The sequence below is a fragment of the Scyliorhinus torazame genome, chromosome 18 (assembly GCF_047496885.1).
Source record: "Scyliorhinus torazame isolate Kashiwa2021f chromosome 18, sScyTor2.1, whole genome shotgun sequence".
NCBI classification, from domain to species: Eukaryota; Metazoa; Chordata; class Chondrichthyes; order Carcharhiniformes; family Scyliorhinidae; genus Scyliorhinus; species Scyliorhinus torazame.
Genome location: NC_092724.1, coordinates 165,408,493 through 165,467,557, shown reverse-complemented (window position 1 = coordinate 165,467,557; position 59,065 = coordinate 165,408,493). Strand labels below are relative to the sequence as shown.

At 49.9% G+C, this 59,065-nt stretch overlaps 1 protein-coding gene across 1 annotated transcript; it reads left to right on the top strand.

The window, feature by feature from the left end:
* The first annotated feature begins 10,429 nt into the window (after positions 1-10,429).
* On the top strand, positions 10,430-35,906 carry LOC140395718 (U3 small nucleolar RNA-associated protein 18 homolog). The gene is made up of 9 exons (XM_072483837.1): positions 10,430-10,553; positions 10,742-10,916; positions 18,404-18,504; positions 21,532-21,622; positions 22,393-22,516; positions 27,219-27,393; positions 32,742-32,884; positions 34,865-34,901; positions 35,691-35,906. Exons 1-8 carry the CDS (start codon positions 10,434-10,436, stop codon positions 34,887-34,889), a joined length of 954 nt encoding a protein of 317 aa, XP_072339938.1. The 5' UTR covers positions 10,430-10,433; the 3' UTR covers positions 34,890-34,901; positions 35,691-35,906.
* Positions 35,907-59,065: the final 23,159 nt, after the last annotated feature.

Below are 59,065 nucleotides of genomic sequence, written 5' to 3'. Positions count from 1 at the left end.
TGACCCTCTGACAGTGCAGCACTCCCTCAGTACTGACCCTCTGACAGTGCGGCACTCCCTCAGTACTGACCCTCTGACAGTGCAGCACTCCCTCAGTACTGACCCTCTGACAGTGCGGAGCTCCCTCAGTACTGATCCTCTGACAGTGCAGCACTCCCTCAGTACTGACCTCTGACAGTGCAGCACTCCCTCAGTACTGGCCCTCTGACCGTGCGGAGCTCCCTCAGTACTGACCCACTGACAGTGCAGCACTCCCTCAGTACTGACCCTCTGACAGTGCAGAGCTCCCTCAGTACTGGTCCTCTGACAGTGCAGCACTCCCTCCGTACTGACCTCTGACAGTGCAGCACTCCCTCAGTACTGGCCCTCTGACAGTGCAGCACTCCCTCAGTACTGACCCTCTGACAGTGCAGCACTCCCTCAGTACTGACCCTCTGACAGTGCAGCACTCCCTCAGTACTGACCCTCTGACAGTGCAGCGCTCCCTCAGTACTGGCCCTCTGACAGTGCAGCACTCCCTCAGTACTGACCCTCTGACAGTGCGGCACTCCCTCAGTACTGACCCTCTGAGTGCAGCACTCCCTCAGTACTGACCCTCTGACAGTGCGGCACTCCCTCAGTACTGACCCTCTGACAGTGCGTCACTCCCTCAGTACTGACCCTCTGACAGTGCAGCACTCCCTCAGTACTTGGCAACACGGTAGAACAAGTGGATAGCACTGTGGCTTCACAGCGCCAGGGTCCCAGGGTCGATTCCCCGCTGGGTCTCTGTCTGTGCGGAGTCTGCACGTTCTCCCCGTGTCTGCGTGGGTTTCCTCCGGGTCCAAAGACATGCAGGTTAGGTGGATTGGCCGTGATAGATTGCCCTTAACGTCCTAAAAAGGTTGGGAGGAGTTATTGGGTTACGGGGATAGGGTGGAATTGAGGGCTTAAGTGGGTCGGTGCAAACCCGATGGGCCGAATGGCCTCCTCCTGCACTGTATGTTCTATGTTCTAGTACTGACCCTCTGACAGTGCGGCACTTCCTCAGTACTGACCCTCCGACAGTGCAGCACTCGTTCAGTACTGACCCTCTGGCAGTGTGGCACTTCCTCAGTACTGACCCTCTGACAGTGCAGCACTCCCTCAGTACTGACCCTCCGACAGTGCAGCACTCGCTCAGTACAGAGCCTCCGACAGTGCAGCACTCGCTCAGTACTGACCCTCTGACAGTGCAGCACTCCCTCAGTACTGACCCTCTGACAGTGCGGAGCTCCCTCAGTACTGATCCTCTGACAGTGCAGCACTCCCTCAGTACTGACCTCTGACAGTGTAGCACTCCCTCAGTACTGGCCCTCTGACCGTGCGGAGCTCCCTCAGTACTGACCCTCTGACAGTGCAGCACTCCCTCAGTACTGACCCTCTGACAGTGCAGAGCTCCCTCAGTACTGATCCTCTGACAGTGCAGCACTCCCTCCGTACTGACCTCTGACAGTGCAGCACTCCCTCAGTACTGGCCCTCTGACAGTGCAGCACTCCCTCAGTACTGACCCTCTGACAGTGCGGCACTCCCTCAGTACTGACCCTCTGACAGTGCAGCACTCCCTTAGTACTGACCCTCTGACAGTGCGGAGCTCCCTCAGTACTGATCCTCTGACAGTGCAGCACTCCCTCAGTACTGACCTCTGACAGTGCAGCACTCCCTCAGTACTGGCCCTCTGACCGTGCGGAGCTCCCTCAGTACTGACCCTCTGACAGTGCAGCACTCCCTCAGTACTAACCCTCTGACAGTGCAGAGCTCCCTCAGTACTGATCCTCTGACAGTGCAGCACTCCCTCCGTACTGACCTCTGACAGTGCAGCACTCCCTCAGTACTGGCCCTCTGACAGTGCAGCACTCCCTCAGTACTGACCCTCTGACAGTGCAGCACTCCCTCAGTACTGACCCTCTGACAGTGCAGCACTCCCTCAGTACTGACCCTCTGACAGTGCAGCACTCCCTCAGTACTGACCCTCTGACAGTGCAGCGCTCCCTCAGTACTGGCCCTCTGACAGTGCAGCACTCCCTCAGTACTGACCCTCTGACAGTGCGGCACTCCCTCAGTACTGACCCTCTGACAGTGCAGCACTCCCTCAGTACTGACCCTCTGACAGTGCGGCACTCCCTCAGTACTGACCCTCTGACAGTGCGTCACTCCCTCAGTACTGACCCTCTGACAGTGCAGCACTCCCTCAGTACTTGGCAACACGGTAGAACAAGTGGATAGCACTGTGGCTTCACAGCGCCAGGGTCCCAGGGTCGATTCCCCGCTGGGTCTCTGTCTGTGCGGAGTCTGCACGTTCTCCCCGTGTCTGCGTGGGTTTCCTCCGGGTCCAAAGACATGCAGGTTAGGTGGATTGGCCGTGATAGATTGCCCTTAACGTCCTAAAAAGGTTGGGAGGAGTTATTGGGTTACGGGGATAGGGTGGAATTGAGGGCTTAAGTGGGTCGGTGCAAACCCGATGGGCCGAATGGCCTCCTCCTGCACTGTATGTTCTATGTTCTAGTACTGACCCTCTGACAGTGCGGCACTTCCTCAGTACTGACCCTCCGACAGTGCAGCACTCGTTCAGTACTGACCCTCTGGCAGTGTGGCACTTCCTCAGTACTGACCCTCTGACAGTGCAGCACTCCCTCAGTACTGACCCTCCGACAGTGCAGCACTCGCTCAGTACAGAGCCTCCGACAGTGCAGCACTCGCTCAGTACTGACCCTCTGACAGTGCAGCACTCCCTCAGTACTGACCCTCTGACAGTGCGGAGCTCCCTCAGTACTGATCCTCTGACAGTGCAGCACTCCCTCAGTACTGACCTCTGACAGTGTAGCACTCCCTCAGTACTGGCCCTCTGACCGTGCGGAGCTCCCTCAGTACTGACCCTCTGACAGTGCAGCACTCCCTCAGTACTGACCCTCTGACAGTGCAGAGCTCCCTCAGTACTGATCCTCTGACAGTGCAGCACTCCCTCCGTACTGACCTCTGACAGTGCAGCACTCCCTCAGTACTGGCCCTCTGACAGTGCAGCACTCCCTCAGTACTGACCCTCTGACAGTGCGGCACTCCCTCAGTACTGACCCTCTGACAGTGCAGCACTCCCTTAGTACTGACCCTCTGACAGTGCGGAGCTCCCTCAGTACTGATCCTCTGACAGTGCAGCACTCCCTCAGTACTGACCTCTGACAGTGCAGCACTCCCTCAGTACTGGCCCTCTGACCGTGCGGAGCTCCCTCAGTACTGACCCTCTGACAGTGCAGCACTCCCTCAGTACTAACCCTCTGACAGTGCAGAGCTCCCTCAGTACTGATCCTCTGACAGTGCAGCACTCCCTCCGTACTGACCTCTGACAGTGCAGCACTCCCTCAGTACTGGCCCTCTGACAGTGCAGCACTCCCTCAGTACTGACCCTCTGACAGTGCAGCACTCCCTCAGTACTGACCCTCTGACAGTGCAGCACTCCCTCAGTACTGACCCTCTGACAGTGCAGCACTCCCTCAGTACTGACCCTCTGACAGTGCAGCGCTCCCTCAGTACTGGCCCTCTGACAGTGCAGCACTCCCTCAGTACTGACCCTCTGACAGTGCGGCACTCCCTCAGTACTGACCCTCTGACAGTGCAGCACTCCCTCAGTACTGACCCTCTGACAGTGCGGCACTCCCTCAGTACTGACCCTCTGACAGTGCGTCACTCCCTCAGTACTGACCCTCTGACAGTGCAGCACTCCCTCAGTACTTGGCAACACGGTAGAACAAGTGGATAGCACTGTGGCTTCACAGCGCCAGGGTCCCAGGGTCGATTCCCCGCTGGGTCTCTGTCTGTGCGGAGTCTGCACGTTCTCCCCGTGTCTGCGTGGGTTTCCTCCGGGTCCAAAGACATGCAGGTTAGGTGGATTGGCCGTGATAGATTGCCCTTAACGTCCTAAAAAGGTTGGGAGGAGTTATTGGGTTACGGGGATAGGGTGGAATTGAGGGCTTAAGTGGGTCGGTGCAAACCCGATGGGCCGAATGGCCTCCTCCTGCACTGTATGTTCTAGTACTGACCCTCTGACAGTGCGGCACTTCCTCAGTACTGACCCTCCGACAGTGCAGCACTCGTTCAGTACTGACCCTCTGGCAGTGTGGCACTTCCTCAGTACTGACCCTCTGACAGTGCAGCACTCCCTCAGTACTGACCCTCCGACAGTGCAGCACTCGCTCAGTACAGAGCCTCCGACAGTGCAGCACTCGCTCAGTACTGACCCTCTGACAGTGCAGCACTCCCTCAGTACTGACCCTCTGACAGTGCGGAGCTCCCTCAGTACTGATCCTCTGACAGTGCAGCACTCCCTCAGTACTGACCTCTGACAGTGTAGCACTCCCTCAGTACTGGCCCTCTGACCGTGCGGAGCTCCCTCAGTACTGACCCTCTGACAGTGCAGCACTCCCTCAGTACTGACCCTCTGACAGTGCAGAGCTCCCTCAGTACTGATCCTCTGACAGTGCAGCACTCCCTCCGTACTGACCTCTGACAGTGCAGCACTCCCTCAGTACTGGCCCTCTGACAGTGCAGCACTCCCTCAGTACTGACCCTCTGACAGTGCGGCACTCCCTCAGTACTGACCCTCTGACAGTGCAGCACTCCCTCAGTACTAACCCTCTGACAGTGCAGAGCTCCCTCAGTACTGACCCTCTGACAGTGCAGCACTCCCTCAGTACTGACCCTCTGACAGTGCAGAGCTCCCTCAGTACTGATCCTCTGACAGTGCAGCACTCCCTCAGTACTGACCTCTGACAGTGTAGCACTCCCTCAGTACTGGCCCTCTGACCGTGCGGAGCTCCCTCAGTACTGACCCTCTGACAGTGCAGCACTCCCTCAGTACTGACCCTCTGACAGTGCAGAGCTCCCTTAGTACTGACCCTCTGACAGTGCGGAGCTCCCTCAGTACTGATCCTCTGACAGTGCAGCACTCCCTCAGTACTGACCTCTGACAGTGCAGCACTCCCTCAGTACTGGCCCTCTGACCGTGCGGAGCTCCCTCAGTACTGACCCTCTGACAGTGCAGCACTCCCTCAGTACTAACCCTCTGACAGTGCAGAGCTCCCTCAGTACTGACCCTCTGACAGTGCAGAGCTCCCTCAGTACTGATCCTCTGACAGTGCAGCACTCCCTCCGTACTGACCTCTGACAGTGCAGAGCTCCCTCAGTACTGACCCTCTGACAGTGCAGCACTCCCTCAGTACTGACCCTCTGACAGTGCAGAGCTCCCTCAGTACTGATCCTCTGACAGTGCAGCACTCCCTCAGTACTGACCTCTGACAGTGTAGCACTCCCTCAGTACTGGCCCTCTGACCGTGCGGAGCTCCCTCAGTACTGACCCTCTGACAGTGCAGCACTCCCTCAGTACTGACCCTCTGACAGTGCAGAGCTCCCTTAGTACTGACCCTCTGACAGTGCGGAGCTCCCTCAGTACTGATCCTCTGACAGTGCAGCACTCCCTCAGTACTGACCTCTGACAGTGCAGCACTCCCTCAGTACTGGCCCTCTGACCGTGCGGAGCTCCCTCAGTACTGACCCTCTGACAGTGCAGCACTCCCTCAGTACTAACCCTCTGACAGTGCAGAGCTCCCTCAGTACTGATCCTCTGACAGTGCAGCACTCCCTCCGTACTGACCTCTGACAGTGCAGCACTCCCTCAGTACTGGCCCTCTGACAGTGCAGCACTCCCTCAGTACTGACCCTCTGACAGTGCAGCACTCCCTCAGTACTGACCCTCTGACAGTGCAGCACTCCCTCAGTACTGACCCTCTGACAGTGCAGCACTCCCTCAGTACTGACCCTCTGACAGTGCAGCGCTCCCTCAGTACTGGCCCTCTGACAGTGCAGCACTCCCTCAGTACTGACCCTCTGACAGTGCGGCACTCCCTCAGTACTGACCCTCTGACAGTGCAGCACTCCCTCAGTACTGACCCTCTGACAGTGCGGCACTCCCTCAGTACTGACCCTCTGACAGTGCGTCACTCCCTCAGTACTGACCCTCTGACAGTGCAGCACTCCCTCAGTACTTGGCAACACGGTAGAACAAGTGGATAGCACTGTGGCTTCACAGCGCCAGGGTCCCAGGGTCGATTCCCCGCTGGGTCTCTGTCTGTGCGGAGTCTGCACGTTCTCCCCGTGTCTGCGTGGGTTTCCTCCGGGTCCAAAGACATGCAGGTTAGGTGGATTGGCCGTGATAGATTGCCCTTAACGTCCTAAAAAGGTTGGGAGGAGTTATTGGGTTACGGGGATAGGGTGGAATTGAGGGCTTAAGTGGGTCGGTGCAAACCCGATGGGCCGAATGGCCTCCTCCTGCACTGTGTGTTCTATGTTCTAGTACTGACCCTCTGACAGTGCGGCACTTCCTCAGTACTGACCCTCCGACAGTGCAGCACTCGTTCAGTACTGACCCTCTGGCAGTGTGGCACTTCCTCAGTACTGACCCTCTGACAGTGAAGCGCTCCCTCAGTACTGACCCTCTGACAGTGCAGCACTCCCTCAGTACTGACCCTCCGACAGTGCAGCACTCGCTCAGTACAGAGCCTCCGACAGTGCAGCACTCGCTCAGTACTGACCCTCTGACAGTGCAGCACTCCCTCAGTACTGACCCTCTGACAGTGCGGAGCTCCCTCAGTACTGATCCTCTGACAGTGCAGCACTCCCTCAGTACTGACCTCTGACAGTGTAGCACTCCCTCAGTACTGGCCCTCTGACCGTGCGGAGCTCCCTCAGTACTGACCCTCTGACAGTGCAGCACTCCCTCAGTACTGACCCTCTGACAGTGCAGAGCTCCCTCAGTACTGATCCTCTGACAGTGCAGCTCTCCCTCCGTACTGACCTCTGACAGTGCAGCACTCCCTCAGTACTGGCCCTCTGACAGTGCAGCACTCCCTCAGTACTGACCCTCTGACAGTGCGGCACTCCCTCAGTACTGACCCTCTGACAGTGCAGCACTCCCTTAGTACTGACCCTCTGACAGTGCGGAGCTCCCTCAGTACTGATCCTCTGACAGTGCAGCACTCCCTCAGTACTGACCTCTGACAGTGCAGCACTCCCTCAGTACTGGCCCTCTGACCGTGCGGAGCTCCCTCAGTACTGACCCTCTGACAGTGCAGCACTCCCTCAGTACTAACCCTCTGACAGTGCAGAGCTCCCTCAGTACTGATCCTCTGACAGTGCAGCACTCCCTCCGTACTGACCTCTGACAGTGCAGCACTCCCTCAGTACTGGCCCTCTGACAGTGCAGCACTCCCTCAGTACTGACCCTCTGACAGTGCAGCACTCCCTCAGTACTGACCCTCTGACAGTGCAGCACTCCCTCAGTACTGACCCTCTGACAGTGCAGCGCTCCCTCAGTACTGGCCCTCTGACAGTGCAGCACTCCCTCAGTACTGACCCTCTGACAGTGCGGCACTCCCTCAGTACTGACCCTCTGACAGTGCAGCGCTCCCTCAGTACTGGCCCTCTGACAGTGCAGCACTCCCTCAGTACTGACCCTCTGACAGTGCAGCACTCCCTCAGTACTGACCCTCTGACAGTGCAGCACTCCCTCAGTACTGACCCTCTGACAGTGCAGCGCTCCCTCAGTACTGGCCCTCTGACAGTGCAGCACTCCCTCAGTACTGACCCTCTGACAGTGCGGCACTCCCTCAGTACTGACCCTCTGACAGTGCAGCACTCCCTCAGTACTGACCCTCTGACAGTGCAGCGCTCCCTCAGTACTGGCCCTCTGACAGTGCAGCACTCCCTCAGTACTGACCCTCTGACAGTGCGGCACTCCCTCAGTACTGACCCTCTGACAGTGCAGCGCTCCCTCAGTACTGGCCCTCTGACAGTGCAGCACTCCCTCAGTACTGACCCTCTGACAGTGCAGCACTCCCTCAGTACTGACCCTCTGACAGTGCAGCACTCCCTCAGTACTGACCCTCTGACAGTGCAGCGCTCCCTCAGTACTGGCCCTCTGACAGTGCAGCACTCCCTCAGTACATACCCTCTGACAGTGCAGCACTCCCTCAGTACTGACCCTCTGACAGTACAGCGCTCCCTCAGTACTGACCCTCTGACAGTACAGCACTCCCCTCTGTGCTGCAGCTTTCTGCAGTCTTTCTCCATTTAAATAACATTCAGCTCCTTTATTCTTCCTACCAAAGTGCAGAACTTCACATTTTCCTGCACTATATTCCATCTGCCACGAATTTGCCCACTCACCTTTTAAAAAAATATTTTAATTATAGATTTTCCAATTTTACAATACATTTTACAACAAAACCAGTATTTCTCTTGTGTGATACACAAACCCCACATATCAAAATCGCCAACCAGCCATACCCACTCGTTCACCATGGTAAAAACTACAACCCTAAACAAACAAAACAATCCCAAACCCCCAGCCCCCAGTAACTGATGGTAACTAAACCCTGAATGAACGGCTGCCCTTCAACTGACCCCCTGACGGTGTACTTGACTTTCTCCAGGTATAAGATTTCCATTAGATTCCCCAGTCATACTGAGGCGCTGGGCGGAAAAGAGGACCTCCACCCCAGCAGAACTCGCCTCCGAGCAATCAGCGAGGCGGAGGTTAGGACATCCGCCCTCACTCCCGCCTGCACCCCAGTGAGTCCCGACACCCCAAAAATGTCCACCAGCGGACAAGGCTCCAGCTCCATATACAGAATTCGGCCTGCGAAGGGCCTGGCTCCACACCTGACCATAGGCCCCAGCTCACTCTCCCACTTCACCATCACTCCCTTCGCCAAACCCCAATCCTCCAACACATCCACTCGTTCCCCGTCATCTATCCTACTCGTTACCACCTCAAAGAATTCTAATACATTTGTCTGGCATGATTTCTTCATGAAGCCATGCTGACTCTGAATATATTATGCATTTTCTAAAAAAAAAAAATGTTTTCATTAAAGTTTTGCAATGTTTTTCATAATAAATAGTAATAATCCTAACACAGCAAAATAGAGTGAACATTAACATAGTGCAAAAAGAGAATATACAGTAGCAATTGACTAGACATGACCCCACGCACCTCAGTCTTCCCACACCCTCCCAACGTTGCACTCACCCCCACTCCCCTACGGGTCGCTGCTGCTGATGATGTTTAGATTTTCCCTGAGAAGCCATCGGACGGTATTACGCCCCCACTCAACAGCAGCAGCTCTGTACACTTGGCAAAATTATTTACACACATAAGTAGGCATCTGTTCGTGGTGTTGTCGTCCCTTGCTTCTCCCAGACCGAGTTCGCTGCCATTGTCGCTTCTGCGCGCTTCCGCGGCCCTCCCGTCTTCCCCGTTTTCTCTGTTCCTGTGGACGTTAAGTTTATTAACGTTTCCCTGCCTCCCCCCTCCCCCTTCCTGGCTCTCCTCTATTGTTCCCTGTCTCTTCCTTCTACTCCCCGCTCCCCTGTGGTTCGCCTTTCCTTCCTCTGAGATTTAGCTGCCCCCCCCCCCCCCCCCCCCCCCCCCCCCCGGTCTATCTCTCCCTCTCTTGCTTTGGCTACTCTCCCCTGTTTCTTGACTACCTGGCTATTCTTCTGCTTGTTTGTTGGCCACAAACGGGTCTCTAAATGTCCTGCTAGTACCTCCTTTATAATGGACTCTTAACATGTTTCCAATGATGAAGGCTACGCTAACTGACCAATAGTACTTGTTTTTGGTCTCCCTCCTTTTTTGAAAAAGAGTGTTACATTAACACTTTTCCAATCCTCTGGGACTTTTCAGAATTTAAGGATCCTTGGAAATTAATTACCAGGTCATCCAGTATCTCTGGAGCGACTTCTTTAATATCCTGGGATTCAACCCATGTCGGCCTTTAGCCTCGTTAGTTTCTCTGGTACATTTTCCCAGTGATAGTTATTGTATTTATTTCTTACCCCTCTTGATTATTTAGTATTTTTGGAATGTTATTGATGTCTTCCACCGTGAAGACTGATGCAAAGTATTTGTCTAACTCCTCTTCCATTTCCTGGTTCTCCATTATTGTTATTTCCCCAATCTCATTCTCCAAGGGGCCTGTGCTCATTTTGGCTTCTTTGTTTTGTAACTGATTCCCAAGAATGGTTTGATTGCAAGAATGGTTGGGTGAGAAATACCTGACTTTTGGAGTAGTGCATTGTGGAAGTCAGCACAGTGAGGTGCGCGTGTCTATCTCAGCTTGGACAAGGTAAGGGCCAATTCCATTGGCCTCACCCTCCTGGGTTAGGACAGGTAGATCAGGAGGAGTTAATATCTTTCCGAAATTCACTGGACTCGGAGATGCAGGACGGCTGATTGGATGAGCTATTAGTACCTATGGGGCCATGTCCTGATGCAGGCAGGTGCCTTTGGGGAGATGTTACATGTCTCTGTATGTGCGGTTTCTTTATTCTGATGGGTTTGATTGCTTCTCAATAGATAAAGATGTGTAAAAATGCCAATCACACCAGACTGTCAGATGCAAAAGTAACAACCACTCAGTTCCATCCAGCTGCTCAAGTGATACTAACTGCCGGGATTGACCAGTCCATCTCACTCTTTCAGGTACGATTCCCAGTTCTATCAGTACATTGACCAGCAATACCATAACCTTGCACTCGGTGCCCTTTCACATTGCAACATGATGTGAGTGAGCACAGCTGACGGTGGGCATGTGTGGCCCACGGCGCGGGTGGACGCGGTCTGTTGTGAGCCAAACTGACTCAGACGAGCCAATATTCATTCCACTTCAGGTGGATGGAAAGACAAACCCGAAGATTCAGAGTATTCACCTGGAACGGTTTCCTGTGTACAAAGCTCGCTTCAGCGCAGATGGAGAGCAGGTTATTGCCACAGGCTTGCAAAACAAGATGTTCTACGTGTACGATATGATGGCTGGGAAGGTGGTTCCTGTCCACAATATCCGAGGTGAGAATTTCTGCCCATCTGAAAATATTGTTATCAGAACATCCAGACCCCCGCTGAGCAAACAGCAAGAATTATCACACGTTAACAATCCGAAGCCACTGTTAATCTTTGAACCTTTGAAGCTGGTATCTTTACAGAAGCCCTTTGGCAACTGGAAGTGTGTGCTTTAAATCAGAGAGAAGGGGAAACTACGTAGTACACGGGAAGTTTATTTCATTTCATTACGTTTTTAAAAAACAAATGAATTTAGAGTACCAATGATTTTTTTCCAATTAAGAGGGAATTTAACGTGACCAATCCACCTACCCTGCACATCATTGGGTTGTGGGGTGGAACTCGCGCAGACACGGGGAGAATGTGCAAACTGCACATGGACAGAGACCCAGAGCCGGGATCGAACCCGGGTCTTCAGTGCCGTGAGGCAGCAGGGCTAACCCTCAAAGGAAGTTTAATTGTGGAGTGAACACCGACAGGTTTTGAAAGTGATGTTTGAAGAAAAAGAGTGCAGCAGAAAGGCAAAGTGGATTGAGAGGAGAATTCCAAAGAACACAGGTGTGCTCAGTAAGAGATTGGCCTCAGATGGAGCAGGGGGAGAGGATGAGAGCAGTGAACCAATGGGGGTTGCGTTGAAAATGCAGAAAAGAATACATTTCAGAAGAAATTAGATATGGAAAGAATGAGAATTATCTGCTGCATCATTCCAACACAAGGGTATGTGAGTTACACCGAGCTCTGAGTAACACCGAGCTCTGAGTTACACCGAGCTCTGAGTTACACCGAGCTCTGAGTTACACCGAGCTCTGAGTTACACCGAGCTCTGAGTTACACCGAGCTCTGAGTAACACCGAGCTCTGAGTAACACCGAGCTCTGAGTAACACCGAGCTCTGAGTAACACCGAGCTCTGAGTAACACCGAGCTCTGAGTAACACCGAGCTCTGAGTAACACCGAGCTCTGAGTAACACCGAGCTCTGAGTAACACCGAGCTCTGAGTAACACCGAGCTCTGAGTAACACCGAGCTCTGAGTAACACCGAGCTCTGAGTAACACCGAGCTCTGAGTAACACCGAGCTCTGAGTAACACCGAGCTCTGAGTAACACCGAGCTCTGAGTAACACCGAGCTCTGAGTAACACCGAGCTCTGAGTAACACCGAGCTCTGAGTAACACCGAGCTCTGAGTAACACCGAGCTCTGAGTAACACCGAGCTCTGAGTAACACCGAGCTCTGAGTAACACCGAGCTCTGAGTAACACCGAGCTCTGAGTAACACCGAGCTCTGAGTAACACCGAGCTCTGAGTAACACCGAGCTCTGAGTAACACCGAGCTCTGAGTAACACCGAGCTCTGAGTAACACCGAGCTCTGAGTAACACCGAGCTCTGAGTAACACCGAGCTCTGAGTAACACCGAGCTCTGAGTAACACCGAGCTCTGAGTAACACCGAGCTCTGAGTAACACCGAGCTCTGAGTAACACCGAGCTCTGAGTAACACCGAGCTCTGAGTTACACCGAGCTCTGAGTTACACCGAGCTCTGAGTTACACCGAGCTCTGAGTTACACCGAGCTCTGAGTTACACCGAGCTCTGAGTTACACCGAGCTCTGAGTTACACCGAGCTCTGAGTTACACCGAGCTCTGAGTAACACCGAGCTCTGAGTAACACCGAGCTCTGAGTAACACCGAGCTCTGAGTAACACCGAGCTCTGAGTAACACCGAGCTCTGAGTAACACCGAGCTCTGAGTAACACCGAGCTCTGAGTAACACCGAGCTCTGAGTAACACCGAGCTCTGAGTAACACCGAGCTCTGAGTAACACCGAGCTCTGAGTAACACCGAGCTCTGAGTAACACCGAGCTCTGAGTAACACCGAGCTCTGAGTAACACCGAGCTCTGAGTAACACCGAGCTCTGAGTAACACCGAGCTCTGAGTTACACCGAGCTCTGAGTTACACCGAGCTCTGAGTTACACCGAGCTCTGAGTTACACCGAGCTCTGAGTAACACCGAGCTCTGAGTAACACCGAGCTCTGAGTAACACCGAGCTCTGAGTAACACCGAGCTCTGAGTAACACCGAGCTCTGAGTAACACCGAGCTCTGAGTAACACCGAGCTCTGAGTAACACCGAGCTCTGAGTAACACCGAGCTCTGAGTAACACCGAGCTCTGAGTAACACCGAGCTCTGAGTAACACCGAGCTCTGAGTAACACCGAGCTCTGAGTAACACCGAGCTCTGAGTAACACCGAGCTCTGAGTAACACCGAGCTCTGAGTAACACCGAGCTCTGAGTAACACCGAGCTCTGAGTAACACCGAGCTCTGAGTAACACCGAGCTCTGAGTAACACCGAGCTCTGAGTAACACCGAGCTCTGAGTAACACCGAGCTCTGAGTAACACCGAGCTCTGAGTAACACCGAGCTCTGAGTAACACCGAGCTCTGAGTAACACCGAGCTCTGAGTAACACCGAGCTCTGAGTAACACCGAGCTCTGAGTAACACCGAGCTCTGAGTAACACCGAGCTCTGAGTAACACCGAGCTCTGAGTAACACCGAGCTCTGAGTAACACCGAGCTCTGAGTAACACCGAGCTCTGAGTAACACCGAGCTCTGAGTAACACCGAGCTCTGAGTAACACCGAGCTCTGAGTAACACCGAGCTCTGAGTAACACCGAGCTCTGAGTAACACCGAGCTCTGAGTAACACCGAGCTCTGAGTAACACCGAGCTCTGAGTAACACCGAGCTCTGAGTAACACCGAGCTCTGAGTAACACCGAGCTCTGAGTAACACCGAGCTCTGAGTAACACCGAGCTCTGAGTAACACCGAGCTCTGAGTAACACCGAGCTCTGAGTAACACCGAGCTCTGAGTAACACCGAGCTCTGAGTAACACCGAGCTCTGAGTAACACCGAGCTCTGAGTAACACCGAGCTCTGAGTAACACCGAGCTCTGAGTAACACCGAGCTCTGAGTAACACCGAGCTCTGAGTAACACCGAGCTCTGAGTAACACCGAGCTCTGAGTAACACCGAGCTCTGAGTAACACCGAGCTCTGAGTAACACCGAGCTCTGAGTAACACCGAGCTCTGAGAAACACCGAGCTCTGAGTAACACCGAGCTCTGAGTAACACCGAGCTCTGAGTAACACCGAGCTCTGAGTAACACCGAGCTCTGAGTAACACCGAGCTCTGAGTAACACCGAGCTCTGAGTAACACCGAGCTCTGAGTAACACCGAGCTCTGAGTAACACCGAGCTCTGAGTAACACCGAGCTCTGAGTAACACCGAGCTCTGAGTAACACCGAGCCCTGAGTAACACCGAGCCCTGAGTAACACCGAGCCCTGAGTAACACCGAGCCCTGAGTAACACCGAGACCTGAGTAACACCGAGACCTGAGTAACACCGAGCCCTGAGTAACACCGAGCCCTGAGTAACACCGAGCCCTGAGTAACACCGAGCCCTGAGTAACACCGAGCCCTGAGTAACACCGAGCCCTGAGTAACACCGAGCCCTGAGTAACACCGAGCCCTGAGTAACACCGAGCCCTGAGTAACACCGAGCCCTGAGTAACACCGAGCCCTGAGTAACACCGAGCCCTGAGTAACACCGAGCTCTGAGTAACACCGAGCTCTGAGTAACACCGAGCTCTGAGTAACACCGAGCTCTGAGTAACACCGAGCTCTGAGTAACACCGAGCTCTGAGTAACACCGAGCTCTGAGTAACACCGAGCTCTGAGTAACACCGAGCTCTGAGTAACACCGAGCTCTGAGTAACACCGAGCTCTGAGTAACACCGAGCTCTGAGTAACACCGAGCTCTGAGTAACACCGAGCTCTGAGTAACACCGAGCTCTGAGTAACACCGAGCTCTGAGTAACACCGAGCTCTGAGTAACACCGAGCTCTGAGTAACACCGAGCTCTGAGTAACACCGAGCTCTGAGTAACACCGAGCTCTGAGTAACACCGAGCTCTGAGTAACACCGAGCTCTGAGTAACACCGAGCTCTGAGTAACACCGAGCTCTGAGTTACACCGAGCTCTGAGTTACACCGAGCTCTGAGTAACACCGAGCTCTGAGTAACACCGAGCTCTGAGTAACACCGAGCTCTGAGTAACACCGAGCTCTGAGTAACACCGAGCTCTGAGTAACACCGAGCTCTGAGTAACACCGAGCTCTGAGTAACACCGAGCTCTGAGTAACACCGAGCTCTGAGTAACACCGAGCTATGTGAGTAAGACCGAGCTATGTGAGTAAGACCGAGCTATGTGAGTAAGACCGAGCTATGTGAGTAAGACCGAGCTATGTGAGTAAGACCAAGCTATGTGAGTAAGACCAAGTTCTTGTGAGTAAGACCAAGTTCTTGTGAGTAATACTGAGCTTTGTGAGTAATTATGAGCTCTGAGTAATAGTGAGTGAGCTCTGAGTAATAGTGAGTGAGCTCAGTAATACGGAGTGAGCTCTGAGTAATACGGAGTGAGCTCTGAGTAATAGTGAGTGAGCTCTGAGTAATAGTGAGTGAGCTCTGAGTACTAGTGAGTGAGCTCTGAGTACTAGTGAGTGAGCTCTGAGTAATACGGAGTGAGCTCTGAGTAATACGGAGTGAGCTCTGAGTAATACGGAGTGAGCTCTGAGTAATACGGAGTGAGCTCTGAGTAATACGGAGTGAGCTCTGAGCAATACGGAGTGAGCTCTGAGCAATACGGAGTGAGCTCTGAGCAATACGGAGTGAGCTCTGAGCAATACGGAGTGAGCTCTGAGCAATACGGAGTGAGCTCTGAGCAATACGGAGTGAGCTCTGAGCAATACGGAGTGAGCTCCGTAATACGGAGTGAGCTCTGAGTAATACGGAGTGAGCACTGAGTAATACGGAGTGAGCTCTGAGTAATACGGAGTGAGCTCTGAGTAATACGGAGTGAGCTCTGAGTAATACGGAGTGAGCTCTGAGTAATACGGAGTGTGCTCTGAGTAATACGGAGTGTGCTCTGAGTAATACGGAGTGTGCTCTGAGTAATACGGAGTGAGCTCTGAGTAATACGGAGTGAGCTCTGAGTAATACGGAGTGAGCTCTGAGTAATAGTGAGTGAGCTCTGTGGGTAATAGTGAGTGAGCTCTGAGTAATACGGAGTGAGCTCTGAGTAATACGGAGTGAGCTCAGTAATACGGAGTGAGCTCAGTAATACGGAGTGAGCTCAGTAATACGGAGTGAGCTCAGTAATACGGAGTGAGCTCAGGGTAATACGGAGTGAGCTCAGGGTAATACGGAGTGAGCTCTGAGTAATACGGAGTGAGCTCTGAGTAATACGGAGTGAGCTCTGAGTAATACGGAGTGAGCTCTGAGTAATACGGAGTGAGCTCTGAGTAATAGTGAGTGAGCTCTGTGAGTAATAGTGAGTGAGCTCTGTGAGTAATAGTGAGTGAGCTCTGTGAGTAATAGTGAGTGAGCTCTGTGAGTAATAGTGAGTGAGCTCTGGGTAATAGCGAGTGAACTCTGAGTAATAGGAATGAGATCTGAGTAATAGTGAGTGCAGTTAGCTAGGAAGGACCTAAAGAGAGAGCTAAGAAGAGCCTGGAGGGGACATGAGAAGTCTTTGGCAGGTAGGATCGAGGATAACCCTAAAGCTTTCTATAGATAGGTCAGGAATAAAAGAATGACTAGGGTAAGAGTAGGGTCAGTCAAGGACAGTAGTGGGAAGTTGTGCTTGGAGTCCGAGGAGATAGGAGAGGTGCTAAATGAATATTTTTCGTCAGTACTCACACAGGAAAAAAACAATGTTGTTGAGGAGAATACTGAGATTCAGGCTACTAGACTAGAAGGGCTTGAAGTTCATAAGGAGGAGGTGTTAACAATTCTGGAAAGGGTGAAAATAGATAAGTCCCCTGGGCCGGATGGGATTTATCCTAGGATTCTTTGGGAAGCTAGGGAGGAGATTGCTGAGCCTTTGGCTTTGATCTTTAAGTCATCTTTGTCAACAGGAATAGTGCCAGAAGGCTGGAGGATAGCAAATGTTGTCCCCTTGTTCAAGAAGGGGAGTAGAGACAACCCCGGTAACTATAGACCAGTGAGCCTTACTTCTGTTGTGGGCAAAATCTTGGAACGGTTTTTAAGAGATAGGGTGTATAATCATCTGGAATGGAAAAATTTGATTAGACATAGTCAACACGGTTTCGTGAAGGGTATGTCGTGCCTCACAAACCTTATTGAGTTCTTTGAGAAGGTGACCAAACAGGTGGATGGGGGTAAAGCAGTTGATGTGGTGTATATGGATTTCAGTAAAGCGTTTGATAAGGTTCCCCACGGTAGGCTACTGCAGAAAATACGGAAGCATGGGATTCAGGGAGATTTAGCAGTTTGGATCAGAAATTGGCTAGCTGGAAGACGACAAAGGGTGGTGGTTAATTGGAAATGTTCAGACTGGAGTCCAGTTACTAGTGGTGTACCACAAGGATCTGTTTTGGGGCCACTGCTGTTTGTCATTTTTATAAATGACCTGGAGGGCGTAGAAGGATGGGTGAGTAAATTTGCAGATGACACTCAAGTTGGTGGAGTTGTGGACAGTGCGGAAGGATGTTACAAGTTACAGAGGGACATAGATAAGCTGCAGCGCTGGGCTGAGAGGTGGCAAATGGAGCTTAATCCAGAAAAGTGTGAGATGATTCATTTTGGAAGGAATAACAGGAAGACTGAGTACTGGGCTAATGGTAAGATTCTTGTCAGTGTGGATGAGCAGAGAGATCTCGGTGTCCATGTACATAGATCCCTGAAAGTTGCCACCCAGGTTGAGAGGGTTGTTAAGAAGGCGTTACGGTGTGTTAGCTTTTATTGGTAGAGGGATTGAGTTTCGGAGCCATGAGGTCATGTTGCAGCTGTACAAAACTTTGGTGCGGCTGCATTTGGAGTATTGCTTGCAATTCTGGTCACCGCATTATAGAAAGGATGTGGAAGCGTTGGAAAGGGTGCAGAGGAGATTTACCAGAATGTGTCTGGTATGGAGGGAAGATCTTATGAGGAAAGGCTGAGGGACTTGAGGCTGTTTTCGTTAGAGAGAAGAAGGTTAAGAGGTGACTTAATTGAGGCATACAAGATGATCAGAGGATTGGATAGGGTGGACAGTGAGAGCCTTTTTCCTCGGATGGTGATGTCTAGCACGAGGGGACATAGCTTTAAATTGAGGGGAGATAGATATAAGACAGATGTCAGAGGTAGGTTCTTTACTCAGAGTAGTAAGGGCGTGGAATGCACTGCCTGTAACAGTAGTGGACTCGCCAACACTAAAGGTATTCAAATGGTCATTGGATAGACATATGGACGATAAGGGAATAGTGTAGATGGGCTTTAGAGTGGTTTCACAGGTCGGCGCAACATCGAGGCCGAAAGGCCTGCACTGCGCTGTAATGTTCTATGTATGTTGATTTTGTACCCTGGCTGGCTGCTTTTCCCGGATTCCTGTGCATGCTTTACTCTGCCATTAAACCTCTTTGCTGTTTGGATTTGTAGGGCTAAGAGAATGGAAAATTACCAAGTTTGAAGTTTCACCAGATGGCTTGTTTCTGCTCCTCATTGGGACCTCAGGGTATCTGCACCTTCTCTCCATGAAGGTAAGTTGCAAAGGATCAACTCTGTAATCTACTGGGACTGTGTAACACTGAGTCTAGTATAAGTGTGGCTACGATGACACTGTTTTAGTCACTAACTTCAGTAGAAAGCAGCAGATTGCATTTCTGTCGCCCTTTTAACTGAATAAAACATCTCCAGGCACTTCACAGAAGTGTTGAAGAACAACATTTGATTCCAGACTATGTAAAGAGATAAAAGCTTGGTTAAAGAGATAAGCTTTAAGAAACATCTAAAAGGAAGAAAGCAGTAGAGAAACGGAGCGAGGTTTAGGGAGGGAACCACAGAGCTCAGGTCCCAGCAGCTGAAGGCACGGCTGCCAGTGGTGGAGTGATTAAAATCAGAATTGCTCAAGATATCAGAATTGGGGGCAGCCGTGGTTAGCACTGCTGTCACACGGCGCCGAGGTCCCAGGTTCCATCCCGGCTCTGGGCCACTGTCCGTGTGGAGTTTGCACTTTCTCCCCGTGTTTTTGTGGGTTTCATCCCCACAACCCAAAGATGTGCAGGGTAGGTGGATTGGCCACGCTAAATTGCCCCTTAATTTGAAAAAAATGAATTGGACACTCTAAATTTCTATATTAAAAAAAGAATTGGAAGAGTGTAGAGATCTCGGGATAAACTTACAGACAAACAAATTTAACGTGTAATTTTGCTTAAAGTTTCAAGCCGGTGTTAAATTTTGCAGTCTTTCCTCTTCACCAAAATTTGGATACCTGTTGTATCAGACGTGTCTCGTCTGGGTGGAGCTTCTGGACATTTGTCCATCAGTTAATTTGGAGCAGGACTTTGACTTCATCAGCGAGATCGCTGAGATTCTAGACTCTGACATTCTGCTACTTAATCTCTCAATTTTATTAAGAAGGGCAGCACGGTGGCACAGTGGTTAGCACTGCTGCCTCACAGCGCCGAGGTCCCAGGTTCGATCCCGGCTCTGGGTCACTGTCCGTATGGAGTTTATTCATTCTTCCCGTGTTTTGCGTGGGTTTTGCCCCCACAACCCAAAGATGTGCAGGCTAGGTGGATTGGCCATGCTAAATTGCCCCTTAATCAGAAAAAATTAATTGGTTACTCTAAATTTTGAAAAAAGTTCACAAGAAGGTTAAAGTTCACATGTGTACACCATGTGAATACTGAGATTATGTGCCCCGTATCACTGAGAAAACTCGCTACTGACAGGCCAAGTTAATTAGCTTTCAGCATTGCCGTGTTCATTATGCAGGTGGTTATCTAGATGAAATTGCAGTGTTATTACTTTGCTCTGAAAATTGCAGGTCATCTGTCACATCAGATATGTGTCACCTGGGAATTAGCACAGCTTAAATTTTTCATGCCCACACAGATTAGATTGGGAATGACTGCTGGAGTTGGTTCTGTATTCATGCTGAGGGTGAGGATATGATTGTGTGGTCGCCTTGTCCTTTCTTATTCAATATGCAGCGCACATTCTGAACCTGTGACACTGCAGGCCGTGCCTTACTGGTAGTCTGGCACCAGCCACGAGAGGAGGCCAGAAGCTGGCGTTCCCCCCCAACCCCGCTCCCACCCCCACCCCCTCCCACACAACCGCAGAATTTCCCCTGAAGGGCGAGGTTGAGGTTCTGAACGCTTGGTTCCCCAGGTGGATGCCTTTACCACTTTGTGTCGCAGAAGGAATCTGAACTTTGTCTCCGAGTTCAGAGGCGTGTCAGGCAGGTACTGGCTGCTCGGAAATGTTGTGGTCTCTTCCCTCTACTTCCCAGCAAATGTTACACGTGTTAGGAAATAGATGTAATTTAAAGTAATTTATATTTGTATTCATGTGTGTTAGGAATAAGGTATAGCTTTAAGTTTGAACTTAATTTATATTTCTGCAGTTGAGAAGAATTTCAGTTTTAGTTTCACATTAAAAGGGTTTTATAACTAAGGCACGGCATGGTGGCGCAGTGGTTAGCACTGCAGCCTCACAGCTCCAGGGTCCCGGGTTCAATTCCGGTCTCAGTTGACTGCCTGTGCAGAGTCTGCACGTTCTCCCCGTGTCTGCGTGGGTTTCCTCCGGGTGCTCCGGTTTCCTCCCACAGTCCAGAGATGTACAGGTTAGGTGGATTGGCCATTATCAATTGTCCAAAGGATGGGACAGGATAGTTTACCTAGGTAGGGTGCTCTTTCAGAGGGTCGGTGCTGAGTCGTTGGGCCGAATGGCCTCCAATCTGCACTGTAGGGATTCTATGAAGAGTGAGGAGCAAAGAGAGACTCCAAAAAAGACAAGTGATGTGGGATTGTGATAAACCAGAGATCGAAGGCGACCCAGAGGCTGATTACACCGAACGCAGCCTGTGAAGCAGTGGTGAACACCGCTGGGTATCTGGGGGATTGTGTGGAAAGGAAGCTAATTGGATATGACCACCCAGGGGAGGAACGTCGAAACAACAAGTTGAAACCCTGGAGGTGGATCCTTAGTGACGAAATCCGAGATAAAGTGTTGTTTGGGAGAAGATGTCCAGGTGTATTCTTCGAGAGAGGATGGAAACCCTCTTTGAAAAGCTGCGTTTTAGGGAAACCAGTTGGGTCACAGTGTGACAAGTGTCTGTCGGAATTGATGAGAAATCTGTAGAAGCAGTTCGGGTGGTATCCTGTCACTTCAGTGTTGGGTGTCTGACCACACAGTTTGCCTATTGGTGTGTAGCCAGTATAAGATAAAGTTTGTAACTTGTGATATCCTTAACATCTGTACATATCTGTAAAGGTATTGTTGGGTGACAAAGTAGTATATTTTGTTAAAAAGTTCAGTCAGCTGACTCCTGTGACTGTTCAGTAGTTGCTTTCAGATGGGATTGTAAGTGGGTCTTTTCTTCCCTACCCCAAGCTCACACTAGGGATCGGTTCTTTTTTGTGTGTTGTTGTGACCTGTGCATTCACCCACTGAGTTACCAGCTGCACCAATTTTGTACGTCAGTAAATGTTTCTGTTCAATTGATGGCCCAATATGTAATGCCAGAAAATTCTAAATGTCTGTCCATGTTCCTACTGCAGACTAAAGAATTTGTGGGTAGTATGAAAGTCAATGGACAGGCAATCGCAGCCAGCTTCACTCCTGATGGGAGTATGATCTACACAAACTCCGGTAAGCAGATACTATGCTCTGGATTTAGTAAGAGGCTAGGGTGGGGCATAGGGGGGGAACTGGAAGGTCAGTAACAGACTAGGGGGTCAAACTGGGGTGTTTGGTATTGCAATGGTTAACCTCTTTACTAATTAAGCAATTAAGAGATATGAAGGTTGTTTTATTAAAAATAGAAGGGTTGTCCTTTAATCTGAGAATATTGTACATGTGGAAACATTTGTGGTTTGCTGTTTCCGACATAATTTACAATATTCAGAGATGACAAATTGGCCATTTGAGTGTTGTGCTGTAATTATGCAGCGCGAACCATTGATCCCATTGAATGGTGAAACAGGCTCGAGGGCCGAATGTCCTACCCCTGTTCCAATATTGTATCCCTTACCACCCCACCCCCATGTCTGCAGTTATACTCGCATTCTTTTCCCAGTGGGAAAGCTCATTCCTGGTATGATGCCAACACTAAAACTCACCTGTTATTGAACAATTGCTCAAACAAGAGTTGTTCTTGGACTTCAATGATCTTTTTATCGGAACCGTCTTCCTTCTCGGAAGTATCAGAAGATATGTAGAGCCCTGTAAATGTGGCCAATTTATTGAACTTTAATGAAAGAGTGCTCTGGCTGAGCTGGTCCAGTAGCCACCATTAACACTGATGGTTGGTTGGCCCCTCAACATTATAGCATTTGTCTTTGGCTCCTAGTTCTATTGGCTGGAACAGGCCCGAATTTCTAGTCAATGTTTTAATGCCATACTTTGTGCTCTTGTTCTAGATGAAGGGGAGGTTTACATTTGGGACGTGAAGAGTAGGAAGTGTCTGACCAGGTTCATTGATGAAGGCTGCTTGAGAGGGACGTGTATTGCCGTGTCTCGGAATGGACAGTATGTAGCTTGTGGGTAGGTGAAGCTTTGTGTCTCTATTCCCAACAGTATTTTGACAGTAAAACAAGAACGCAGTTGATATCTTTCCATATCTGCCAGTCTTTATCTTTCCAAGGTTTTCACAGTGTCCTCCATGGATTCTCTGTCAGGCACCCCTGATGATTCAGTTTCTCCAGAGCTTGGCTAAGGGTCATCGTAACTGATTCCTGAAATAAGGGTATTGCAACTGATCCCAATAATAGTGGGCATCGTAACCGACCCAAGTAATCGTCATCTTTAGCAATCACTCACTAACACGAACGATTGACCACTTAAGAAACTCCATGTTATTGGTCATGGGTTCTGTATGTTCTTCCATGGCTAATGATCCCGATCCTACAGCAGCATCTTTGACCGCACGTTCGGCATGTGTATTCGGGAGATGAGATGGGTCCTTGGATTTAGGATTACTGGTATTCTTTTCTCAGGCTCCTCTTTCAGGCCTCCTCTTGCCATCGGGTATCCTCAAAGAAACATGTCTCTTCAATAGTAGATCTCTTCTGAGCAAGGCTCTCCCAGGCATTGTCGCCTATGCTGTTGGTCATTGACTTCGGGAAGCAAAGTACTGTACACACCCCTGTCTGCATCAACGGGGCTGAGGTGGAGCTGACAGCTTCAAATTCCTAGGGGTGCACATCACCAACAATCTGTCCTGGTCCACCCACGTCGACACTACGACCAAGAAAGCACAACAGCGCCTATACTTCCTCAGGAAACTTAAGGAAATTCGGCATGTCCACATTGACTCTTACCAACTTTTACAGTTGCACCAGAAAAAGCAACCTATCTGGTAGCTGAGGACTTTGAGATCTGACGGACCTGTCCCCATTACCTCTCGCTGATTGTGGCAGGGCTAGTCTGTGTGTGGGGTGGGCTGGTTTCCTTTAGGTAGACACCTGGAGCAGGACACCTTTTAACGTGGGTGTGCCGTTGCACATCAGCAGACACATGGTCCAGTTCCAGTGGCAAGGGAACCTCGTGCCTGGGGATCTCCCTCCTGCTGCAGCCTTCATCCACCATCGCAGCCCTTTATACCATTCGAGTATCTTCCGCCTGATTCGCCGTTGACGACTTGTTTCGGATTGCACGTTGTCTGGTTCCTCCCCTCCGACCTTGTCGCCATGGGCAACCCTGACAGGAGCTGAAGACTCGCGGCAAGGTGGTAATCCAAGGAAAGGACCTTCGTAAATGGGGACATGAGGGATTGAACCAGGTTTGTGCAACAATGTCTGCATTTACTTGCTGTGTCACTGTGGGAGCTCAGCTTCACTTCCTTAGACACTCCAGGTGATGACACTTCCTCCCCATCTCCTTGGTAATTGTCCATTTAAATAGTTTTTAAAATCTATTTAAAACAGATCAGAAGTATTTATTCTGAATGCTAGCAGTGAATTGCTATTTGAGCTCCGAAGCGCACACTGACAATTTGTGTCGAGAGATTTTGAGTTCTCTCTGCTCCATACCCTGGCCAGATACAAACCATTTAACAGATTTGATGCTAAGCTTTTTCAACAGGATCAGAAAATAGCACCTTAATCCCCCGTTAATCCATGGTGGATCCATTACTTTGTGCTTATTGCTTTCAGACCTTAATAGTGGGGTTACCTGTGAGAGGATTACGATACAACCGTCTCATTAGAGTTACTGGGCAGGGCTGGGCCATTCTCGCTTCCTGTTACTGCCCCATGTGCAGTATGAGCTGGGATTTAATATTAATTTTACTGTCCTTAATCAGCTTATTCTAACTCTCTGCAGTTCCGTGGCTTCCTTTAATTTATTTCCAAGATAAATATCACTACCTCACCAACCTTCAACCCTCTATCACAGGCCTTGTGTAAAGTGAGTGATTACAGTACTTGCCCTTTTAATTAAAGGTTGCATGCGACTGCAGTTAGAAATCAATGACCTTCAGCTCTGCTTATTAAACATGGAGAGCCACAAGTGTTCACATTTGATGGTGAAGGTAAGGGACCATCTCTACTCACCACGTTTTCCCCACTTTGAGTTCAATTTGAGTTCTCTCTCCTTTTGCCTTACTTTACTAAAAAAAACATGCATCATTTTTATGTGCTGCAAATCAGCTTAAACTAATAAAAATTCAAGTCTGCACTCCACAGACCCGGTAAGTACATTCTCACAGGTCAGAAATGTGACTGGATTTGATTGGGAAAATAATGGGATTTAAGGATGAATCCAGGGTGTGAATCAGTTCCCAGGAGGTGTGTTCAGTGTGATTAGTCTGTCTCACCCCAAGACCATAAGACATAGGAGCAGAAGTAAGGCCATTCGGCCCATCGAGTCCACTCCACCATTCAATCATGGCTGATTTCAACTCCATTTACCCGCTCTCTCTCCATAGCCCTTAATTCCTCGAGAAATCAAGAACTTATCAACTTCTGTCTTAAAGACACTCAACGTCCCGGTCTCCACCGCCCTCTGTGGCAATGAATTCCACAGACCCACCACTCTCTGGCTGAAGACATTTCTCCTCATCTCTGTTCTAAAGTGACTCCCTTTTATTCTAAGGCTGTGCCCCCGGGTCCTAGTCTCCCCTGCTAATGGAAACAACTTCCCTGCGTCCACACTATCTAAGCCATTCATTATCTTGTAAGTTTCTATTAGATCTCCCCTCAACCTCCTAAACTCCAATGAATATAATCCCAGGATCCTCCGACGTTCCCATCGCCATTCCTATGTTGCAAATGCCTCTTTGAACATAACAATGGTCAGGAGCTCATTATATAGGTGGGCCACTGGGAAACGTCCTCTTACAGGTTAACCCCACTATTAAGGTCTGAAAGCAGTAAGCACAAAGTCATGGATCCACCATGGATTAATGGGGGATTAAGGTGCTATTTTCTGATGCTGTTGAAAAAGCTTAGCATCAAATCTGTTGAGTGGTTTGTATCTGGCCAGGGTATGGATCAAAGAGAACTCAAAATCTCTCGACACATTGTCACTGGAATTCCCAAAACCTGGAGTGGGCCGGAGCTCAAGTTGCATTTCACTGCTGGGATTCAGAATAAATATGTTTGATCTTTTTCAGTATATTTTAAAACTGTTTAAATTTACAATTACTAAGGAGATGAGGAGGAAGTATTATCACCTGGAGTGTCTAAGGGAGGTGAGCTCAGCTCCCACAGTGACACAGCAAGTAAATGCAGACATTGTTACACAGGCCTGATTCAATCCCTCATGTTGCTCTTACCAGGATCTGTTATAATACCCTTTATTACTGGGATCAGTTCCAAACGCCCTTATTTCAAGGGCTATGATGGCCCTCTGGATAACCTGAATGTCGGTGAGTGCAAATGCACGTCCTGCAAACGTGCCTGCTCTCCAGCATCCCCTGAGGGAGATGGCATTGCAGGTGGTGCCATCTTTAGAGTGTAGCCGTTCCAGCTCATGGGGAACTCTTTGAGTCGTCTTATGTTGCCATTTTAAAAAATAAAGTTAGAGTACCCAATTCTTATTTTCCCTCCAATTAAGGGGCAATTTAGCGTGGCCAACCCACCTACCCTGCACATCTTTGGGTTGTGGGGGTGAGACCCACGCAGACACGGGGAGAATGTGCAAACTCCACCCGGGCAGTGACCCGGGGCCAGGATCGAACCCGGGTCCTCGGTGCCGTGAGGCAGCAGTGCTAACCACTGCGCCACCGTGCGGCCCATTCTCATGATGGCCTAATAACATTCCTTCCTCAACTCTCACTCCCTAAGTAGTCCCTCGAAGCAAGGAGAATGCTTGCCACAGTGCCCGTGGCAACAGTTTGCTGGTGGAGTATTTTAACATACGCTGTAGCTACTACTACGTTCTGGCTGACCAGGGAACTCTTCTCTTACTACTTGCCATCCAAAATATTGGAAGGATTTAAAGGTCGTTAATCAACCTGTTTTGCCACCTTCCATGATCATCAGGTTCAGGCGAGGGACTTGAACCCAGAGCTTGCAGTCAGGGGTAGGGGGGCAAGCCAGTGTATAACAAGACCTTCCTCTACCCTCAGCTAACAAGTTCCCCAGGCTATCCATCACTGAGGACTTACCTGCTCTCCTGTCTTCATTTGTTGTAGACTAGTTGATCAAGATTGTTCACTGGATTAGTTAACAACTCCATTATTATTAAATCATACGACTATCAGAAGGTTGAGCAGGCTCAAAGGACCTCATCCTTCTCCTCTGGTTTTATTAGTTTATAGGGCCGTTAGTGCGTGGAATTCTCTTCCCCGGAAAATGGTGGAGGCTGGGTCTGTACATTTATTCAAGGCTGAGTTACACAGATTTTTATGAGGCAAGGGAGCCGAGGGTTATTGAGAGGGGGGTGGGGGGGCAGGAGAGTGGTGCCGAGATCACAGCCAGATCTTCTGGAATGCTGGAGCAGTCTTGAAGGGCCGAATGGCTATTCCTCTGTTTCTAGATGGATTGTGGTCTTCATCGAGTGCTTCCTAGTGAACAGTGAAAAGAAGCTTTGTGTGCATCGAGTACGTTTAATGAGGTTGACTATGGAACCGTGGCAATTCATTGTACGTGAAGTGTTTCATTGTCTTCTGAGAGATGTGATAAGTTGCTTCATAAATGCAGACTGGTTGCATCTTTCTATCCCAATGCTCTGGCACTGTTATTCCTTCTAAATGTCTTGCTATTTAGTAGAAAGTTACATTTCACTTTGCTTTTACTGGCAGGTCAAGTTCTGGAATTGTGAACGTTTATACCCGCGATGCCTGTCTGCACCAGACTAACCCTAAACCTGTGAAAGCCATCAAGAACCTGGTTACTGCAACAACGTCACTGGCCTTTAACCCAACAACAGAGATGTTGGCAATTGCTTCAAAAGCCGCAGATGATGCGGTCAAGATGGTAGGTGGTGTTTCCAGACAATGTCCAGAGTAGAGGACAGTATTCTCAATTCGTTCTGAAGCAATGACATTAAAGTAACTGTATTTCCCCCTCCCTAACCAGTAACTGAGACCCATCAGTTGGGGCAGCACGGTAGCATTGTGGATAGCACAATTGCTTCACAGCTCCAGGGACCCAGGTTAAATTCCGGCTTGGGTCACTGTCTGTGCGGAGTCTGCACTTTCTCCCCGTGTGTGCGTGGGTTTCCTCCGGGTGCTCCGGTTTCCTTCCACAGTCCAAAGATGTGCAGGGTAGGTGGATTGGCCATGATAAATTGCCCTTAGTGTCCAAAATTGCCCTTAGTGTTGGGTGGGGTTACTGGGTTATGGGGACAGGGTGGAGGTGTTGACCTTGGGTAGGGTGCTCTTTCCAAGAGCCGGTGCAGACTCGATACCTTCTCCCCATTCGCCACCCAATAATAATATATCCCAGGCTCGGCAAAGCCAAGCTCCCTGACTGCCGATCCCTCTCCAGGACTGGTTTCTGAATCATGGCTACCATGCCCGCCCTTTGGGGCTACCTACCCCCACAAAGAACGTTTTCGGCAAAAAAAAGGATAACCGTTAGAATAGAAACAAAAACCATAGCAGAATGTTCACCGTTACAGATTGAACTCGGCCTGCCAGAGATAGAGGAAGGCGGGGTAGCATGGTGGCACAGGGTTAGCACTGCCGCCTCACGGCGCCGAGGTCCCAGGTTCCATCCTGGCTCTGGGTCACTGCCTGTGTGGAGTTTGCACATTCTCCCCGTGTTTGCGTGGGTCTCATCCCCACAACCCAAAGATGTGCAGGGTAGGTGGATTGGCCACGCTAAATTGCCCCTTAATTGGGAAACAGTATCAGAGCATCAGTGTACAGCGACACTCTATTCCCCCCCACTATCCCCCTCCACCTATCCAAATTCCTCACAGCAATGTCCAAAGGCTCAATCGCCAACGTGAACATGAGAGGGAATGTAGGGACCTCTGTCTCGATCTCCTGCGCAGCTGGAAGTATTTTGAGCTCACATTATTCATACGGACGCTGGCCCTAGTTTCCTTATATAGAAGCTTAACCCACGACACAAACCTGGGCCCTATCGCAAACCACTCCAATACCGTGAACAGTTAGCTCCACTCGACCCAATCGAAGGCCGTCTCTGCATCCAATGCCACAATAACCTCCTATTCCCCCATTTCCGATGGGGACAAAATCGCATTCGGCAGGCGCCACAGGTTAGAAAGTAACCGCCTACCCTTTATGAACCCTGTTTGATCCTCCCCAACAACCTGAGGAAGACACTGCATCCAACCTGAGCGCCAGCACCGTCGGCAAAACCTTTGCATCCAGATTCAGTGAAGAGATCAGCCGTTACGACCCCCTCCCCCAACAGCTTTGCAAACATTGTCGAAATGTACTCAGTTGGCCTCGGGCCCTCCACCTCCTCGGGCAGCCCCAAGATCCTTAAATTCTGTCGCCGGGACCCATTTTTCAGGTCCTCAACCTTTGCTCTCCGGCCCTGTTCCTGTCCTCCAGTGTTAGCAGCTCAGCTTCCAGCGAAGCCAGCTGGTCAGTGTGCCTCGACAGTAATGCCTCCACCGCTTCAACACCTTCCACACTGTCTCCGACTTCCTTCCAAGTGCCTCCTTTATCGGGGCCAGTGAGTCTTCCACCGACTGCTTAAAACTCTCCGCATTTCCCTCCCATGCCTTTCAGAGGGTTTGCTGAACTGCCGTTCAAATTCAGCCGCCATCAGCTCCTCCAATGTATCCACTGTAGTAGGAGTGGCCCCAACCGGCGAGCCTGCCCCCAACATCTTCCCTCCCACTGCCCTCTGCACTGTGTGAGACTGCCGGCAGACTAGTGATCACACCTCTCCCCCAATAGCCCTTCTTTGGTTCTTAGATGTCCTTTAAGCACCAACTCTCACTTAGGACGAGTTTCCATACAAATGTTTCCCAAAAAGCAGGTAAGTATGGCCAAAACCCGGGAGCTACCTACCCAACGTGCGACCTCCTCCTACATGTCGCCGCCGGAAGTCCGCCGCATGTATTCTTAAAGCAACTGTGCGGCAAACGGGCTTAGCACAATAAAGAAACCGTTAGAAATGGCAGCACGGTGGCGCAAAGTTAGCCCTGCTGCCTCGCGGCGCCGAGGTCCCAGGTTCGATCCCGGCTCTGGGTCACTGTCCGTATGGAGTTTGCACATTCTCCCCGTGTTTGCGTGGGTTTCACCCCCACAACCCAAAGATGTGCAGGATAGGTGGATTGGCCACTCTAAAATTGCCCCTTAATTGGGGAAAAAAACATGAATTGGCTACTCTAAGAAAACATTAGAGGGGTCATTAATTGGCATTCCAGTCAAACCCAACCCTTTTTCACACACACATTTCCTGGAAAGGTAGTGGTCCGTAATCCTGCCAGATTCCTCTCCATCCTTTCGTCCCCCTACTGCTGGGGTCAGTTATAGCACTCCCACCATCACTGAGATGAGAATAATTAATGCCACAGATCAGAAACCCAAGCTGCAACCTTCCCGGTTGATATGGAGGAAGATTCAGCTCCTCCAGCCTGTCCTGACATTAAATTATACCTGATCCGAATCCTAACTCCATGATCCTGCTTTTCTCTCGTATCCCGAGAAACGTTTATCCAACAGATATCTAGCAATCACCATTTTGAAATTTATTACCCCCCCCCCCCAAACTCTGAACAGGTTTTTTTTCGGGCAGATATAAATATAAAATCGCTTATTGTCACAAGTAGGCTTCAATGAAGTTACTGTGGGTGAAGTGCTTCGTGACATCACCCCTGAACAGCCTGGATCATCATGCAGCTGAATTGAAGTAGCTTCTCTCTTCGTGCTCGTGAATCGTTGAATCGTCTAAAGCGCTTTATTAAATCACGGCTTCATCTGTTATACTTGAGGAACACGAGCCTGAATTCCATGCTGGACAGTTCGGACACCAGCGGAACTATTGTTACAGTGTGCTGTGTCCTTGTTAAACAAACCAGTCTGACAAAGCGGGAGTTGCTGAGCTGAAGCCTTTTTCATCTCTGTCCATTTTCTTTGATTGATGGAGCCTTTCAATATTCTGCTACATTAGCATTGTCAAGTGAAGTGAAGGACTGACTTACACACGAGTTAATTTTTAATCAGCTATGGTAGTCTGCCTTCAGTCAAACAGAATCCTCGTGACCTCATTGCTATTCAGCTGGCTCTCTCACTGCTCGAGATCGTTTGTTACACAATGCTGCTCGATAGAGGGAAAATAGAACATTCAGGGATAGAACTGAAAATGCAGCTGGAGCTTTTTAATCTAATGTTGTGGGTTCCAAGGTGCTTCTATATGGAGTGAGGAGGGTCTGTTTCCACCCCGTGTTTAGCAGCTGTTTATGTCTAGAATCTTCTCTGTTAGCTAGATTTGCCTCTTCCCTCGGTTAAGGTGGTTAGAGGCTGTGGGATCTCCGTGATTAAAGAAGACAGCCATTTCCAAGTCCTTGCACGCCCAAGCAACTCTGGGACTCGAATGATATGCTTAACCCATCAACATGCAGACAAACCGAGAAATGCAAAATAATCTATCCACGTCTAAAAATCTGTCCATGCCAGCACGTGTCTGTAACTGGTGCCTCAAAGAAACAACAAATCAGATCTGAATGCAGAGGAACCCTATCGAAGCGATTGAATCAGAGAGGAAGCTAGATTCTGGAATCGGAGGAAACTCCGGTGGAGGAGCTTAAGGGCAAGTGGGAATATGAGCAAGGAGGAGAGATAGAGGCGGGTCTGTGGGCGGATGCCCTAAGCAGGGTTAATACAACCTCACATGTGCCAGGCTTAGCCCGATACAATTCAAAGTAGTCCACTGGGCACACATGACAGTGGCTAGGATCAGCACGTTTTTTTGGGGTAGAGGACAGAGGTGCGCGGGAAGCCCAGCAAATCATGTCCACATGTTTTGGGCATGCCTGAAGCTTCGAGGGTTTTGGCAGGGTTTCGCTAAGGCAATGTCCATGGTGCTAAAAACACGGGTGGTGCCGAGTCCGGAGGTCGCGATCCTTGGAGAGTCGGAAGAGCCGGGAGTTCAGGGGGCGAAAGAGGCCATCGTCCTGGCCTTTGCCTCCCTGGGAGCCCGAGTGTGGAGACCTGGGTTAGTGACATGGCTGCGTTTCTCAGTCTCGAGAAAATAAAGTTTGCCTTAAGAGGAACCGGAGGAAACCCACGCAGGCACGGGGAGAACGCACAAAGTGTAACCCAAGCGGGAATCGAACCCGTGTCCCTGGCACTGTGAAGCAACAGTGCTAACCACTGCCAATGTGCCGCCCATATTCCAATTAAGGAAACCAATGTACTTCAAAGACTATTCTAAATAAAGTTAACAATCAGGTTTAGTTGCTTTTCTCTGTGCAAAGACCTTTTCGAGAACCTTCCAGGAACCCGCTGAAGCCCCGTCTTTGTCAGACTAAAATCCTATAGCAAGCTGCAAAAGTGCAGACAGACCGGGCTCCACCCATTAATTACAACATTCTTCTGTCTCCTTTAAGGTATCCCATGACCTGTTTATCCAAAACTAAACATCATCCCTTATACATAATCTGCATCTCTGGGATCATGGAACCCCGACAGTGCAGAAAGAGGCCATTCAGCCCATCAAGTCTGCAGCGACCCGCCAAAAGAGCTCCCTAACAATGCCCAAGCCCTATCCCCGTAACTCCACCTAACTTTTTGGACACCAAGGGGAATTTAGCATGGCCAATCCACCTAACCACATCTTTGGATTGTGGGAGGAAGGATCCTCCAACATCAAAACCATGTTCCATTAACCGTCAATCTGTAAGCAAGTAAATGGTTAAAATAAATGATTACCTAACTTTTACAACTCCTTAATCATAGCTTTAGCACACTTACTGTCTGCATGTACCTTAAACATTTTTTAAAATAACGTTACTGCAGCAACTATAATATATAACAATTTGCTTCATTCATTGCAAGTGGTAGTTAGTTCACAGCTGACTGAAGGAGGAAGCAATTTCCCAAACAAGCGACAGATCATGTTAAACATAGCGCCATGCCAACAACTCAAACTCATCAAACACATTCAAGATCTGTCTCTACTTGTGCGCAACTCCCCAGGGTCTCGGCCTGTATCACATAAAATCAGACACCACAGTCGCAGGGTGCGGAACTCTGGCTATAGGAGCTGCATTGTATTCAGCATGTCCAGGGTTTCAGACTCCTGCAAATATTCAGCGTTTATCTGTTCAGCAGCACAGCGGATAGTATTTGAACCCCAGTATGTTATTTTTACCAATCATTCTTCCTCTCCTCCAGATCCATATCCCGTCATTCACAGCATTTTCCAATTTCCCAGTGGCTGGCAAGAAGATCATTCACCTGGCACAGGAAATGGATTTCTCTCCCAGGAGTGGATTCTTCTCCATAGCCACAAACCGAGGACAAGCCTTGTTGTACAGGTGTGTTGAACGTACAGCTCACAACATAGATCAAGGCCATTTGAAGGGCTGAATGGCCTACTCCACCTATGTTTGTCAATTCCATCTGGACATTTTGTAACTGTTTTTTGAGTTGTGCAATAGTCCTTGATTCAGGCGCATTCCTCGAGGAGTGGATGACTTGGATGTTAAGCCAGTGGCCCTTGCCCTGTCTGTTAATCTGCTCTCATTGGCGAGCTGGATGTTTCTGTCCCTTTAGCTGCTGGGTTGTGCTGCAGTTTGCCACATGGAGCTTCTGGCCAGCTGCCTGTTCCCCCTCTGGGTCTGTCCAGGTAATGTTATCAGATCCTGCCTCGTGTGATGTCCATGCTCGGGAGCTGCAAACAGGAGTTACCAAAGAGCAAATGAGATCCGGAATCCTGGCTATTCCACTCCCTTCACAGCCCTGACCCCCGTACTTGTCGTGTTGGGTGTTCCGCTATACAGACGAACCAACACGGTTGTAGATGGTACAACTCTGTTTTATTATTCTTGATAACAACATCTGTAAACTTATGACTGTGGTTCATAATTTACCCGTTAACCTGTGGACCCAGCCCTATCACTATCTTAGAGAGGCACTCAGCACATGGTGAATGTCTGAGTGGCTTGCTGTGAGCTCTGTGCCCTGAGCTATCTCCTGCTGGAATGAGCGGGAAGTGTCGTATTCCCCGTTTTATAGTGCGTGTGCTCTCACTGGTGATTGGCTGTGATGTTGCGTGTGTGTTGATTGGTCTGTTGATCTGTCCATCAGTGTGTGTGTGATTGCACCGTGATATGTTTATCTGAATATCATGACAGTACTGTCACCCCACCGGAGGAGTTTTAAGTTTTATTTTCCTTTCGACCCGTTTCTCCCTCTGTTTGTTTCTCTTTCTGTGTTTTTAATCATCTGTCTTTCAGTATCTCTCTCTCTCTGTTTATTTATCTATATCTCTCTGCATATTATTTCTGCTGCTTCGTCCCTGCCTCTATATTTATTACTCTTCATCCACATGCGTCCATCAGTCTTTACCTCACTCCCATCGACGGAAATCCCTTTCTCTCTCTCCACCTCTCTTTGTCTTTCATTATTCCTCTATTTCCTGCACATTTCTTTCCCTCTATTTACTCCATACCCCTGAATCCCAGGAACAATAAGGATCAGTGCCACCGGAACAGCATTGGTGAATTAGTGAATGTGGTTTGTGTAGTTGATTTTACAACAGTCTGTAAAGGAGTAGCGATGGTGCTAGTTTCCACCATTAGATGTATAATTTCACTCGTCAACTGGTACATATAATGCAGGTTGTAAGTTTTTTTCAAACAAAGCTCTTTGCCTCCAATCATGTCTTTCCTGACACAAGGGTGCTCCATATCACAATGTGTGATCTTTCGATTACCAATCAGAGACCGAAATACCTGCAATGTGAAGATTGGGTCCTCTGCCTCAACTTTCCTCTCTCAGTAAAACCATGAGAAGACGGCGAACAAGCTACCTGATTAAAGGATGAAATGTGTCCACACCCAATGCACCATTGATGTTTGTCCATACAGTGTGAGCTAATTGTTTGTGAATTTGCTGTTTATTGAAGTGAGGAGGGTTTTGCACTGGGAAATGACCCTCCCAGCTGTGATGAGGCACAGCACAGTTTGATCCAAAGTGTTCCCAGGAGTATGCCTCTGGTGTACCACTGTGACAATGCCCCATTTCACACACCATGACCTCTCACAACCTGCTCCTAATCGGCAAGCTGCATCGATCCTTGATGACTTGTGTTGTAACTGCGGCCCAGACTCCCGGTCCCTTCACTCCTCTTTCCAAGTTAAATGTTCAGTGGATGAAGCTAAATGGTCAGTGGACTTAAATTTCACTAATGTGTGAAAGAAGATCTGTTGTTCTAAAATTTCCAGAAAGTTACTGTTCTTTGAAATATTTACGGTTGTTCAACTCAATTCCCAAATGATTTGCTCTCTTCCTAGGGTGAAGCACTATGCTGACTTCTAATTGGAGACTTTGGTGAGTGGATTGGCGTCTGTATTTCCTATTGTTGCTACCATGCGGTGTGCGCGGGCGGGGTGGTGTGCGCGGGCGGGCGGGGGTAGTGGGCGGGGTGGTGCGGTGCGTGCGGGCTAACGTCTGCATGCAGGAGGCTCTGTGCGGCTCTTTGTGTGGGCTGGGGGTGTATCTGGTCACTAAATGCCAGCCTTGCCTGCAATACCCACATCCTGAGAATGAATAGCAAGGAAAGAGTGCAAAGACTCATTGTTACTTCATTGCCGGTTGACAGTATGTCACCAATCCCAGCTCTGGACAGGGAGAGGTGCTCACAGAGAACCTGACTCCGAGACTCCCTGTTTTCCCAATCTGCACTCCCTCTCAGGATGGCTCCTCATGCAGGAGCGTTGAATTTGCAGCTTTTCTTAAACCAACTGGGCAATAAATTGTGGGGTTCATCGCCCTCAATTCCAATTGCCACGATCACCAACATCAGGCCAAAACCTAAACTTGGAAACAAAACCCCTCCCAACCATACAGACACAAAAGACAGATCATACAGCACAGAACGAGACATTTGGCCCATCATGCCTGTGCTAGGTCACTGCCTGCCCTTCACCCAGAACACGTAAATCTTTCCTTTTCGAGAATTTATCCAATTCCATTTTGAATTTTGTTGATTGAATCAGGCAGCGCATTCGGCATCTGAACAACTCATTAAACTGCACAGTCTCAAAGCCACGTACATATCCTCCTGTACATGTTGATGGTAAATGAGCTATCTGCTGAAATTGTTTCTTGTTTTTTTAGAAGAAGAAAAATTTCTACTTTGGACTTTAAGCTTTCCTGGCAGTCCCTCGGATACAACCATCGCTTTTTACATGGCACTGTAAATTGAAGAGAACAATCTCATCATTCGGATCACCCTGTAAAGGGGCAGCTGAGGGCTCAGTCTGTGAAGAATGCTGAATATTTTATAAAGAAATGGAACCGTTTGTTTCTGTGAAATAAATTGACAGAGTGTGATGGGGTTTCAGAGTTACTCTTGTCTCGACCGTTTCTGTGTAATAACCGGGATGTGTAACTGCGATGTCAGTGTTGGTGCAGTTGGTTGTCCAGTAAAAGGCCAGCACTGTGAGTGACAGAACTGGTCCTGACTCTCCCTGTTTCAAAGTGCGGGTCCTTGTGAAGTTAATCGCCCCTCCACATGATCAGCAAAGTCCAGAGAGTTGTTTTCCTGGAAGAGCCCTCGCTGCAAAGGAGCAGCGATCTTCCATCGCATTCCCAATGGGACACCATTCCTGTTACGTTGCCGGTGGAGATCAGATCTGCTCCCATTATATGAGTGGTCTTTGACCGAGAGTTTGTGCCATGTTGGAGCGCAAACAATCTGACTAGAGGCCAGCATGTTACTATCAAACAATGTTCTGCTGCATTTATTAATGGAAACCATTTAAAAACTGTCACTATTTAATTAAAAGTGATATTAATATATTATAATTCATTCCAAAGTATTTTCATATATAATTAATTAATGCCGCGTCATATTTAATCTAAGTGCTTGGCAATTTAATCAGTACAATTAAAATAACAACACATTTAAGAGATAATTTAAAAGCAGAGAGATGTTTGCACTTCTAATTGGATAAGCGCTGACAATGTGTAAAATCAGAAAAGTCAAGATTTAATTGCATACAAATCCTATATATCTGTTAGAATTATTGATCTGATCAGAATGCAGTACGCAATCCACACAGCAAGTAGATGCATTTTTAACATTTTATTTTTCAGGCACATCTCTTTCTAAAAAGATGGATTTTTTGTTGTAGAACATAGTGCAGGAGGCTGCCATTCGGCCCATTGAGTCTGCACCAACCCACATTAACCTTTTTGGACACTAAGGGCAATTTAGCATAGCCAATCCACCTAACCTGCATGGTTTTGGACTGTGGGAGGAAACCGGAGCACCCGGAGGAAACCCACGCACACACGGGGAGAACGTGCAGACTCCGCACAGACAGTGATCCAAACCGGGAATCGAACCTGGGACCCTGGAGCTGTGAAGCCACGGTAGTGTCAGTCCTGTTTATATTGCATGATACTATAAACCTAGATGTTCCAGATTCATTTCAATGAATTGCACAAAGAGAATAAAAGGTTAGGGACCAAGAGGACAGCGGAGTTGCAGAAACCTGCATTGGCATCTCAATGTAAGTACGAGAATGAGCAATGGCAGGGAGCATCTCCCAGCTTGTGGGTAACTCCGAGTCAGGAAGCTGCCGGTTCAACTGCCAAACCTCAGCGTGAAACCCAGGCCTGACACGTGTAACACTGAGGGAGTGCCAGGGTGTCTCAGATGCTGCCTTTGAATGAGACATTAAACCAAGACCCCATTCCTGACTCAGGTGGATGTAAATGATCACCCGCACCCACTGCTCCCCGTCCCAAGAGTTCTTGGTGTCTTGGCCAATATTACCCATCAACAACGTCACTAAAACAGATGATTGGATCATTGCTGCTTGTTTACAATCTGAACTTGGGACCCTGGCTTTGTGAAGCAGCGGTGCTAGCCACTGTGCTACCGTGCCATTCTAAGCAATCGTAGGCAAAATCTGACACAGCCGCATGAGGGGAAGGCATTAAGGCCCGGAAACGGGGTCAACAAGGTCAGTTTTGGGGAGTGTCTCAAAGGAAGAGAGAGGTTCAGGGTGTGAATTCCAGCACCTGGGGCCCAGCTGAAAGCACAGCTGCCAATGGAGCAATCAAAATTGGGAATGCACAAGTGGCCAGAATTGGAGGAGTGCAGTGCCCTCTGAGGATGTGGTGCAGGCGGAAACGACAGAGAAGGAGCCCGTGGAGGGATGTTTAAACCAGGCTGGGAATATTCAATTTAGGTTTTCAGTCTGGGAACCAGTACAGTGAACACAGTTGATGTATGAACTGGACATGGTGAGAGTTAAGATACAGCAGAGTTTTGTGTGAGCTTAAGTTCATGGAAGGTCAGGAGAGGAATGGAATCGGCAAGTCTAGAGGTAGCAAAGATATGATTGAGGTTTTCAGCAGCTGTGGCAGTGATGATGAAGGATGATTGAGGGTGTCAGTGAAGAAGTTTTGCAGGGCTCTCCTTAGGAGCGTCACAGTGGTCACTGCGAAAACATGTTGGAAAAGATTCTCCGAGATAAGATCTATGCACAGTTGAAAGTGAATGGTCTTATTAGCGACAGACAGCATGGTTTTGTACGAGGGAGGTCATGTCTCACTAATTTGATTGACCTTTTTGAGGAGGTGCCAAAAATGATTGACAAGGGAAGGGCTGTGGATGTTGTCTACATGGCCTTTACTAAAGCATTTGGTAAGGTGCCTCATGGCAGGCTGGTGTAAAAGATTAGATCACATGGGGCCAGGAGAACTAGCTGGATGGATCCAGAACTGGCTGGACCATAGAAGACAGAGGGTAGCAGTGGAAGGGCGTTTTTCCGAATGGAGGTCTGTAACTAGTGGTGTTCCGCAGGGATCAGTACTGGGACCTCTGCTCTTTGTAATATATATAAATGACTTGGAAGAAAACGTAGCGGGTCTGATCAGCAAGTTTGCGGATGAGATACTAAGATTGCAGGAGTTGCGGATAGTGATGAAGATTGTCAGAGAAAACAACAGGATATAGATAGGCTGCAAAACTGGGCGGAGAAATGGCAGATGGAATTTAACCCGGACAAATGTGAGGTGATGCATTTTGGTAGATCCAATTCAGATGGGAGCTATAAGATAAATGGCAGAACCATCAGGAGCAGAGACACAGAGAGATCTGGGCGTGCAGGTCCTCAGATCCTTAAAAGTGGCAGCACAGGTGGAAATGGTGGTAAAGAAAGCCTGTGGCATGCTTGCCTTCATAGGACGGGGTATCGAGTATAAAAGCTGGAAAATGATACAATTATATAGAACGTTGGTTAGGCCACATTTGGAATGCTGTGTCCAATTCTGGTCACCACACTACCAGAAGGACGTGGAGGCTTTGGAGAGAGTACAGAAAAGGTTTACCAGGATGTTGCCTGGTATGGAGGGTATTAGCTATGAGGAGAGAACATAGAACATACAGTGCAAAAGGAGGCCATTCGGCCCATCGAGTCTGCATCAACCCACTTAAGGCCTCACTTCCACCCTATCCCCGTAAACTGGGATTGTTTTCCCTCGAGAGATGGAGGCTGAGGGGCGACCTGGTAGAAGTTAATAAAATTATTAGGGGTATAGATAGGGTTGGAGGCTTTTTCCCAGGACGGAAATGACAATTACAAGGGGGCAAAGTTCCAGGTGAGGGGGGAAAGGTTCAGTGGAGATTTGCGGGGGAAGTTTTTTACGCAGAGGTTGATGGTGGCCTGGAATGCACGGCCAAGTGAGGTGGTCGAGGCAGATAAGTTAGCGACCTTTAAGACTGGATAGGCACATGAACAGACGGGGTATAGAAGGGTGCAGGCGGTTGCTCTAGATAGGGACACGTGATCGGTGTAGGGCCTGTCCCTGTGTTGTACTGTCCTTTGTTCTTTGCTGTTTCACAGTGCCAAGTATCCCGGTTCAATTCTGGCCTTGGGTCACTGGAGTCTGCATGTCCTCCCCGTGCCTGCGTGGGTTTCCTCCGGGTGCTCTGGTTTCCTGCCACAGTCCAAAGATGTGCAGGTTAGGTGGGGTTACAGGGATAGGATGAGTGAATGGGCCTATGTAGGGTGCTCTTTCAGAGGCTTGGTGTAGACTTGATGGGCCGAATGGCCTCCTTCTGCACTGTCTGGATTCTGTGGAGATTGCATCAGCCAATTAACACATGAAGCTCCCACACTGGTATAATAACTAAATAATCGGCTGGAATGATGCTGGTTGAGGAAAGGGCACTGGGGGACATAGTTTCAAAATAACAGCACAGAATCTCACATCCAACTGAGATGTGGCCTTATTTAAATATCGCTGCTGAAAGATAACTCCCACCAGTGCAGCACTTCCTAGATTACTGCACCGGCAAACAAATTAAATATCCCTGGGAGAGATTTCTGTCAAAACTGGGAGGCTAGGAGATTGAGAAATGAAGTAAAATGTTGCTGACTGTGGTTTGACCAGTGCTATTTCTGTATAATTGCTGTTTTGTTCACTGTTTATTTCTCTGGGTCATTTTCTCCATTAGATTGTCTGAGAGTTGCATCACCACTGAATCCTGGGAGGCTTACAAGCATTTGGCTGATTTAGTACAAATACTTTCCTCCAAACTTGATGTTCCGCTGTTCTACTAGCGATGAACACAAACGCAGACACTCGCACCATGAGATTTTTGAGCTGTCAATATCGGAGGCTGTGTCTGTACACCTCCGTTCTGGAATCATGTTACACGCTGGGTCTCTCAATGGCATTTCTCTTTCAGGAGCAGGCAGTCGGGGCTTGAACAATGGATGGGGACTGCATTCAGTGACAAAGCTTCACTATAATGGAAGTTGCATTGAAGAGCGCAGAGTATCTTGTATTTATGAGGAAAGGTTGAGGGAGCTAGGGCTTTTCTCATTGGAGCGGAGGAGGATGAGAGGCGACTTAATAGAGGTTTATAAAATGATGAGGGGGATAGATAGAGTGGACGTTCAGAGACTATTTCCTCGGGTGGATGTAGCTGTTACAAGGGGGCATAACTATAAGGTTCAGAGTGGGAGATACAGGAGGGATGTCCGAGGTAGGTTCTTTACTCAGAGAGTGGTTAGGGTGTGGAATGGACTGCCTGCTGTGATAGTGGAGTCGGACACTTTCGGAACTTTCAAGCGGTTATTGGATCGGCACATGGAGCACACCAGAATGACAGGGAGTGGGATAGCTTGATCTTGGTTTCGGACAAGGCTCGGCACAACATCGAGGGGCCGAAGGGCCTGTTCTGTGCTGTACTGTTCTATGTTCTGTACAGTGTCAAAATAATTTTGGTCCCCGGTTCAAACCTTGTCCTCCACTTTCACCTCTTGTATTGACATCTTTTTGACTCGTAAAACATCTCAATGTGTTACACAGGAGATAACATTTAACAAAGGAGGAGAGGGGTAAAGAGATAGACAAATAGATTGCACCAATGTGATGAGAACTGTTATTTACATGGAGGGTAACCACCAATTGGATTAGTTTGGCTCAATGGCCTGTGTTTCCGTGTTGTAACTTTTCTACATGTGAGGTCAGATTTGTGACCCAGCTGTGTTTATTACATTGAGTCACAAGATGGTGCTGTTGCATCAAACGTTCTACCAGGCTGGCCAATTTGTTATTTTAATTGCCCATCCCTAATTATCCTTGAGAAGGTGGTGGTGGTGGTGGCCTTCTTGAAGCGCTGGTGTAGGAACTGCCTTCGTGCTGTTAGGAAGGGATTCCAGCATTCTGTCCCAGTGAAGGAGCAGCAGTTCAGAGTGGCGAGTGACTTGGAGGGGAACTTGCAGGTTCCCATGTGTCTTCCGCCCCTGTCCTAGATAGTAGAGGTCACAGGTTTGGAAGGTGCTGTTGAAGGCGCCTTGGTGAGTTGCTCCAGTGCATTTTGTAGATGGTACTGCTGCCACACTGAGCTGGTGATGGGGGTAGTGCCTGCTGAAGGTAGTGGATGGGGTGCCGATCAAGCAGGGCTGCTTTGTCCTGGATGGTGTCGAGCTTCTTGAGTGTTGTTGGAGCTGCACTCATCCAGGCAAGTGGAGAGTATTCCATCACACTCCTGACTTGTGCCTTGTAGATGGTGGGAGGGTTTTGAGGAGTCAGGAAATGACTTAATCTCTGCACATTTCCCAGTTGTGGCCTTGCTCTTGCAGCGAGGACATTGGCCTGCACTCATCTCAGACCTGAATCAGGGTGTTCTAGTCAGCGGAGGAAATGTAGGCCGACTCCCGTCTTTCCCCACTCCTTGTTTGGCCCCATTAGGATTTCTTTCAAAGGTATGCCAACTCAGTGATTTTTAACTGTTTTAGTGCTGTGACTAAAAGACAAACATTGGACATTTCCCCCCCACGCTATTCCCATAAACCTTTACGTTATTGGAATTTAGAAATCTGTCAATCTCTGATTTAAATGTACTCAATGACTGAGCGCCTCACCCCCTGGGGATAGAGAATTCCAAAGATTCACAACTCTGAGTAAAACAACTTCTCCACATCTCAGTCCGAAGGGACTTGCCCCTTAATTTAAATTCTTTTTAAAAAAAAATATATTTTATTAAAGTTTTTCATTCACAATTTTTTCCCCTTTACAAATCAAAAAAAAAAGATTTTTAAAATACAAGTAACATGATAACTACAATCTAACACTGAGTAACTAACTAACATGGTAAACTAACCAAATAACATAAAATGAAACTCCCCGTCCCCCCTCCCCCTCCCAGAACCCGAACATCTTACCCCCCCTCCCTCCCTCCCCCCCCCCCCCCCCCCCCCCCCCCCCTCCCCCCTGGGTTGCTGCTGCTGGTCATCTATCTTCCCTCTAACGTTCCGCTAGGTAGTCGAGGAACGGTTGCCACCGCCTGGTGAACCCTTGAGCCGATCCTCTCAGCGCAAACTTAATCTGCTCCAGTTTTATGAACCCCGCCATATCGTTTACCCAGGCCTCCAGTCCGGGGGGTTTCGCTTCCTTCCACATGAGTAAAATCCTACGCCGGGCTACTAGGGACGCAAAGGCCACGACGTCGGCCTCTTTCGCCTCCTGCACTCCCGGCTCACCCGCAACTCCAAATAGAGCTAACCCCCAGCCTGGTTTGACCCGGACCTTCACCACCTTCGAGATCACTCCCGTCACTCCCTTCTAATACCCCTCCAGTGCCGGGCACGACCAAAACATATGTGTGTGGTTTGCCGGGCTTCCGCCGCACCTCCCACACTTGTCCTCCACTGCGAAGAACCTGCTCAACCTCGCTCCCGTTAAGTGTGCTCTATGCAGCACCTTAAATTGGATCAGGCTAAGCCTGGCGCATGAGGAAGAGGAATTTACCCTGCTTAGGGCATCAGCCCACAAACCCTCCTCAATCTCCTCCCCGAGCTCTTCTTCCCATTTTCCTTTCAGTTCGCCCACCAGCCGCCCCCTCTTCTCTCATCTCCCGGTATATCTCTGACACCTTGCCCTCCCCGACCCACCCCCCCGAAAGCACCCTATCCTGGATCCCCTGTGTCGGGAGCAGCGGAACTTCCCTCACCTGTTGTCTTGTGAACCCCCTCACCTGCATATACCTAAAGAAATTTCCCCGGGGCAGCTTATACTTTTCCTCCAACGCTCCCAAGCTCGCAAACGTCCCGTCTATAAATAGGTCTCCCACTCTCCTGATTCCCAACTGGTGCCAGCTCTGGAATCTTCCATCCAGCCTCCCTGGGGCAAACCTATGGTTGTTCCTAATTGGGGACCCCACCAGGGCTCCCCGCACCCCTCTCTGTCGCCTCCACTGTCCCCAGATATTCAAAGTTGCCGCCACCACTGGGTTCGTGGTAAACTTTTTTGGTGAGAGCGGTAGTGGCGCCGTCACCAGCGCCTCTAGACTCGTCCCTTTACAGGACTTCATCTCTAGTCTTTTCCACGCCGCTCCCTCTCCCTCTATCATCCATTTACGAATCATCGCCACATTGGCGGCCCAGTAGTAGTCGCCCAAATTCGGCAGCACCAGTCCCCCTCTGTCTCTACTACATTGTAAGAACCCCCTCCTTACTCTCGGGACCTTCCCTGCCCACACGAAGCTCGTGATGCTCCTGTCTATTTTTTAAAAAAAGGCCTTAGTGATCAGTATAGGGAGACACTGGAACACAAATAGGAACCTCGGGAGGACCATCATCTTAATTGCCTGCACTCTGCCCGCCAGTGACAGCGGCTGCATGTCCCACCTTTTGAAATCCTCTTCCATTTGTTCCACCAGTCGTGTCAGATTAAGTCTGTGTAAGGTTCCCCAGCTCCTGGCTATCTGAATCCCCAGGTATCGGAAGTTTCTTTCCACTCTCCTTAGCGGTAGGCCATCTATCCCTCTACTCTGGTCCCCAGGGTGTATCACAAAAAGCTCACTCTTTCCCATGTTAAGCCTATATCCCGAGAAATCTCCAAACTCCCTCAATATCTGCATGACCTCTGTCATCCCCCCCACTGGGTCCGCCACATACAGCAGTAGGTCATCCGCGTAGAGTGACACTCGGTGTTCTTCTCCCCCTCTAATCACCCCTCTCCATTTTCTGGAGTCTCTCAGCGCTATGGCCAGTGGTTCAATTGCCAACGCGAACAGTAATGGGGACAACGGGCATCCCTGTCTTGTTCCCCTGTATAGTCGAAAATACTCCGACCTTTGCCGACCCGTGACCACACTTGCCGTTGGGGCCCCATAGAGGAGTTTAACCCAGCTGACAAACCCATCCCCGAACCCGAACCTCCTCAGCACCTCCCATAGATACTCCCACTCCACCCTATCAAATGCCTTCTCTGCATCCATTGCCGCCACTATCCCTGCCTCCCCCTCTACTGGGGGCATCATTATCACCCCTAATAGCCGTCGCACATTGACATTTAGTTGTCTCCCCTTTACGAATCCTGTCTGGTCTTCGTGCACCACCCCCAGGACACAATCCTCGATCCTCGTTGCCAGCACATTTGCTAGCAACTTGGCGTCCACATTTAGCAGTGAGATAGGCCTATAGGACCCGCACTGCAGCGGATCTTTATCTCGCTTCAAAATTAGCGATGTCGTCGCCTCCGACATTGTCGGGGGTAGGGTCCCCCCTTCTCTGGCCTCGTTAAAAGTCCTCACCAACAGCGGGGCCAGCAAGTCCACATATTTTCTATAAAATTCCACCGGGAACCCATCTGGTCCCGGGGCCTTCCCTGCCTGCATGTTCCCCAGCCCCTTGGTAACCTCGTCCACCCCAATTGGTGCCCCCAGGCCTTCCACCTCCTGCTCTTCCACCCTCGGGAACCTTAATTGGTCCAAAAACTGCCGCATCGCCTCCTCTCCCTCCGGGGGTTGGGACCTATAAAGTCTTTCGTAAAAGGTCTTAAACGCCTCGTTTATCTTCCCTGCTCTCCGCACCGTAGCTCCCTTTTCATCTCTAATTCCCCCTATCTCCCTCGCCGCTGTCCTCTTTCGCAGCTGATGGGCCAACAGGCGACTCGCCTTTTCCCCATATTCATATCTCCTCCCCTGTGCCTTCCTCCACTGCGCCTCCGCCCTCCTGGTGGTCAGCAGGTCGAACTCCGTCTGGAGTCGTCGTCTCTCCCTGTACAGTCCCTCCTCCGGGGCCTCCGCGTATTCTTTATCCACCCTTAAAATCTCCCCCAGTAATCTTTCCCTTTCCTTGGCCTCTATTTTCCCTTTGTGGGCCCTGATGGAGATCAGCTCTCCTCTGACCACCGCCTTTAGTGCTTCCCATACCACTCCCACTCGGACCTCCCCGTCGTCATTGGCCTCCAGGTATCTCTCGATACATCCCCGCACCCTTCCGCAGACTCCCTCATCCGCCAGCAATTCCACATCTAATCGCCAGAGTGCATGCTGCTCCCTCTCCTCTCCTAGTTCCAGGTCCACCCAATGTGGGGCATGATCTGAGACAGCTATGGCTGAATACTCAGTTTCTTCCACCCTCGAGATCAGCGACCTTCCCAAAACAAAGAAATCTATCCGGGAATACAACTTGTGAACATGGGAGAAGAAGAAGAACTCTTTGGCCTTCGGCCTAACAAATCGCCACGGATCCACTCCCCCCATTTGGTCCATAAACCCCCTAAGCACCTTGGCCGCTGCCGGCCTTCTCCCGGTCCTAGATCTAGATCTATCTAACCCTGGGTCCAGCACGGTGTTGAAGTCTCCCCCCATTATCAGGTTTCCTACCTCCAGGTCCGGGATACATCCCAGCATCCGCTTCATGAATCCCGCATCATCCCAATTCGGGGCATATACGTTAACCAACACGACCTCCGTTCCCTCCAGTCTGCCACTCACCATCACATATCTGCCTCCACTATCTGCTACAATGCTCCTAGCTTCGAATGATACCCGTTTCCCCACCAGTATGGCCACCCCTCTGTTCTTTGCATCCAGCCCTGAGTGGAACACCTGTCCCACCCATCCTTTCCTTAACCTAACTTGGTCCGCCACCTTCAGGTGCGTCTCCTGAAGCATAGCCACGTCTGCCCTCAGTCCTTTCAAGTGCGCGAACACTCGGGCCCTTTTAATCGGCCCATTTAGGCCTCTCACGTTCCACGTGATCAGCCGCACTGGGGGGCTACCTGCCCCCTTCCCGTGTCGACTAGCCATCACCCTCTCTAGGCCAGTCCCACGTCCCGATTCCGCGCTCCCACCCGTTCCCCAGGTGGCACAGTCCAGCCCCGACCACCCTTTCTTTAACCAGTTCCTCTTTGATTTCTGCAGCAGCAACCCAGTTATCCTCCCCCCTCCCCGCTAGATCCCCATCTAGCATGTTTGCTCCCCCCATATTACTTCCGAAAGTCAACTGACTTCAACTGACCCCGGCTTCTCCCGCTCACTCCTTGACCCCTCCATGTGGGGAACTCCCATCTACCTTGCGCCTATCTTCCCGCCATCACCTTTCTGGCGCGGGAACAAGGACAGTAAGCCCCGTATTCTCTATAGTTGTCCCGCCCCTTGTGGCGCAGCTCCCTCTACCGCCCCACTCCCATTCCCCATCCCCCGCCTATGTCTCTTCTTTCCCCCCACCGGCACCCACATTTCTTAGTGTCCCCCCTTCCCAATTTACATCCCTATATACATCGGCATTGTCATTTCCCCTCTAACATCAGTCCCTCAGTTCCGATCCAGTTTCTCGTCTTTAATAAAGGTCAATCCTTCTTCCGCCGTTTCGAAGTAGTGATGTCTCTCCTGGTACGTGACCCACAGTCGCGCCGGCTGCAGCATCCCGAACTTCACCTTCTTCTTGTGTAGCACCTCCTTGGCTCGATTAAAACTCGCCCTCCTTCTCGCCACCTCCGCACCCCAATCCTGGTACACCCGTACCACCGCATTCTCCCAACAATCCTGGTACACCCGTACCACCGCATTCTCCCATCTACTACTTCGTACCTTTTTGGCCCATCTCAGAACCACTTCTCTGTCATTGAAGCGATGAAATCGCACGATCGTCGCCCTAGGTGGTTCTCCCGCCTTTGGTCTCCTCGCAGGGACCCAATGAGCCCCTTCCACTTCCAAGGGGCCCGAGGGGGCCTCAGCTCCCATTAGCGAGCTTAGCATCGTGCGCACGTAAGCCCCGCAGTCCGCTCCTTCCACTCCCTCGGGGAGACCCAGGATCCGAAGGTTCTTTCTCCGTGATCTGTTTTCTAGGGCTTCAATCCTTTCAATGCACTTTTTGTGGAGCGCCTCGTGCGTCTGCGTTTTGACCGCCAGGCCCAGGATCTCGTCCTCGTTGTCCGTCACCTTCTGCTCCACCACACGGAGCTCCGTCTCCTGGGTCTTTTGTGCCTCCTTAAGCCCCTCAATTGCTTGTAGCATCGGGGCCAGCACCTCCTTCTTAAGCAGCTCCACACACCATCTCAAAAATTCGTCTTGGTCCGGCCCCCATGTCGCCTGGGCTTTCTCCGCCGACATCTTGCTCCTTTTTTCCTCCTGCCCTGTCCTCGAGGATTCTTCGCAATCTGGCCGCCGCTGCCGATATTTTTCTCTTTCGTTGGGGGGGACTCCCTGTTGTCTCACCCCACACCGGGTTTCGTCCTGAAAAATTCCCCGCTGGGGCTCTTAAAAGAGCCCGAAGGTCCGTTCGAGCTGGAGCCGCCGAAATGTGCGGCTTAGCTGGACATCGCCGCGACCGGAAGTCCTTAATTTAAATTCTGTCCCTTTGTTCGAGGCTCCCCAAACAGGGGAAGCATCTTACCCATATCCACCCTTTGTAGATGTCAATGTGATCCCCTCTCATTCTTCAAAACTGGAGTAAACAGGCCCAGTCCCCCCAATCTCTCTTCGTGGGACAGATCCATTTTCATGAGATTCTTGCAAAGAGAAGAGAATAATATTTATTGGGTTTAACCAGGTCTCAGTAAAATAATAAGAAAACTTCAGCTCCCACACGCGCACACACGTGGTTGAAGTTCACACACGCAAATGCAGAGTAAGAGGATTGGTTAGCTGATACTGTAGAGTCCATTACGGATTAAAATGATATGGTTCTTGAAGGTTGATGACTTGGTTGGATCCACGCTGAGTTCAGTGACCCAGCTAGTTTTGGCATCAAGGTCAAATGTAGGCAGACAATTTATTGCAGACTGGGTGAGCGCTTTGCGGAACATCTTTGCTTGTTCCTCAAGCATGACCCCAACCATTCTGTCGCTTGCCATTTTAACTCAGCACCTTGCTCTCATGCCCACATGTCTGTCCTCTGCCTGCTGCAACATTCCAGTGAAGACCATTGCAAACTGGAAGAACAACATCCCTTAATGACACCATTAACACTCCCCTTTGTCTTATGTCCAATACAAATTTGTCCATATCTCCTTTTCCCCGACCTATCCCTTGCCTTCTATTCCGCCCCACCCCCCTCCAGCCCCTTTCCAACTCTATCAGTCTGTACAGTTCTACCTTGGTTCTGTTCTGTAGGAGCGTCATTCAGACTCGAAACACTAATTCTCTTTCTCCCCACAGATGCTGCCCAACTCACTGGTTTATCCAACGTCTTCGATTCTCAGATTTGAATTTATCTGTTCTTCTGGAGACAGCTGTTCTTCTGCCCGCAGTAAACTACTTGTCACTGTACCTCGCGACACGTGACAATAAACAAATCCAATCCAAGACAGCATCTGTTGGCTTGAGTTCTTTAAAGTCTCTGGCTGTGGCACCTGGATCGTCAAAATCAGCAGACAGCGTTCAAAACTTGCAAGTTAGATGGGGAGAGAGAGAGCAGGAACCTCCTCTGGGTCTTCTTCAGTGCCTTGTTCGCTTGTGCCGTGTCCAGAAAAACACACCTTCCAGTTCTTGGTCTGGAGCCCTGTAGATAATGAAGCACAAATCTGGCGACCTTGATTAATAAGGGGATCAAGGTTATGGGGAGAAGGCAGGACAATGGGATGAGGAACAGATCAGCCATGATCGAATGATGGAGCAGATTCCATGGCCGAATGATCTAATTATGCCCCGATATATTGTGGTCTTAAAAAGGTTAGTTGATTTGTCACATGGCCCTTCCAGTGATCCAACTATGGTCATAGCATATGGATTCAGTTGCCTGGTTTACAAGATGAGATTACGTCTTGTAATTGATAATATGGAAAGATGTGTCATTTGAAACATGGAAGTCTGGCAATATCTGGTCTGAGAGAAACATGAGAGAATGTAGGGAAAGATCCCACGAAGAGTTCACAGCAGCTGCCAGGAGAGGATTGTAAAATGCAGATAACCTTAGCCAAACAGGCTTAGCAAACAAAACAAACAGGATTTTTATATGAAGCTAAAAACAATGGTTCACACCTTCATTAAAATTAACTATCTTAGTAAGCAGCAGGAAAGGAAAGGATGAGATTCAGTTAAATTTGGTGACAATTCTAGGTGTGAATTAAATTCTAGGTAAATTAAAGAAAATTGGAGACTATCAGTCTACGAGAAACATAATTTAAAGCCCAAATCAAAGCCAAAATTATGAGCTGGGGACACAATTGGAAAATAAAACTATAGAAATGACAGGAATCAAACCAAAATTCACACCTCTTGAAACCAAAGCATTTTTGAATATCACAAAGGAAACAAGGTAATCAGAGACCTGAGAGCTGAGGTCATGTCAAAATGAATACTTAGTTGTATTAGAATGTTTAGATCAAAGATACTTTTTACAATCCAAGTGAAAAAAGTTACTTTACAATAAAGTCATAAAAACGTAATAACTGTTAGAAAGAGAATATAAACCCAGAGACCAGAGCAGGAACTACCAGAACTCAGAGAAGCAGAGAGGCGGAGAAGCAGAGAAGGAACAAGAGAAGCAAGCAGAGTCAGCTTACAGTCAGCTCGGTCATGGGAAAGGGACAGGGCAAAGCAGCCGAGCTAAAACAGCTAATACATCTAAGGAAGACTAGAATTTAAAGAGGAGGCAGAGTCAGCTCAGAGATAGCCAGCAGAGCCAGCTCTCACAGCTCGGTACATGGGAAAGATAGGACATAGCAACCGAGCAGAACAGTGAATACATCTAAAGAAGACCAGACTTTAAAGAAGATTGATTGTCAAGGTGGGCCTGAAGGTCCCTTCAACCAACCAGAAGGATCCAGAAGCAAGATCTTTTAACCTTTCTGTAAAGACAGGGATTGCAGCTTTTAAAAGAAAAAATATAATACAATAACTTAATTCAACCTGAAACTGGTTATTCCAAAGTCTACTTTACTTACTTAGCAATGTGGGACCCAGGATCGATGCTGCTAAGTGGTAAGTAGATGAAATCTTCGGTGAAGGTATGGGTTATACCGGGGGATAACTTGAAAATATAGTTTGACCTGAATAGCACCCACTGAAGCCTGCATCGGAGTTTAGAATGTCGGCCCTTTTTGGTATGGGGGCCTTCAGGTGAGTTTTCAATAGCAGTCTGGGCAAATTCCTTTCATGGCCGAAGTGCCATTGTCCCATGGATTATGTCCAATGGATTGTCTCCACCTGGCTATGTATCTGTGAGCAATTTTGGGCCCCACACCTCAGGAAGGACATACTGGCACTGGAGCGGGTCCAGCGGAGATTCACACGGATGATCCCAGGAATGGTAGGCCTAACATACGATGAACGTCTGAGGATCCTGGGATTATATTCATTGGAGTTTAGGAGGTTGAGGGGAGATCTAATAGAAACTTACAAGATAATGAATGGCTTAGATAGGGTGGATGTAGGGAAGTTGTTTCCATTAGCAGGGGAGACTAGGACCCGGGGGCACAGCCTTAGAATAAAAGGGAGTCACTTTAGAACAGAGATGAGGAGAAATTTCTTCAGCCAGAGAGTGGTGGGTCTGTGGAATTCATTGCCACAGAGGGCGGTGGAGGCCGGGACGTTGAGTGTCTTTAAGACAGAAGTTGATAAGTTCTTGATTTCTCGAGGAATTAAGGGCTATGGAGAGAGAGCGGGTAAATGGAGTTGCAATCAGCCATGATTGAATGGTGGAGTGGACTTGATGGGCCGAATGGCCTTACTTCCACTCCTATGTCTTATGGTCTATCCGGGTGATTGTTGCGATGCTTTGCTAATGGGATAAGAGACGGCCTCCATTCATACCCCTTCAAGGTAATTGTTCTTGGTGAGGCTTTGCGGGCAGAGGCATCTCCATGTCAATGAGGTTTGAATGTGGAAGGTAGTGTCGCAAATCTGCTGCCATCTTTGTGATTTAACTCACTGGAAACTGACCTTAGTCGATTTCAAAATTTAATTAGGGATTTCCAGCCAGTAAATTCATAAAGTCATTCTCTATAAAGCATGGCTTTCTTTTAAAAAAAAATCTTTTTATTGGTATTTCTCATATTTATAAAGAGGAGCATTGCTTTCTAACACAGATACTTTTCTGACCTGTGAATGCCCAGTGTGATATGAAGCAGATCTTTCGAGAGTCGTGCGGATCTGTACAATATGAGAGGTTGATTTTGTTTCGGGTTGTCAGCACAGAGGGTTCCAGTGTGATGAATCTGTCAAACTCAGTTTGACAACAAATCTCTGGAGTTTGCTGAAACAAATATTTCAGAGTTCCCACAGTCTAAAGTTGTTTGTACACCAGACCATCTCAGGAGGTTCTAGTTATCCGAGACGCCAGCTTGTTGATAGAAGCAGTCTAGCCACTGCCCCTGATGCATTTTGGTACAAAGTATGAGAGCGACAATGATGCAGCTGGATTGTGGAGGTCTTGGTGCACAAATCTTTGAGAGGGTAAGTTGGAAATGCTGTAATTTTAAAAATAAATAGGGTTCTTGCCTTTATTAATAGAAATGGAAAGCATTAAAGCAAGAAAGTTCTGCTAAACCTTTCTAAAATACTGGTTAGTGGAATATTGTGTTCAGTTCTGGACAAGGCAATATGGGAAGGATGTCCGCGTCTGAGAGAAGGTGGGGAGGAGATTTACTGGATTGGAGAAGTGAGGGAGTTTGGATAATGTGGAGACACTGGAGAAGTGGGGGATTATTCTCCTTCAAGTAGAAACAGTTGAGGGGAGATTTGATAGAGGTGTTCAAAATTTTAAGTGGGTTGTTTGAATAAATAAGGAGAAGTTGGCAATGGGGTTAGCAACTGGAGAGGACATATTTATCATAATTGTGAAGGTAACCAGAGGTGGAGATGGGGAAACATTTTTAACGCAGTGAATTATGACAATAACAATCTTTATTATTGTCACAAGTAGGCTCACATTAACATTGCAATGAAGTTACTGTGAAAATCCCCTAGTTGCCACATTCCGGCGCCTGTTCGGGTACACAGAGGGAGAATTCAGAATGTCCAATTCACCGAACAGCACGTCTTTTGAGACTTGTGGGAAGAAACCAGAGCACCCGGAGGAAACCCACGCAGACACGGGGAGAATGTGCAGACTCCGCACAGACAGTGACCCAAGTGGGAATTAAACCTGGGATACTGGCGCCGTGAAGCAATAGTACTAACCACTGTGCTACTGTGCCACCGATATCTGCAGTGTATTGCCTGAAAATGCATCGGAAGCAGATTCATAGAATTTACAGTGCACAAGGAGGACATTCGGCCGATCGAGTCTGGAAAAAGCACCCCAGTTAAGCTCATACTTCCAACCCATCCCCGCAACCCAGCAACCCCACCAAACCTTTTTGGACACTAAGGGCAATTTATCACGGCCAATCCACCTAAACTGCACATCTTTGGACTGTGGGAGGAAACCGGAGCACCCGGAGGAAACCCACGCACACACGGGGAGAACGTGCAGACTCCGTACAGACAGCGCCCCAAGCCGGGAATCGTACCTGGGACCCTGGAGCTGTGAAGCAACTGTGCTAACCACTGTGCTACCGTGCTGCCTTGCCAGTAACTTTGAAAAAATAATTCAGTAAATAACCAAAGATGCATTTCCTGGGTGATTTCCACCCCCCCCCCCCGCCCCGCCCCCCCCCCCCCCCCACCCCACCACAAACTCACAAATTTCAGGTAGCGGCCTTATGCCCCCCCAAGCCCACCCCTCCACATTATCCACTTGATGTCAACAACAAGCTAATTAGAAATACGTGAACCATTCAATTGAAATCCATTGAGACTCCATCTTCCGCTCACTCTCTGCCAGGAATCTGTTCCAGGTATTCGCTGGGGTTTGAATTAAAAGAATTCCCCGTGCACATCCCGGTTTACTTTGATGTCCTTGGTCTGTAATTGGGGCTTTGTGCTGGTGTTCGTTGCCGAGCTTTACCCAGAGTGGCAGCAGTAAAGATTCTGAAAGGTGTGGTTCAGCCATTGGATTGGTGAAGCATGGGGGCGGGGGGGGAGAGCGGGGAGGACCTCTCCCTGTCACTGGGTGTGACAGTGGGCACTGCGTCAGCTGTGTTCTCTCTGTCACTGGGTGTCACAGTGGGCACTGTGCAGACTGTGTTCTCTCTGTCACTGGGTGTCACAATGGGCACTGTGCAGACTGTGTTCTCTCTGTCACTGGGTGTCACAGTGGGCACTGCGCAGACTGTGTTCCCTCTGTCACTGGGTGTCACAGAGGGCACTGTGCCAGCTGTGTTCCCTCTGTCACTGGGTGTCACAGAGGGCACTGTGCCAGCTGTGTTCCCTCTGTCACTGGGTGTCACAGAGGGCACTGTGCCAGCTGTGTTCCCTCTGTCACTGGGTGTCACCTATCCTAATCCCATTTTCCAAGGCTACATCTGTAGCCTTGTCTGCTATTGAGTTTCAATCGCTCATCTAAATGCTTCTTAAATGTTGTGAGGGTTTCCGCCTCCACCACCCTTTCAGGAAGCGAGTTCCAGATTCCCACCACCCTCTGAATGGCAACGTTTGTGCTCAAATCTTCACCCAATCTCCTATTACTTACCTTAAATCTGTGCCCCTGGTTACTGACCCCTCTGTGAATGGGAAAAGGTTTCTCCCTATCCACCTTATCTGTGTCCCTCATGATTTTGTCCACCTCAATCCGGTCCCCCCTCAGCCTTCTCTGCTCCAAGGAAAACAACCCCAGTCTAACCAGCCTCTCTTCACAGCTGAAACGCTCCGGCCCAGGCAGCATCCTGGTGAATCCCCTCTGCACCCTCTCCAGTGCAACCTCGCCCTTCCCGTAGTGTGGGGACCAGAACTCCACCCAGTGCTCTCGCTGTGGCCTAACCAGCATTTTATGGAGCTCCATCGTAACCTCCCGGCTCGTATATACTGTGCCTCGGCCAATAAAGGCAAGTATTCATTTGCCTCCTTAAACACCTTATTTACCCTCCCTGCTGCCTTCAGGAATGCGGACGTGCACCTCAAGGTCCCTCTTGTCTCCTGTACTTGCTCGCATCCTCCTGTTCATTGTGTATCCCTTGTCTTGTTAGTCCACCCAACATGCATCACCTCTCACTTTTCAGGGTTAAATTCCATTTGCCGTTGTTCTACCCAATGACCAGTCTGTAATCTAAGTCTCCTCGCTTTTTACCACGCAAACAATTTTCGTGTCATCTGCAGACTGACTGATCGTACCCCCACATTCACATTTGGATCGTGTATATTACAAAGAGCAAGGGCCCCAGCACTGATCACTGCAGAACACCATTCAACACAGGGCTCCAAAAACACCTTCGGACAGCACTCTCTGCCTCTTGCCATTTCGGTCCAGTTCGCCAGATTGCCCTGGATCCATGGGATCCTACCTTGCTGAGTCTCCCATGTGGTACCTTATTAAAAGCCTTATTGAAATCCATATAGACGACATCAACTACACTACCCTCATCTACACACCTCAAAAAATTCAATCAAATTTGTTGGACATGATCTCCCCATGACAAAGCCATGCTGACTATACTTGATTAATCCTGTCTCCACTGTTACTATGACTCTGACAGTGTGAGGGAGCTGGATTAACAGTAGAGATACAGTCAGTAACACAGGGTGCTGGGGGAGAGGGGTTACTGAGTGACAGTGTGAGGGAGCTGGATTAACATCAGCAGAGATACAGTCAGTAACACAGGGTGCTGGGGGAGAGGGGTTACTGAGTGACAGTGTGAGGGAGCTGGATTAACATCAGTAGAGATACAGTCAGTAACACAGGGTGCTGGGGGAGAGGAGTTACTGAGTGACAGTGTGAGGGAGCTGGATTAACAGTAGAGATACAGTCAGTAACACAGGGTGCTGGGGGAGAGGGGTTACTGAGTGACAGTGTGAGGGAGCTGGATTAACATCAGGTAGAGATACAGTCAGTAACACAGGGTGCTGGGGGAGAGGGGTTACTGAGTGACAGTGTGAGGGAGCTGGATTAACATCAGTAGAGATACAGTCAGTAACACAGGGTGCTGGGGGAGAGGGGTGACTGAGTGACAGTGTGAGGGAGCTGGATTAACATCAGTAGAGATACAGTCAGTAACACAGGGTGCTGGGGGAGAGGGGTTACTGAGTGACAGTGTGAGGGAGCTGGATTAACATCAGTAGAGATACAGTCAGTAACACGGGATGCTGGGGGAGAGGGGTTACTGAGTGACAGTGTGAGGGAGCTCGATTAACATCAGTAGAGATACAGTCATTAAATAGGATGCTGAGGGAGAGGGGTTACTGAGTGACAGTGTGAGGGAGCTGGATTAACATCAGTCGAGATACAGTCAGTAACACAGGATGCTGGGGGAGAGGGGTTACTGAGTGACAGTGTGAGGGAGCTGGATTAACATCAGTAGAGATACAGTCAGTAACACAGGATGCTGGGGGAGAGGGGTTACTGAGTGACAGTGTGAGGGAGCTGGATTAACATCAGTAGAGATAGTCAGGAACACAGGGTGCTGGGGGAGAGGGGTTACTGAGTGACAGTGTGAGGGAGCTGGATTAACATCAGTCGAGATACAGTCAGTAACACAGGATGCTGGGGGAAAGGGGTTACTGAGTGACAGTGTGTGGGAGCTGGATTAACATCAGTCGAGATACAGTCAGTAACACAGGGTGCTGGGGGAGAGGGGTTACTGAGTGACAGTGTGAGGGAGCTGGATTAACATCAGTAGAGATACAGTCAGTAACACAGGGTGCTGGGGGAGAGGGGTTACTGAGTGACAGTGTCAGGGAGCTGGATTAACATCAGTAGAGATACAGTCAGTAACACAGGGTGCTGGGGGAGAGGGGTTACTGAGTGACAGAGTGAGGGAGCTGGATTAACATCAGTAGAGATACAGTCAGTAACACAGGGTGCTGGGGGAGAGGGGTTACTGAGTGACAGTGTGAGGGAGCGGGATTAACATCAGTAGAGATACAGTCAGTAACACAGGGTGCTGTGGGAGAGGGGTTACTGAGTGACAGTGTGAGGGAGCTGGGGGAGAGTGGTTACTGAGTGACAGTGTGAGGGAGCTGGATTAACATCAGTAGAGATAGAGTCAGTAACACAGGGTGCTGTGGGAGAGGGGTTACTGAGTGACAGTGTGAGGGAGCTGGGGGAGAGTGGTTACTGAGTGACAGTGTGAGGGAGCTGGATTAACATCAGTAGAGATAGAGTCAGTAACACAGGGTGCTGGGGGAGAGGGGTTACTGAGTGACAGTGTGAGGGAGCTGGATTAACATCAGAGACACAGTCAGTAACACAGGGTGCTGGGGGAGAGGGGTTACTGAGTGACAGAGTGAGGGAGCTGGATTAACATCAGTAGAGATACAGTCAGTAACACAGGGTGCTGGGGGAGAGGGGTTACTGAGTGACAGAGTGAGGGAGCTGGATTAACATCAGTAGAGATACAGTCAGTAACACAGGGTGCTGGGGGAGAGGGGTTACTGAGTGACAGTGTGAGGGAGCTGGATTAACATCAGAGACACAGTCAGTAACACAGGGTGCTGGGGGAGAGGGGTTACTGAGTGACAGTGTGAGGGAGCTGGATTAACATCAGTAGAGATACAGTCAGTAACACAGGGTGCTGGGGGAGAGGGGTTACTGAGTGACAGAGTGAGGGAGCTGGATTAACATCAGTAGAGATACAGTCAGTAACACAGGGTGCTGGGGGAGAGGGGTTACTGAGTGACAGTGTGAGGGAGCTGGATTAACATCAGTAGAGATACAGTCAGTAACACAGGATGCTGAGGGGGAGGGGTTACTGAGTGACAGTGTGAGGGAGCTGGATTAACATCTGTAGAGATACAGTCAGTAACACAGGGTGCTGGGGGAGAGGGGTTACTGAGTGACAGTGTGAGGGAGCTGGATTAACATCAGTGGAGATACAGTCAGTAACACAGGGTGCTGGGGGAGAGGGGTTACTGAGTGACAGTGTGATGGAGCTGGATTAACATCAGTAGAGATACAGTCAGTAACACAGGGTGCTGGGGGAGAGGGGTTACTGAGTGACAGTGTGAGGGAGCTGGATTAACATCAGTAGAGATACAGTCAGTAACACAGGGTGCTGGGGGAGAGGGGTTACTGAGTGACACATTTCTACAAGTCAATGATCGTTTCTAAATGCTGTGTGTGGGAGAGAACTTCTAAATGGAAGTTTGAAGTGAGGTGTGGCAGTATCAATGGTTGTTAAAGATTCCACTAACCCCACGATGGAAAGCAGGTTGCCTGGTTAACATTCCTCCCTCAACCAAGTGCACCAAAAACAGATTTACTTTCCCTTCTGGTCATTTCCTGTTTGTGGGATCTTACTTTGCACAAAATGGCTGCACCCCATCTCAAAGTGAGTTCACAGCATATTATTGGAAAAGAGTTATTTAAATACGGCCCTGCCTCCTGTGTTGCTCTTTGTTCAATATGAGTTATAGGGCCAGTGGTACACAATACACACACATTGGTTTCATTACTTTCGCCTAATTTCCCCCAGAAAAAGTTGGGCGGGATTCTTCCATCGTGCGGTTAAGTGCCGACGGCTACGTGGGCCGGTTCAGCTGCCAATCCCGTCCTGAACCCGGCGCCGCGGGGTCCGCGCTCAGTGACCTTCTTCCCCGCGCCGGCCCCGACTCCAAATGGTGCCGGCGGGGAGGAAAGGTAGCCGGGGGACAGAGAGGCCGGCCCGCCGATCGGTGGGCCAGGCCACTACGGAGGCCCCCCCCCCGGGGTCTGACCCCCCCCCCCCGGGGTCTGACCCCCCCCCCCCCGGTGTCTGACCCCCCCCCCGGGTCTGACCCCCCCCCGGGGTCTGACCCCCCCCGGGGTCTGACCCCCCCCCCCCGGGGTCTGACCCCCCCCCCCCGGGGTCTGACCCCCCCTGGGTCTGACACCCCCCCCCCTGGGGTCTGACCCCCCCCGGGGTCTGACCCCCCCCCGCGGGGTCTGACCCCCCCCCCGGGGTCTGACCCCCCCCTGGGTCTGACCCCCCCCCCCCTGGGTCTGACCCCCCCGGGGTCTGACCCCCCCCTGGGTCTGACCCCCCCCCCCCTGGGGTCTGACCCCCCCCCGGGGTCTGACCCCCCCCCCGGGGTCTGACCCCCCCCCCCCCCCCACCACAGGCCGCCCCGGACCCTTCAACGCCGAGATGCCGCCGGCTCAGCGGATGTTGGAACGGCGCCGGCGGGACGCGGCGTTTTGGTGACGGCCGCTCGGCCTCACCCGGGCCGGAGAATCGGTGCGCTGCCCCGTGCCGGGGAGTCTTCGCGTACCCAGACCGGCGCCGTGCCCACCACGCCGACCCCAATGGCGCCGATTAAGCATCGTGTCCTGGCATCGGGGCGGCGTGGCGCGATTCGCACGGCCCACCGCCGATTCTCTGACCCGGCGGCGATTCTCTGACCCGGCGGCGATTCTCTGACCCGGCGGCGATTCTCTGACCCGGCGGCGATTCTCTGACCCGGCGGCGATTCTCTGACCCGGCGGCGATTCTCTGACCCGGCGGCGATTTTCTGACCCGGTGGGGGGGTCGGAGAATCCCGCCCGTTATTTTTCAGATAATTAATCTGTCTAATGATAGATCTGACACGGTATTCAGAACAGAGTCGCAACCAGAGAGGAGACAGACAGCATCACAGAGATTGAGGGACGGTGTGAGAGCTGTGTGGTGAATGGAACTACTGTTAATTCACCAGTGCACTGTGATATCATGTCACTGCTGGATCGTGTTACGTGATGTGTTTAACCCTGTGGGCTCCACCTATGGGCCATTGTACGGCT

Coding starts and splice junctions, on each gene's coding strand:
- LOC140395718 (XM_072483837.1), top strand. CDS start 10,434: ATGTGTAAAAATGCCAATCACACCAGACTGTCAGATGCAAAAGTAACA. Junction 10,554..10,741: donor AGTCCATCTCACTCTTTCAG/GTACGATTCCCA, acceptor ATTCCACTTCAG/GTGGATGGAAAGACAAACCC. Junction 18,505..21,531: donor TGCACCTTCTCTCCATGAAG/GTAAGTTGCAAA, acceptor TTCCTACTGCAG/ACTAAAGAATTTGTGGGTAG.